The sequence below is a fragment of the Podarcis pityusensis genome (genome assembly GCF_964106645.2).
Source record: "Podarcis pityusensis genome assembly, chromosome: 17".
Classification (NCBI taxonomy): Eukaryota; Metazoa; Chordata; class Lepidosauria; order Squamata; family Lacertidae; genus Podarcis; species Podarcis pityusensis.
The window spans coordinates 30,283,539-30,355,627 of NC_138042.1; the positions used below are offsets into that span (position 1 = coordinate 30,283,539).

The 72,089-nt window shown below is 45.2% G+C and overlaps 1 protein-coding gene and 1 long non-coding RNA gene across 2 annotated transcripts in view; both read left to right on the plus strand.

Annotated features, from left to right (window-relative positions):
- The first annotated feature begins 10,942 nt into the window (after positions 1-10,942).
- Positions 10,943-32,021, plus strand: LPL (lipoprotein lipase). Its single transcript, XM_080986894.1, has 10 exons — positions 10,943-11,217; positions 17,881-18,056; positions 20,068-20,247; positions 21,194-21,305; positions 22,273-22,506; positions 23,645-23,887; positions 25,274-25,394; positions 26,599-26,781; positions 28,257-28,361; positions 29,811-32,021. Coding segments are annotated over exons 1-10 (1,470 nt in total). The 5' UTR covers positions 10,943-11,102; the 3' UTR covers positions 29,812-32,021.
- A 24,115-nt stretch (positions 32,022-56,136) lies between these two features.
- LOC308466327 overlaps positions 56,137-72,089 on the plus strand; it is a 22,916-nt gene continuing 6,963 nt past the window's right edge. The window contains exon 1 of the long non-coding RNA XR_013980754.1: positions 56,137-56,271. This is a non-coding gene — a long non-coding RNA (uncharacterized lncRNA). The remainder of the gene's footprint in view (positions 56,272-72,089) is intronic.

A 72,089-nucleotide genomic window follows, 5' to 3' on the forward strand; every position in this document is an offset into this window, starting at 1 on the left:
ACTTAGTTCACATTGAAATCAATGGAACTGATGTTGACTGACTTGACCCACTTATTTCAATGGGACCTACATTCAACTAATTTAACCAGGATCCACCATGGAGTAATTTGGACAGCCTATAATGCAAACAAAGAAATAGGTCACCAAGGGTCATACCACAACAAGAACCCTATTCCCTTTTCCACTGCCAAAACTTTATCTCTCTTGTCTCAATTATTACAACCCCAAATATTCTCTTCCTGCCCTTGTTGGTTTCTCTATTGCTGGGTGTGTGAAACTGTTAATAAATAATAATAATAATAATAATAATAATAATAATAATAATATATACCCCACCCACCTGCCTGGGTTTCCCCAGCCACTCTGGGTGGCTCCCAAGAGAATATTAATATTATTAATAATAATAATAAAGTGACAAAACATCAAACATTAAAAACTTCCCTAAACAGGGCTGCTTTCAGATGTCTTCTAAAAGTCAGACAGTTGTTTATTTCCTTGACATCTGATGGGAGGGCATTCCACAGGGCGGGTGCCACTGCCGAGAATGCCCTCTGCCTGGTTCCCTGTAACTTGGCTTCTCACAGTGAGGGAACCGCCAGAAGGGCCTTGGCGCTGGACCTCAGTGTCTGGGCAGAACAATGGGGGCGGAGATGCTCCTTCAGGTATACTGGGCCAAGGCTGTTTAGGTCTGTGAAGGTCAGTACCAACACTTTGAACTGTGCTCGGACTGTGCTGGTCCCATATGGGCCAATAGAAAGAGCCAAGGAGGCCACTTACATACAGGGTCCCATAGAAAGAAGGGGGTCAGACTGGGCACAGACCAAAGGCCTGGCAGAACAGCTCCATCTTGCAGGCCCTGCGGAAAGATGTCAAATCCCTCAGGGCCCTGGTCTCTTGTGACAGAGCGTTCCACCAGACTGGGGCCAGGGCTAAAAAGGCTCTGGCCCTGGTCGATGCAAATACATATGTGTCAGGGGTTCAGGAGCAGAGGCAAGGGCAAGGGAGGAAACAGAGAGCGAGGGGGAGGAGGCAGAAGAAAAGATGAGTGATGACGACGACCCGAGATCTCCGAGTCTTTCCAGTGAATCAGAAGATTCACAGAAAGGAGCACCAGTGGCCAGGGCAAGGGGGGAGCCTAGGGGGACACCCCAGGAAGATAGAGCCAGAGGGGACTCAGAGGGGAGCAGTTGGAAATCGGGACCAGCGTCACCGCCAGAGAGCAGGGAAGAGGAAGGGCGCCAGGGGTCAAGCGCTGGCAGCTCACAACAGGGGGGAGGGCACGAGTCAGGAGTGGCCACACCTCCATCGGGGAGCGAAGAAACGGTCAGACGGAAGGTGGAAGGTTGGGCGCGCGCACCAAGTTCAAATGCACAGGAAGGTGGCGCAGTAGGCAGCCCGGAAAGGGAGCCAGGTCCTAAAGCCCGCCGAAAGGAGGGAGAAGAGTCAGGGGGGTCAGCGTCAGCGTCAGAGGAATCCCGGAAGGAAGAGACCCCGGGGGGCAGAGGGACCCAGAGAAGAACAGTCAGGCGGAAAAGGTGGAGCAAGGCTAGGATATTAAGTTGGTGTACAAAGGGCGGAGACTCAGATGGAGCTTCGCCGATCTAACCATGAGACGTAGAGTTGCACGCAGCAGCTTGAGAATGGAAACTGTAACTCAATAAAGACTTTTATTTAATGATCACTGGCTAGCGTGATCCTCTGTGAGCTAGGATCTGGAAGCAGCTCTGACAGTAAGCTCCATCCCTAGATTGTGGGCATCTACGTCCTCGCGGAGAGGAGAGAAAGCGGGTGCCTACTAGCGAGCTCACGAACGGCAGACAACATGACGGCCGAACAGCAGATAGTGGAACTCAGAGAAGCAGTGACACGACTGAATGCCGAGGCTCTTGCATCCAGGAAGAGAGAGGAGGACGCAGCTGCCGCCTACAGGGATCTCCAGGTCAGGTTGGAAGTGCTTACGAAGCAAGGGCAACTGACACCCAAACCGGAGGGGATTGGGTTGGGGAGACGAACAGGCGGTCTGGTCTCTCACTTCGATGGGAATTTGCAACAGTACCCCAACTTTAGAGCAGATGTAATGTGTGCACTGCAACTGCTGAACAAAGACTTTAGAGATGAGCAAGAGAAAGTGGGATTCATCATGTCCCATTTGCATGGAGATGCTAAAGCATGGCTGCGCAATTTGTGGAGAGATAAGGATCCGGCGCTCCAAAATGCGGATGCCTTTATTAAAGCGATGGATGGGTGCTTTTTATCAAGCATTGACGTGGATCTTGCTCGGCAGCAGATACATGGACTGAAGCAAGGGAGGGCCAGCGTAAGGCAGTACCATGCCCGCTTTTTCGCTTTGGTCAGTGCCCTGGAATGGGACAGAGATTCGGCTCCTGTAAGAGACCTGTTTTGGGAGGGATTGCACGGCTCGGTTAAAGATGAAATTGCGAGGGGGGAGAGACCCCGGACCACGCAGGAGATCGTTCAGAGGGCGCTGGCGGTGGGGGTGCGGCTGGAAGGACGTCCGTGGAGCAGGGACGAAGGGCGTGGAGGGCGCGAACCAGCCAGGGGCTCCTCCTTCCTTCCCAGAGAAGCAGCGCGTGCGCAATCCACGCCTCCGCCAGGAGGAGGAGCGGAACCTATGGAGGTTGGAGGTGCAAGGGCTCAGTCAGCAGCCAGAGCCCTAGCACCGGCAGCAGTGAAAGCGAAGCCTCCTAGAGGGAACAGGAAGTGTTACATCTGCGATGATCCACAGCATATGGCGAAAGAGTGTCCCCAGAGGCTCCACAAGCACACTGCAGCCTCAGCAATGGTAACTGCAGCAACGCAGCAAGGACAACCACAGCAGGGAAACGAAGGAGTCTGGTTGGAAGAAGAGGCACTGGGGCCCAGCCAGACGTGTCAGTGAAGCAGTCCCCAGAGATTTTACAGCCCATGGACCCCCTCCCGCCCAAACCGGTAGTGAAGCTCACCGCGTCGCTCCAGCTGCCCAATGGAATCACCATGGACGTGCCAATCACCATTGACTCCGGAAGCAATGCGGACTTTATAGGGCAGGACTTTGTCGACCGGCACGCTATACAGTTGCTGCCTGCCACGCTGCCCCTGCAGGTTGTCACGGTGGATGGCAGGGAGCTGCTAGGGGGGCAAGTGGTGAAGCAGACGCCACCAATGGTGATGCGACTTGGGAATCACAGGGAAATCATCAGCTTCAATGTCACTCAACTATCGGACACGCCCATTGTATTGGGCATGAGTTGGCTGGACAAGCACAGCCCGACGCTGGCTTGGTACCAGAGGCAGCTGACCTTCGGCTCTTCCTTTTGCGCTGAACACTGCATCGTGCCCCGGCAGGAAGGAGAGGAAGAGGAGTCACAGCTGCAGCTAGGCACGCTGCAAGCGGTTCCCCACAAGTACGCGGAATTTTTGGAGGTTTTCTGCGAGAAGGAGGCAGACAGGCTACCCCCCCACAGACCATATGACTGCAAAATTGACCTGCTGCCGGGGGCGGCGCTGCCCAAAGGGAAGCTGTATTCCATGTCTGAGGACGAACTGCAGGAACTCAAAGAGTTCATAGATCATAATTTGGAGCGCGGTTTCATCCGAGAGTCCAAGGCAGCGGGGGGCAGTCCGGTATTCTTTGTTAAGAAGCGGGACACGCCCCAAAAAAGACTTGTAGTGGACTTTCGCATCTTGAACAGTGTGACCAAGCCATCGGACTTCCCCATGCCCCGAATCGACGACCTCCTCGCAAAGGTACGGAAGGGCAGAGTGTTCACCAAGTTGGACCTGCGAGGGGCATACAACCTCATTCGCATGCGGGAAGGAGATGAGTGGAAGACAGCCATGTTCACGCCCCTGGGCACCTACGAATATAGAGTTATGCCTTTTGGATTGCAAAATGGCTCCCACGTTTTTCAAGCTTTCATGCATCACGTGTTGGCGGGGCTCCTCTACAAGACGTGCGTCTGTTTCTTGGATGACATCCTGATCTTTTCGGAATCGCAGCAGGAGCATGACAGACACGTCAAGGAAGTGCTGAGCAGGCTACAGCAACATAGGCTTTACGCCAAGCTGAAGAAGTGCCAATTCGACGTGACGGAGGTGGATTTCCTGGGCTACAAGTTGTCTGATAAAGGGCTCGCCATGGACAGCGCCAAGGTCCGAGCAGTGTTGGATTGGAAAAGCCCACGCAACCGGAAGGAGGTCCAACGGTTTGTCGGCTTCGCGAACTTCTATCGCAAGTTTATCAAAGGCTTTGCGATGCAGACAGCGGCCATCACGGATACGCTCAGCTCCAAGAAAAAGAAGTTCATCTGGACAGAGCAGGCGGAGCAGTCCTTTCAGGCACTCAAGCGTCTCTTCGCGTCGGAAGAGCAGCTGCTTCATGTCAACCCCAGCAGGCCGATGAGGGTGGAGACAGACGCTTCAGACAGAGCCGTGGGAGCAGTCCTGCTGCAGAAAGACCCGCAGGGGGTTTGGAGGCCGGGAGCGTTTTATTCAAGGAAGCTCAGCAAGTCCGAACAGAACTACACCATCTGGGACAGGGAGTTGCTGGCCATTCATGCAGCGTTCAAAGCGTGGAGGCACTTCCTGATCGGCGCCAAGCACACGGTGCAGGTCTGCACGGACCACAAGAATCTAGAGCACTGGCGCACGGCACAGTTCCTGAACCAGAGGCAGATACGTTGGGCTGAGTTCTTTGCGAATTTCGACTTCCGAATAGAATATGTCCCGGGGGACACCAACATCATGGCGGATGCTCTCTCCCGTAAGCCACAGTATCTGGAGGAGGCAACGCCAGCGGCCGCCATGCACATCTTCGCACCGACAGTGTGGGCGTGCGCGGCGGCAACAGTTGACCTGGATGCGGTGCGACGAGCGTTGCAGGATGACTCCTTCGCGCAAGCAAAGATGGCAGAGGTGCACAGGGGCACGGCAGCGACCGACGAGTTCCAGCTGCGAGATGGTTTGCTCATCCGTAAAGGGGCCATCTACGTGCCGGGAGACGAACTTCGCGCCAAGGTACTGCAGCAGCTGCACGACGCGCCCACTGCCGGGCACTTTGGCAAGGAGAAGACGGTGGAATTAGTAGCCAGAGACTTCTGGTGGCCCGGAATGAGAGGGGAAGTCGCGGACTACGTGGCGAGGTGTGACACCTGCCAGAGGGCCAAACCAGTGCACAGACCGCCGGCCGGACTGCTGGAACCGCTGCAAACTCCGTTCGAACCATGGGAGAGAGTGGCCCTGGACTTTGTCACGGATCTGCCCAGCTCGAGGGGCAAGACGGCTGTGCTGGTGGTGGTGGACTTGTTCTCCAAGATGGCACATTTCATTCCGTGTGCGAAGGTGGCCACGGCGGAACAAACCGCCAAACTGTTCATAGACCACGTGTTCAAGGTTCACGGTCTGCCGCGGTCTATTCTGTCCGACCGAGGGCGACAGTTCATCTCGAACTTCTGGCAGAGGCTGATGGGCTTCCTGAACGTCAAGATCAACCTGGCGTCGGCTAGACACCCGCAGACCAACGGGCAAGCGGAGCGGGTCAATGCCATCATGCAGCAGTACCTGAGATGTTATGCGAATCAACAGCCTGCGACGTGGGTGGATTACCTGCCTCTCGCCGAGTTCGCCTACAACAACACGAAGCACGTGTCCACGGGGGTCACGCCGTTCTTCGCCAACAACGGGAGGCACCCCAGAACCTTCCCGGGACTGGAAAGAATGGGGGAGGGGGAGCCGCAGACAGCAGATGCGTTCGCGTCGGAGTTGCAGGAGGTCCACGATCAGCTGCGGCGGCACCTGGAGCTGGCTAAACACGCATACAAGGTACAAGCGGACAAACACAGAAGGGTTGGCGAAGAGATCCATGTGGGAGACTGGGTCTGGTTAGCAGCCCACGCAGTGCCGGCCAGGTCGTTGGCGAAGAAGAAACTAGGGCATAAACAACTGGGGCCCTACCAAGTCGAAGAACAGGTCAACCCGGTGGCTTTCAGGCTGGCTCTTCCGGAGGGTTCCAGAATGCATCCGGTGTTCCACAGATCGGTGCTCACTCCCTACAAGGCACCTCACAGGTTTCAGGAACCAGGAACGGCACCGGGTCCGCTCCGAGAGAGAACCGGGCAAGGGGGAGTGGCACAGGAGGAGCGCATCAACGAAGTCACGGAGATTTTGGACTCCAGATGGGGGGAAGAGGGGGTAGAATACCTTCTCGCCAAGGAGGGCACCCCGGCCAGTGCCAACAGCTGGGTGCCGGGCTACGCTTTAGACGAACCTCTGCTCAAAGAAGAGTTTCATGCCCTCTTCCCACATAGGCCAATGCCAGCAGACTTTTTCGACGACTGGCTTTTCACGCCCACGCTTTCAGCCAGCACGTTCCGGGGGTTCGACTCGGACGAGGAACCGACACGAGACGCCCGTTCCCCGGAGGGGTCACCCTCGGGATCTGCTTCAGAACCCTCGTATTGGTGGGATGATCGACCAGAGGAGCAGTTCCGCAGAAGGTGGCTGGAGGGTCCAGGACGAGCAACGTCTCCAGAAGGCAACGAGGGAGAGACGGACATGGACGTTTTCGGGGACGACCCGGGTTTCGAGCACGGCGGCACAGAGATGGAAGCGGAGGTGACCGTCGTCAGCGAGAGCAGGGAGGAAGAACCGGAAGACTTCGGATGGCGGCCCGACACGGGAAGCGAACTGTATCCGACATTCGTCCCCCTGACACAGCAGCACCCAGATCCCGCACCGGAAGGAGGGGAGGGGGGAAGAGGGGGCTTCGAGGGGGGGATGGATGTCAGGGGTTCAGGAGCAGAGGCAAGGGCAAGGGAGGAAACAGAGAGCGAGGGGGAGGAGGCAGAAGAAAAGATGAGTGATGACGACGACCCGAGATCTCCGAGTCTTTCCAGTGAATCAGAAGATTCACAGAAAGGAGCACCAGTGGCCAGGGCAAGGGGGGAGCCTAGGGGGACACCCCAGGAAGATAGAGCCAGAGGGGACTCAGAGGGGAGCAGTTGGAAATCGGGACCAGCGTCACCGCCAGAGAGCAGGGAAGAGGAAGGGCGCCAGGGGTCAAGCGCTGGCAGCTCACAACAGGGGGGAGGGCACGAGTCAGGAGTGGCCACACCTCCATCGGGGAGCGAAGAAACGGTCAGACGGAAGGTGGAAGGTTGGGCGCGCGCACCAAGTTCAAATGCACAGGAAGGTGGCGCAGTAGGCAGCCCGGAAAGGGAGCCAGGTCCTAAAGCCCGCCGAAAGGAGGGAGAAGAGTCAGGGGGGTCAGCGTCAGCGTCAGAGGAATCCCGGAAGGAAGAGACCCCGGGGGGCAGAGGGACCCAGAGAAGAACAGTCAGGCGGAAAAGGTGGAGCAAGGCTAGGATATTAAGTTGGTGTACAAAGGGCGGAGACTCAGATGGAGCTTCGCCGATCTAACCATGAGACGTAGAGTTGCACGCAGCAGCTTGAGAATGGAAACTGTAACTCAATAAAGACTTTTATTTAATGATCGCTGGCTAGCGTGATCCTCTGTGAGCTAGGATCTGGAAGCAGCTCTGACAATATGTAATACATTGGATTAATTAAAACAGGTCAATATGCCTGTCTGCCTAGCTATCTGCTATGTGTTCCGCTCTCCTTTTAAGGCATTTAAGACAGGACGGTTTCCATTTTATCTTCACAACAACCTTGCGAAGTAGATTAGGGCGAGCACTGATGTCTTGACAAGGCCACCCAGGACATGTATCTCTTATTGTGGCTGGGTCTGTAAACATATGCATTCCTTGAGCAAGTGAGCTAAGCAGAATCAATCATTTCCCAACTAGTTTATATGAAAATCTAGCTAACGCAATGTGTATCGTATTACTCTAGGATGCTTGCTCAGTCCTGGCTCTGCGACTCTTTGGATATTTCTGGGAGTTTTCTTCCAGCTGCAGATAATTGTAATCAGGTTGAGAAGTGTTTTGTGCCATGGCCTAAATATGCTCAGTCCAATGTTAGCTGGCTTTGAGCCTCAAATCCTCGGCGAAGTACGTAGCCTTAATATGCTAAACATTATTAGATCTTCAACTTAACACTCCCACTGACACCAGTGATATTTCAAAGTGCTTAACTAAGGTTGGATCACAGAATCCTAGAGCTCAAAGGGGTCCCTCAAGGGCCATCTAGTCCAACCCCTTGAAAAAGCAGGTCCCCATAGAGAAGTCAGCAAAGGCAGTATGGCAAAGGCAACCAGTTTATTATGGTCATAGACCAGCAATTTAAAAATGGCCAAAAATATAATATAAGTTATAAGAACAAGATACAATAGTTATCAGAACAAGCCAGAATAAAAGCAGGGAGACAAAAGAGTCGCTAACCAACTAGAATTTTAGCTGTTACTAAAACAATTCAATTGCATGCCCAAGAAAAATATGAATGCAGCAACTGTGCATTCTGTGTGTTCTCTCTCACTTGTCTTCTCAGGAGTGTAGAGCTTGGTGACTGGACAAATAGAAGCAAAAGAGCATGTGCTTCTCCAGTGCCTATACTATAGAGACCAGGCATCCCCAAAATTGGCCCTCCAGCTGTTTTGGGACTACAACTCCCATCATCCCTAGCTAACAGGTCAGGGATGATGGGAACTGTAGTCCCAAAACAGCTGGAGGGCCAAGTTTGGGGATGCCTGGTAGCTAATACATTCGTATTCGCTTCCCCTCCCCACTACTCCATAAGTACCCAGGGTGCATAGGACAATTTTATACCTCCCTGCTGCTGTCAGATACCAATTCTGCTACAGCATACAGTGTTGCCAGATTCTGCACAACAGCATTCAAAATTTGTCATATGATGACGACCTGTGCCACAAACTAGATTTAATGAACACTCACATCAGGGTGCTCTCTAAACTGATAGTTGTAGTCTTTTATATACTAACCTTTTATGCTCTTCCATATCCATTTAATGTTCCTAACCCTTCTTTTAGATTCTTATAGTCTTTTAGATACACCGTCTGTTTTAATACTTTTTAGCCTTCCAAAACATTTTACAGATTCTAAATTATTGTACCGCAGCCTACTTATGCTGGTCTATGACCGCAATAAAGCTCTGATCGATTGGTGAAGAAACTCTCCATGCAGTTAGGAAAGTTGCAAAGTCCTGGGACTAAGGTTACCAGTGCATTTTGGCTGTAGTGATAGTGAAAATTCTGGAGCAAGTTTGGAGGCCTCTGTTCAGGGGAAAAAAACTTACAAGGAAGAACGCAAGAGAAGTTCAGGAAGGTTTGTGATATTCCATGGGCGGGGCAGGGGAGGCAGGGAGGACTCTGCATGTTCCAAACTGTGAAACAGGAGAACATGAGAAAATCAGATGAGCCTGCTGGATCAGACCAATGGGCCATCTAGCCTAGCATCCTGCTTTCACGGGGGCTGACTAGATGCAACAGCACTCTGTCCACTTATGATTCCCAGAAACCAAGAGACTGAGGCAACCTCTGCAAACTCTGGAACACCTTACCAATGAATTTTGGGCACAATACCTCAAGAAACTCTCTTGCGAAAGCCAATTGAAATAAATCTACTTTCATGTGGGACATGTGCAGGAGAAATTCTGGATGGATATTGCCCTTTATCTTTAAGGTGCATTTTTCCAGACCATATGGAACACACATTTGACGCTTTTTCATTTAAATGTCCAACACCTGTATATTCTCCCACTGTATACTACCATGTGTGTGTAACTGCAGGCTTTTTTAGAAGCTTAAATGCAATGCACTATATCCAAAGTTAGTAAAGGGACCCCTGACCATTAGGTCCAGTCATGACCAACTCTGGGGTTGCGGCGCTCATCTTGCTTTATTGGCCGAGGGAGCCGGCGTACAGCTTCTGGGTCATGTGGCCAGCATGACTAAGTGGCTTCTGGCGAACCAGAGCAGCGCACGGAAACGCCGTTTACCTTCCCGCTGGAGCGGTACCTATTTATCTACTTGCACTTTGAGGTGCTTTCGAACTGCTAGGTTGGCAGGAGCAGGGACTGAGCAATGAGAGCTCACCCCGTTGCGGGAATTTGAATATCCAAAGTTAGTTCTACCTAAATGCAAGTTTTCTGTCCAAGGTTGTAGTCTGGCTGACTGCTGATAACAAAGCAAGCAAGCATTTTTAAAAGTCATTTAAGTCGGAGATGAGTGGGCAGATTTCAAGATGCACATTTACAGAATTCTGAGCTCCATAATTTGACTGAAGTACCAGAATAGAAAAGAGATCTCCTGTCCCTTTATTAACAAAAACATTGCTCTAGAAAATTCATCTCCATTTTTCTTCATTTCAGCAGAGGGTGCTGGGGTGGGGGCTCATTTTCGTATTGGTTAGCAATTGGGACTACATTAGAAATCCTTGCTCCTAACTTCTGTCATGTGCAGTGTGAGTCCGATCGATGCAGGTATGGCATCTGCCCCGCCCCACCTTTGCGGGACTAAGGCTGCAACCCTGCGCAAAACTCCCCCAGACAGAAGTTCCCCTGGCCTGAACACAGTGGGATTCCACTTTGGCATGCGCAGGTGTTGATGAAAGTATGGTAGCTTTGGGGAGGAGATACCAGGTGGGAAACCAAACCAGTCCGTCTGGTCCCGCTCATGAATCTCCCCCATCAGGTCTGGTTTAGCAAGGATTTTCCTATATCCACGTCGCGACTTCGGGGACGGGGAGACACCTGAGCATCTTAATTCAATTCCCCAGTGGTTTCCTTCCGCGCAATTGCAGCCCCTCGTCCTTTAAGTTTGGGGCTTGCAAGGCATTCCTCCGCCCACTGCCTTCTCGGCTCCGAGCAACTCCAGCTGCGCCAAAAGGAAGCGAGCCTTGCAGAAGTGTTTGAGCGGAGCCTTCCTCGCGCGCATTGCTCAGCCCAGGGGTCGGGCCCCTCCTCCCCTCCTCGAACCAATAGGTGCCGAGCTTCATTTGCATATTTCTATAAAGCGCCGGCTTGGGCGGGGTGGGGGGCAAGCGCGAGTATCTTGCCTTCGTGCCATTCCGAGGGCGCCCTCCGAATCCTCCCCGCCTTCCCACGGCACAACTTGAGGGGAAACTTTCCCGCACGGACGCCGCCCGCCACCTTGCGCTCGCGGAGCCTCTACCCCGGTCTCCGGAGCGATGGACAGGCGCGCGCTGCTGGCAGCCCTGTGCCTCGTCGCTCTTGCCTCCCAGCCCGCCGCCCCGAGCAGCAGCAGCAGCAACGCCGCCGCCACCAGCACCACCTCGGTCCCCAGTAAGTGCAGACCCGCTCGCAGCCCAGAGAGCGAGGCGGCCACGCGACCAGCGAGCGCTCTGCGAAGCGAACCTGGCTGGGGTTGGCGGGAGAGAAGGAGCGTTGCGCGGCGCCCGCGCTGGCTTTGGGGTGGCGGGAGGGCGAGCAGTAGTAGCAGGTAGACGCGTCGAGCGGGCGGAGTGGAAGGGAACCCGCGGAGGCGGCTGAGGAGCAGAGAGGGCGGGAGGAGGACAAGCGGACGTCTGGAGCGCGAGGATAAGGCGCTGGTCAGTCAGAAGCGGGCGCCAATTTTCGCGGTGGGTCTGGAAGGGCGGCTGACAGGGCGAGCTCACTGGGAAGTAATGCGCGCCGACGTCAGGGGACTTGGCTCCCAAGTTTGAGTGCAGGGGCGCCTCCGGCATCCCGGGGCGGTGCCAAGTGTCAAGCGGGGAGGGGGGGGGTGTTCGGAGAAGTTCATACCCGAGGATGGTAGGGAAAGGTATGCGCGGAAGCGCGGAGGACCCTGTAAGGGCTTGTAGCACAGTCCGCGTTTCCGCAAGCAGTCCAGCGCGCGCGGGATGAGGCGACTTAAGTTTTTCCCGCGACTGCGGAAGAAGCAGGTGTGCTGTTTAGTGGTGAACCTGCCCCGCCCGCTAGGGCTTCTCTGTGACTAGGCGCCCTTAAGAGAAGGGCCTGCCGGTTGGACCATTGCGCGGCAGTTTTGTGCGTATTGGCGGGGAAATGTGAGGCGCCGCGGAAGGGAGAGAGAGGGGAGAAGACGACCCCAGATTGGAAGGGCGAAAGGAAGGAGTGGTGGCGGCGGGTTAAGATACATAAAGAAGTTTGGGGACGCTTGACGGGGTTACGATGCCGCAGCTCGACGCCCTGCGGAACTTGAGCCGAAAAGGAAAGGCGCGCTGAGGCGAAGGGTTTGTGGGGCTCGGCGTGCGCGTCGGGGAGGCGCAGGTTCCGTGGCTCGGGGCGCGCACGCTGCGAGGCGCGAGCTTCCTTCCCGCCCCGCGGCTGCTTTTGCGCGCTTCCTTGTTGCCGCCCGCCGCCCTTCCTCGTGCCAGCGCCGCCGCCGCGTCAGGAGTGGGCAGGGCGGCTCTCCTCCGGCACCCGCGCGCTCTGGAGGAGTGTGCTGGGCGGGGAAGGGGCCCGCCGGCTGACGGCTGCTGCTGGTGACCGCTAGTAACTCCTCCGCTCGCGAGCCCAGGAATCCCTGGAACGTGGGCCAAGGTCACCCTGGTTCAAGGGCTGCTGGGAGCCGGTGCAGGCAGGGAAGGAGGGAGGGATCGTGCGGAGGGAGAGCGGCTGCCGCCTCGGCTCCAGCTTCCGTGCCGGGGAAAGCCTGGCTGGGATGCTCCCTGGAGGATGAAAGCGCCACTCAAGGGAGGGAGGGAGGGAGCGGGGAGGAAGTGCCTGTGGAAAGTTGTGTAGTAACCAGAGAGGGAAGGGAAGGGAAAAGCGCTGTTTCGCGGGTGTTTTGGTCTCCACAGGGTGCGTTGGAAGTCAGTCGTCTAATCCTCATGCAGGCGCATGTTCTTGTGCCCATTGGATGCCAATATAGCCACACACACCCAATCTCCAGATGCAACCCTTAGAGAGCCGGGAAGAAAGCTGAAAGGATGGAAGAGAGACTGGCCATACACTAGGTTTGCAGTTCAAGGGAGATAGATGGAGAGTGCCTAAAATTCTCCTTTCCGCCCCTCACACAAAACTTGGCAAAGTGTTAGCAAAGGGCTTCTCTAATCGCACTGTGCACACTGCATGTTTTCTGTCTGCAAGATGTAGCCCTTGTTTTCTGGTATATATGCTCCTAGTAAAGTACTTTCGCTGACTACCACCACCCCATTGGGCTCATTGAAGACGTTGTTGTTGTTGTTGTTGTTGTTGTTGTTATTTAAAAGCCTTAGTCAGAGTTGCTAGAGTTGTTGAAAGTCCAAAGTTGCTTGTGCAGAAAAAGCACCTATTCATTGCTTTTTAAAAGCACCTTTCACGACTGTTACCATCTGGTAAGGTAGTGTTCAGTATTCAGGCCTACATATTACAGATTAGTCACTCTGTGACCACATTCCAATTTTCATATGTTGCATTATTCCAGTCTTATGGCTGCATGAGCAAAATGGCAGGACTAATGTGCTTTTAACAGATTTGTGATGGGTAGAAACAGCAAGTTCTGCCTTCCCTAGCTTCACATATTCTGAAGTCAAGGTTCATTTTACAGTTCGCTTGCTTGCTTAACAGGTTGTAGTGAAGAAGGAGATCCTTTAACCATGATCCTGGGTTCACACAACACACAAAACCAAACCTTGGCTTAGTTGCTGTGCCTTACTGACATAATAAGCCTGAGAAGGAACAAAAGAGGGAAATTTTCCTCTGGGAGGTAGCATGTTTGCATGGTAATGGCAAACCAAATTCTGACTTACCATGGCATGTGAAGAAGGCAATAATTTGAGCACATGTGGATTCTTTCAGAGTTTCTGTCTCATGCTGCTCTGTGAATAACACTAGCATGCATGTCCTGCTCAGGCTTCTTCATTTATATTGGGGGTGGGGAGACCATTCACATTTATTTTGCATGTGTAAGGTGGCAGTTCCATTCCAGAAGTTACTACAATGGATTCAAACACAGTAACAGAAGTTACTACAATGGATTCAAACACAGTGCAAGCATACTTGTGCTGTATCACTGCCACCTGGGAGGCCAGCATAATAGACCAGATCTAGAGGACATTGCGGGCAGCAGACATTTGGCCATACCTCTGTTTATGAACTTAATCAGTTCCGGAAGTCCGTTCTTAAACCAAAACTGTTCTTAAACCAAGGCTCACTTTCCCTAATGAGGCCTCCCATTGCCGGTGCCCTTCCACCACTCGGATTCCATTCTTAGACCGAGGTAAAGTTCTCAAACCAGGACACGTTTTCCGGTTTTGTGGAGATTGTAAACCAAATCGTTCTTAAACTGGACTATTCTTAAACCGAGGTACCACTGTACTGTTAAGTCCTGCATACTTCACCAGCAAAAGTTTAGGCCACCAGTCTAAACTGGGCAGAACAGGACCACACATCATCAGCTTGAAACGTTCTGTGCTGTGCTCTGAAAGCATACATAGCTAAAATGCAGAAAATGAAAAGAATGACAAGGAGAACTCTTTAGTCAAGTAGGAAAACCCCCAAATATTTTCTTAATCCCCCTTGCAAAATACCTCACTTGCAACCAAGTTAAACACCCATTTCTCAAAGATTAGGCTTGGCCTCTGGTTCACCATCGGGTGTCAGTCGGTGGGCTTTTGTTCCTGATCAGTGAAGCTGTTTACAACATACCACCTGCCAGCCATTGATCACAGCATCTTTTTTGTGTCCTTCCTAGCGTGTTAGATCATAAAGTCGGTGAGTTACACTGCAGGAAGTTAAGTTAATGTAGCTTATTTAATACATATTTTCCCTATTTCCATAATAGGGAAAATAATAACTACTTGAAAGGAACTTGGCAAAGCTTCATTTTATTGTGAATTGTAGAAAGTTTGTGACCAATAACTTAACATAACATTGGTCAGTTAACAGCTGAATTGCCAGCTTCTTATCTGTAGCAGTTGTTTCCGGAATACACTGTGTAAATGCTGATACAGTAGTTGCAAATTTTGAGTATTGTTGTTCATGTAAATTGCAACAGTTTTGTGCACAAAGTTCAATAAATGCTCTCCTGTGCTCAGCTGATATGAATGGTGGTTGCAGTGTTTTATAGAGAATACTCTTTCCCTGATTTTAAACTAGAAGCCGCCTTTTCATTTTTAGTGGCTAATGAAGCTTCTCTCCTGGGATTAATAACAGCGTCAGGTGGAGAGGGTGGGGCTTCACTGGAAAACATTAACTCTATCCCTGATTGGAGGTTTTGATTGGGCCTCCAGATGGTTGGCATTACAAATTGCAGCAATAAAATAATTCTAATGCAAGTGTTAGTGTTGCATCCTGCTTTTTGGTGCTTGACCCTGCTTTTGATGGTTACTAGCATTCCTACTATAAGTAATTGTACTTCAGAGGTAGGAAAAACATTCCCACTAACCTTTACTTGCTTGGTGAATTCTATGATTCTAGGGCAGAGCTTTCCAAAGTTTTCATGTGGGTGACACACTTTTTAGACATACATCATTTCGCAACACAGTACTGTAATTCAGTTTTACTAGAAAACCAGAGGTTAAACTAACCCCTTTCCACCAGCCCCGGGAGGAGCGCGGGGAGCGTTCACGCAACACACCTGCACACTGCAGCTGACACACTAATGTGTCATGACTCAGTTTCTAAAGCTCTGTTCTAGGGTGTATAGACTGTTAGTTGGTCTAGACAGTTCATATTTATTTGAGCTCTTCAAAGGTGCTGTAGAAATCTTAATAACAGTCATATACTGCATAAAGGCAGTATATGTGTATGCTATGTATACTTAGCTGGCAGGCAGCAATTCAAATGAAATAAGCTTGGCTTTTCATGCCAAGATGTCTTGCTAGGTATAAACTGGTAAAAGTTTTGTGTTTATGAAATTATATGAACTTACTGGAGTTGTAGAGTAGCTAAGTATAGAAATGCAAAGGTGTAAATAAAATACAGACAGGGTGTTCTTCTTTGTGTTTCTGTTTGGAACAAGAACCTTTCATGACCAGAAGTCTATTACAGAGTTTCCTGTATGCATTCTGTATAGTTGAAGGCTCTCTTTATTCCATCCAGAAGTCTATCGATTCATCACTTAATGGAGCAGCAAAGAGTTTGTTTTAACTTAGCTTAAGACCTACTCAACTATGAATTTCCTTTTCTTAGTGGGTAAAATGAATATTTATTTAGCAATCTGTGATAAACCTAAAGATGTACTTAGGAACTGGCAATAGGTTGAGGAGACAATGCATTTGTTTTGCAAGGCTACTGTGAGTGGTACTTGAGACTGACAACAATGAGGTGCGAAAGCTGCCATAAAATATCATAAGTGGTAATATGAACTAGCACCAGTCAGCATAAAAAAAAGAAACCCTATACCATTAAACAGCATAAACCTGGGAATGCCTGCCTGAACCAAAATTCTTCAGCTAGGACTGAAGGAATAAAAGGGAGCTCCCTGAAGATGGCAGTGAGTCCTAGCAGGTTGAAAGGCATTATGTAAAATAAACAAATGGGGGGGGGGGAATAATTCTAAATTTATTTAGTTCTAATAAATGCACAATATGGTATGTGTGATCCCAGCCATACTAAAATATTTTCCTTCAGAGGCAGGGGAGCCAAAGAGTCACAGATTCCAAAGTCTGAGAATAATTTCCACAAAAATAAATGAGTTTAATTGCTTCCTTTACTTCCCTTCCACTACACACACCTTTTAGCCTTCCTGGCACCAATGCACAGAAGCCAGAGAGACAAAAGTCCTACTGATTTCAACCCAAGGAATATGGTGCTGGACTCATTTTGCAAATATACGCATGCTTAACTTTGAAATGGGAATACACCCTTTGAAAATGCTGGCATTTCTTCACCTAGAGCTTAGGTTAGGGTATTAAACATATAACTGTTAGAGGAACCATTGGCCTACTTGGATATGATGGGCTGAATCACCCTGAGACCTCCAGATGTAGGGTGGTATAATAATAATAATAATAATAATAATAATAATAATAATAATAATAATATAAATAAATTCCAGCGCAACATTCGTGATTTCAGTGGGAAAACCTGTCAGTTCAATATTTTTTGTGTATATACATCCTAGGATACATGTAATAGCATGATAGTTTTTGTAAAGGTCGCAGAAAGTAAAATCTCAGCCTAATTAAGAGTCATCCAAGTCTCTGTTGTATTTGTACACATATATTAGACGCTGTGGTTTCGTCATTTCCTTTGCTAGTTCTGAACAGCACTCCACAAATAGGTTCCCAGAACATTGTGAAACTCTTATGTGAAACAACGAATTGAATACACAGTTAGATAAACAAGGCAGCTGTAATACCAACATTTGCTATGTTATGAAAAGGTGAATAAATATTTGATAGGTGGAAGCAGACCAAGAGCTGCCTATTTGGCAAAGGACTGAGATTAGACCATGCTTAATGTTAAAATTAAGCAATCTTCACTGCAAAATATATTGTCTGCCCCTTTTGTTAAAGAGCAAGATGAAAGCTGCTAGTGAAGTCTAAATGTCTTGATTCAAGTAAAATATTTGATGATGGTGGGGTTTATAGATAGCCAGGCACACAAGACAGGAATCCTTTTATAAACTGTGTTTTGTGAACTGTGTTGTGTACACACACATGCAGACAGGTTACTAATGTTTGTGAATCAACTTGCAAGGCTGAGCTAAGAAAAAAAACCATTGGTAATGTGATAAATTTTTAAATTATAATAATATGCGTTTTCTTTGTGCGGCAAATGATTTACATGCTGATGAATTCCATCGTAGCAAGGGCTCGGAAACAGGGTGGCCCATCTGCCTCTTTAGCTGCTAATACAGCTGCTAAAGCAATGATAGCTGTGGGCTTGCCAGCAGCCTAGGATGGGCAGGGGACAGTGGTCCACCATCCTCAAGGAAGACCCTTCAAGAGAACTATGGCCACACAGGCTGTGTGTGCAATGCAGAACGATCACATTATTTGCTGGCATTCCTTTTCTTTTAAGTCATTTTAATGTTTTCATGTTTTGTTCTCACATTAGGGAGCACTACGGACAAAAAGTGGGACTTCAGCAGCATTGAGAGCAAATTTTCTTTAAGGACACCTGGGAAACCTGATGAAGACACCTGCCTCATAGTTCCTGGCCAGGAAACCAGTGTAGCGCAGTGCAGCTTCAATCACACCAGTAAAACCTTTGTGGTTATACATGGATGGACGGTAAGAGGGGTTGCACTTCTCCTGGTGCTTCACAGTTGCTTTCTGATTCAGAGCGGTTTGAATAGAGTCTATTAGCGAATTTTCTGTATCATTCTCATATGCTATACCACTTCAAATAGTTGTCACATTTGTGGGTGGCAGATAGCCTTCTGAGCTCCATTTAGTGTTAAAAAGTCTTTAGACTTGTTCTTAGAAATACATATTATGTGTTTATAAGTAATTTGCAGCAAATATAATATTAAGCTTAAAAAATATCATAACCTTTAGCAAAATAAGAGCAGCAGAGTTCAGTGAGAAAGCAAGGGCCAGTCTAGTGCGGGGTTTCCCAAACTTGGTTCTCCAGCTGTTTTTGGGACTACAACTCCCATCATCCCTAGCTAGCAAGACCAGTGGTGAGGGATGATGGGAATTGTAGTCCCAAAACAGCTGGAGACCCAAGGTTGGGAAACACTGGTCTAGTCCATCATTCTGTTTCCACCGTTGGCCAGCCAGATACTTCTGGAAGCCAAGAAGCTGTCAAGGGTGAGTTGTAGGCAGCTGTCAGAGGTGGTTCAAGAGCCAGAGAGTCAGGGCTAAGGGGCGAAGTCAGGCACAGTAGAAACACACCACTGTTGAAAGACCTTACTATTCAGGTAGTGTACCAGCCCAAACAGGGAAGGCTTTCTGATTCAGGAGGGCCCAATAAGACAGGGCCACCCAGAGCTTGAGAATACTTCATTGCTGGGAAGATGTTCTTAGCTGAATCACTTGCCAGGGCCCCATATGGAACTGAAGGTTCCCAGTACTCGCCCTGGTCCTTAAACAAGCAGGGCATTAAGACCAGGGCATTGTTCTTGTCTGACTCCAGCATCTGGTATTCAAGGGATATATTGCCTCTGTGCATGCAGTTTCCATTTAGCTTTCATGGTGAATAGTAGACTTATCCTTCGCAAATGTGTCCAGTTCTGTTTAGGTAGATTTTCATGTTCTGCCTCCATTCCATTGCCTCCACATGCCTCCGAATGACAGTTGCTGGGAATTGCAAGTGGGCAGACCTTGTGCTCAGGTCTCGCAGGCTTTGCACAGGCAGTGAGAGAACAGGTTGGCAATTGTCAGAACAGGATGCTAGACTAGACGAGTAGAGTTTCATATTCTTATTTAAAGCCATCTAGGCTACAATTGATCACCACATCTTGTGAGAGGGAATTTTGTATGTGTTCACTATACTAATAGGTCTAAATTGGAAATTTGTGTATTCTGTGTGGAGTCCCCAGTCTGTGCATATGCATTCTATGATTTTGATGGTTCAGGCAGTGGCTGTTTATATATATACACAGCTATATATGGGACGTAGGTGGCGCTGTGGGTTAAACCACAGAGCCTAGGGCTTGCCTATCAGAAGGTTGGCGGTTCGAATCCCCGCGACAGGGTGAGCTCCTGTTGCTCAGTCCGTGCTCCTGCCAACCTAGCAATTCGAAAGCACGTCAAAGTGCAAGTAAATCAATAGGTACCGCTCCAGCGGGAAGGTAAACGGCATTTCCGTGCGCTGCTCTGGTTCGCCAGAAGTGGCTTAGTCATGCTGGCCACATGACCCGGAAACTGTACTCCGGCTCCCTTGGCCAATAAAGCGAAATGAGCACCGCAACCCCAGAGTCGGTCACGACTGGATCTAATGGTGAGGGGTCCCTTTACCTTTACAGCTATATATATATATATATATATATATATATATATATATATATATATATATTCTATGGTTTTGTCATGGCATTTGGCTCGTACAGTAAAGCTTACTTACTTACTATACTAATACTGCTGATATCCGTCCTCAGTGATTCCCATCCCCCTAAAATATACCTTAGATGCTGCTGTGATATAATTACCTAATCAAACATGCTTTCCTCTTAGGTTCCCACACTGGAAACCTTTGAAAATTGTGTTAATCTTGTGTGTTCATACACTGCTTCCTTGGTTGGGGGGTCCCTGTGACAGCTTGAGACAGAATAATGTGGTTTCTATTCCTGTCTTGCAGGTGATTGGCATGTACGAGAGCTGGGTCCCCAAGCTGGTAAAGGCTCTGTATCAAAGGGAACCCCATTCAAATGTTATTGTCGTTGATTGGCTGTCTCGATCCAGCTTACATTATCCAGATTCTGCTGCCTACACAAAGGAGGTGGGAGAAGATGTTGCCAAGTTTGTTGACTGGCTGGAGGTAAGCAGTTGCATTCATTTTTAGTGCATAATACATTCAAGGAAGGGTAAAGGTGTAGAATATGTACTATAAACGCTATTTATTAAAGCATAGCTATGCAGTCAGCGAAATCTAGCGATGCATCTCTTGTTGAAGTGTGCCACATGGGTCTGCAGGTGGGGTAATTACATGTTTAAATATTCTCCCAATGGAGGGAACGTTCTGCATATAGACTGGGCAGAAGGCCAGACTAGAGAACCTTCTTTCCATCCTAATGGATTTCTGTCTGGGGATTTTTTAATATGGAAGAACATCTGAGAATCCGAGCTGCAGCTTTGGCAAGGATCACACCTCTTTGTCCTTTTTTTTCTTTTCTTTGTCCTTAGTCTCCTGGATATATGAATAGTAGCCATGCTCCCCCAACCTTGGGTCTCCAGCTGTTTTTGGACTACAACTCGCATCATCCCTGACCACTGGTCTTGCTAGCTAGGGATGATGGGAGTTGTACCCTGCTCTAGCGCAAGTTGAGTGGGTTTGTGGTAGGCTTCCTGCTGTAGTATTTTTGGACTAAATCAGGGGTGAGGGCCACATTCTTGTATAGATAACCTTCTGGGAGCCTCATTCCTGTGCTGGGAAGCACTGGAAGCAAAAGTGGGCATAGCAGTCAATGTGAACTTTACCTTTGTACTGTAGGTTGCTAGCCACACACACACACTGTTCTGCAGCCTCCATCCAAGCAGGAAAGAGGCATGGTCAGAGTTCAAGGAGCCAATCCAGGCAGGCAAAACCACTCAATGAAGGTGCAAAGCAGCGCTGGGCAAGACTTGGGTGTGTGTGTGTAGTCTGGGAGCAGCCCAAGTGCTAGGCTGGCCCCTGTCGCAAATCAGTTCATCGGCTGTTCAGTGTCAAGCAAGATAAAAACTCTAGATTTAGAGCTTAATCTTTTTAATATGATTTTTTTTCATAGGAGCAATTCAGTTACTCACTGAACAAAGTCCATTTGCTGGGATACAGCCTTGGTGCCCATGTTGCTGGCATTGCTGGGAGTCTGACCACTAATAAGATTAACAGAATTACTGGTAAGCTAATATTGATGCCATTGAGTTAAAAAAGGAAAGGTTGAATGCCGTGGTTCCTTCCACGTTACAAAATGAATTATCCTCAGAACAAAACCAGGAAAGGGTCATTAAAATGTTACATAAAGGCTTTACAACCTTTCTGAAATGGGATGTAGTGCTAATAGTTATAGGATTCTGTTTCTAGCATCATCATCACCATCACCATCATCATTTATTATTTATACCCTGCCCATCTGGCTAGGTTTCCCCAGTCATTCTGGGCGGCTCCCGAAGGATTAAAAACAGAATAAAACATCAAATATTAAAAACTTTCCTAACAGGGCTGCCTTCAGATGTCTTCTAAAAGTCAGATAGTTATTTCCTTGACATCTGATGGGAGGGCGTTCCACAGGGCAGGCGCAGGTGCTGTTGAGAGCTATTTATATCTGTGGGAATTTTGCCATTGAACTGAATGAGAAATGGGGAGGAATTCAATGTTACACCAATCCATTGGTACAAGTATTTCTACTTTCCTGACAAAACAAATCTCCCCTGTCCTCCCACTAGGGTTCTTCCAATCCTCATTTGCGGAAAGAGAGGGGGCAAAGGCCCATTGTGCTAGTGGGAGACCTTGCACTGGCTTCTGCTAGAATGCAAGGTTAGGTGAATCCGGCCTATGGAACTCTACCACTCATTCTTTCAGACCAGAGTTTTCCAAATTGTGTGTTGTGACACGTTAGTGTGCCGGCTGCAGTGTGTAGGTATGTCATGTGAATGCTCCCTGCACTTCTCCTGCAGCTGCAAAGGGGTTAGTTTAACTTCTGGTTTGCTAGTAAAACTGAATTACTGTGTCGCGAAATGATGCACCATATGTCTTTAAAAAGGGGTATCACCAACATGAAAAGTTTGGGAAGCTCTGTTTTAGACAATGTGCCGTACAAAAGCATCATACTTACAGGGATTTCTAACAGTTTTCTTCCCTCCTAAGGTTTAGATCCTGCTGGCCCTAACTTTGAATATGCTGAGGCATCCGTACGCCTTTCCCCAGATGACGCTGTCTTTGTAGATGTCTTGCACACTTTCACAAGGGGGTCCCCAGATCGCAGCATTGGAATACAGAAACCTGTTGGGCATGTTGATATCTACCCTAATGGAGGTATCTTCCAACCTGGTTGCAACGTCGCGCAAGCCCTGCTCCTGATTGCAGAAGGAGGACTTCAAGGTGAGTTTTCAAGTCTGATTCTTAATAAAGGCATAAATATGACCGAAAGCTAGTGGTTAATTGTGTTCATATGTGCTACTGAACATTAAATTCTTCTGAAAACTTGCTTCCCTTTTTTCAGATCCTTCGCAGAAACATCCATTTTATACTTTTTCTTGTTTGAATTCACACTTATTCCAAGTTTAGCTAGATTTTTTTTTTTTAGTTTCCCAATCACATTATCAATTCTCAACTGGGGAATTCAAGAGATGCAGTGGATGAATGGTTAAGAAAACACTCAATATTCTCCAGAGGTGTTATGCATTAGAGAGCTGCTTATTTTAATGTTGGATGGCTAGGTCCAGCATATCCACTGCAAATGGGGACTTGACCCACAATATTTTACAAGTAAAATACAATCAACAGTGTCATAGAATACATCATTCTTAAATGTGTCAGAAACACTTATTTTTAATTTATGATCGCTTAATCAACTATGGGACATGGGTGGCACTGTGGGTAAACCACAGGACTTGCTGATCAGAAGGTCAGCGGTTCGAATCCCTGCAATGGGGTGAGATCCCGTTGCTTGGTCCCTGCTCCTGCCAACCTAGCAGTTCGAAAGCACCTCAAAGTGCAAGTAGATAACTAGGTACCGCTCCAGCAGGAAGGTAAACGGCATTTCCGTGCGCTGCTCTGGTTCACCAGAAGCAGCTTAGTCATGCTGGCCGCATGACCCGGAAGTTGTACGCCGGCTCCCTCAGCCAATAAAGCGAGATGAGCGCCGCAACCCCAGAGTCGGTCACGACTGGACCTAATGGTCAGGGGTCCCTTTACCTTTAATCAACTATAGCCTTCAAGGTAATAGTATTTAACCTATATCATATATATGTGAGAATTGATCTTCATGCTGGTCCCTATTACATTGGTTATTTCTTCTTATCTATAGTGAAAATCCTTACATTGGAACGAGCAGAAAAATCACATTTCTTCTTTTTCTAGGGGGGAAATCTGCATCATTGAAACTTACTGATTTTGGCCTCCAAAAAGTCAAAACTGGAGGCCATTTACTGCGCCTGCATATATTGAATATGTTTAACAAAGGGCACGCATCTGTAAGCTGTGCATCCGTAACATAATGGCTTCCTTTTTCTTAAAGACGCAGATCAGCTGCTGAAATGCTCCCATGAACGCTCCATTCACCTCTTCATCGATTCCCTCTTGTACGAGGAGAAACCAATCATGGCCTATCGCTGCAACTCAAAAGAAGCGTTTGACAAAGGGCTCTGCTTGAGCTGCAGAAAGAACCGCTGCAACAACTTGGGCTACAAAGCCAACAGAGTAAGAAGCAAGAGGGGCACCAAGATGTACCTGAAGACTCGAAGTCAAATGCCTTACAAAGGTAAAAGTGATGACTTTCTCTATTCTAATCTCTGGGGTTTTTTTGTGCATGAATATAAATAATTTAAAGAGAATGATGGAAAAGCCTGGTAGTTCTCTTGCATAGGCACTATTTATTCAAAGGAGCTTGTGCAGGAACCTTCCACCTGAATCATGCCTCTCTTTCCCCGAGTAAGGAGAGAAGCAGACTGCGGCCGTACCAGCTGTTTTGTCTGGATCTGACATTGTTAATTTCGCTGGTCATCCACCTCTGAACTGAGTTGGGTCTCCCCTCGATAACAGCTGGAATCAATCTAGCCTACCTCAGATACTGGCACAGACTAAATGCCTCTGAGGGCCATATTCCTACTAAGCTCTTCTGGTTAGAGCAACTAAAAACAAGTGGCTGGGTGCAAAAGTGTCACAATAAGTTTAGGGCTTAAAATCTCCAAATGGAGAAATATTTGGCCCTGAGTTCACATGACCTTAGAAATTGGATCTTTGACCAGAATGCCAATCAAGATAGAGCATCCATTATAGCTGCTCGTTAGTCTTCCTGGTACCCCCAAATTAAGATCAACCATTCAAGACCTTGAGACACTGACTTTCCCATGACTGAGTGGGGCATTTGTTGAACTAAGGTTCCAACAGATGCCCTCAGCATACTTAGAGGGGAGATACCTGGGAATTCCCAATATGGAACGCAAATGCATTGATGGATGCAATCAGGTTGAGGATATCATGTGCTACCTGCTAATTTGCCCCCACTGTGTATACAGTATAGGGCCAATCCCCCTAGGAAGTGGCAGTCGGACTCTGATAAAGATCTACAGATGACACACCTGGTACCCAAATTTGCTCTGGCAGCTAAGAAGCTCCATTCCAGACATGTTAATGCTCTCTAATTTTAAAATTTCATGCTGTAAACTTTTTATGCTGCAGACTTTTATAGGGTATGTCATGCAATTTCAGAGGAAAGCTTTGCCTTGCCCTCAGCTGTACATTGTAAAGGCCTTTGGCTATGCACAATAAATTGATTGATTGATTGATTGATTGACATTGTTAATTCATTCCATTATTGTCCAGAATCCAGTCACAATGCAAAAAAACAGCATTGTTTGCAGATATGAGATAATTGGATAAAGTTCTATGATTGGGTATAAATTGATTTATTTGTTAAATTTATACCCCACCTTTCCATCACATGATACAGAAGGTGATTATCAATGGATTTTATGATCTTTTGTTAACTGATGGTGAATAAATCTTACAAAACTGACTTTGTGACTTGGATGCAGAAGTATTGATATGCTTGAATAAAAGTAGTGGCTTCTAACTCAAGATAATTAAAAAGAATTGAATTTAGGTTTTTCATCTGTTGTTTTTGGTCTCTCTTTTTGTTGCTTAGTCTATCATTATCAAGTCAAGATCCATTTTTTCGCAAAGGTGAATACAACCAAGAAAGACCAGCAATTCCGTCTCTCTTTCTATGGCACGAAGGATGAAAGTGAGAATATTGCAATTTCACTGTGAGTATTGACAAACAACTGCATTTATTTTGGGTAGTAGAAAAATGTTAAATGTATGGACATACAGACACACACACAGAGTTATACAAAGACTCTATAATCAATCAGTCATGCAGAGGCTTGCTTCTCAGTCTGCATCTTGTAGTCTGACTGAGTCCAAAACACACACTTCAAAACACTTCAGCATACAAAGGCAGCCATCCAGTTTGAGAAATAGTTAAGGAGCTAAGCAGCTATGCAGGGCAGAGAGTAAAATCACTTTGCCTCTTTCTGTATTATGGGACTCAATTGACCAGGTATGGCAAAAGCTTCAAATTGCTTAGGAGTTGTGTTGTGTAAATGATAAAGCTATGAGTAGAAGTCATATGTGTTGTTCTTTGTGTATGCAGATCTCCACCCATTCACTTTAAAATAAAATAAAATGAAGAGTTCAGTAGGCGCTGTATTTTTATGCCCTTATGTCTCGTGACTTAATCACATAGATAACTGAATTTTTATTGCTGAGTTCCTCTAATCATATCTTTGTGTACAAAGATTACAGTCACAAGGCAGTTAGGGCACCTAAGTCCACCAGAGATTTAAAATTAAATCTGAACTTCCTTCTCCCATGTGTGATTCTGTGGGCAGATGTAGTCTAATACAGTGGTACCTTGGGTTACAGACAGTTCAGGTTACAGACGCTTCAGGTTACAGACTCCACTAACCCAGAAATAGTACCTCGGGTTAAGAACTTTGCTTCAGGATGAGAACAGAAATCGTGCTCCGGCAGCAGTGGGAGGCCCCATTAGCTAAAGTGCTGTTTCAGGTTAAGAACAGTTTCAGGTTAAGAACAGACCTCTGGAACGAATTAAGTTCTTAACCCGAGGTACCACTGTAATGGTATTGAACAATGGGTTCTGTCTCTACTTCATGCTCTTGTTTTGAGTTGTCTCAGCTTGGTCTGTTGCAAGCCACTGTCCCACTTTCTCTCTCGTGTGCCTGTGTGGATGCTACAATAAGGATTGACATAGTGGTAGAATTGATTATTTAGTGGAACATCTTTGCTCCTATACATGTTTGATACGATGTGTGCTATGTCCTATGAGCCAGCACCTTAGTCTTTTCCATGTTTCCTCATTCAAGAAACAACTGCATTCTCAGATAACTGAATTCTTACAAGGTTTCAGGGAAGTATTGCCTAAGCATAGATTTTCTTTTTTAACAGGCCCGAGATCTCCACAAACAAAACTCATTCGTTCCTGATCTACACAGAGGTTGACATTGGGGACTTGCTCATTGTCAAAATCCAGTGGGAGAAAGGCTCATTTCTCGACTGGGCCGATTGGTGGGGTACCCCTGAGTTTGGCATCCAAAAAGTCAGAGTCAAGGCTGGAGAAACCCAGAAAAAGTAAGAGAATGGATTGTGCCATGTGTGTGTCATTTACCTTGCAGCACATTTTGCTTTCATCTAGGACTAGTTGCCATCTATCCATTCTCTGTGAAAGTGGTATGCTGAAATTTTGTGTGGATGGGAAACCCAGATGAGTTCAGGCAGGGCTGGTGAACCTGTGGCCCTCCAGCATGGCCCATGGTCAGGGAACATGGGATTTATAATCCAGCAATATCGGAGTTCCACGGGTCCACCACACTTGAGTTAAAACATCTCTACTAGCAGAGTTGAGAGAGACCTTGGCACCATGAGGTGCACCATGTGAGCGAAAGGCAGTTCTTCTCATGCAAGGGAGACTCCCCTCACCACCAGCAGCCTTCCACACCATATCCCACATTGTTTGAGGGTCCTCTGACTCTTGTGATAAGCTGCTTTGGGGATGCTGGAGGATGGAGAGGAACAGCCCATTCAGTGAGCCGAATACTTGGCGCTCTCTGGACACTTTAGACCATGGGTTGGCAAACTAAGGCCCAGGGGCTGGATCTGGCCCAATTGCCTTCTAAATCCGGCCCACGGATGATCCAGGAATCAGCATGTTTTTACACGAGTAGAATGTGTGCTTTTATTTAAAATGCACCTCTGGGTTATTTGCGGGGCCTGCCGGGTGCTTTTACATGAGTAGAATGTGTGCTTTTATTTAAAATGCATCTCTGGGTTATTTGTGGGGCATAGGAATTTGTTCATTTCTTTCCTCAAAATATAGCCCGACCCCCCCCCCAAGGTCTGAGGGACAGTGGACCGGCCCCCCGCTGAAAAAGTTTGCTGACCCCTGTTTTAGAGTGTCTCCCAATCAGAGTAGACAATATTGAGCTCTATTAGCCAATGGACTGTCTTAATATAAGGTAGTTCCATACAGTCAAACTCCCAGAGAGAGCATAGAGGTGGGCTGCCTGTCCTCTAGAGTGCAAGGAATCATCAATACATTGTGCAGCAAGCAAGGAGGAAATGCTGTGATATGGTCCAGTAAAAGTTTTACCATATAGGTTTGCTGACAGTGTCAATAGGATAATCAGCAAGCAACATTCCCCCCCCCCAGTGTTTTTCTAATTTAGTCTTCTGCTAAAGATCAGACTTCAGTGGGAGTATATAATTGTAATACTTCTCTGCACTATACAGTGGAAGCTTGCAGTATTAAATGTTTTACAAAATATGGTCCAGGATGGTATTTTTAATGTCACAAAATCTTTGTGGTTTGTAAGCATAACTTGCTTCTCTGGAATAATTGAAAGTGCCATATGTATAATTTCATCATAGAAGAAATAAAGTAACATGTTAACCTGTCTCCTCCCTGCAATTATAAAATGCCACTATTCAGAAGACTTTTCCAGTGTAAGAAACAGATTAAATAACAAGAGATAAGACGTTGCATTTAGGATGGTGTATTAATAGCTGTTTCGGGAAAGAGCTATGGTAATATTCTGTGTACTCTGCAGGTTGGTGTTCTGCTCTCGCGATGGATTCTCTTACCTCAAAAAAGGAGGTGGAGCTGTGGAATTCGTGAGATGCCTTGGAAAAAACTCCATTGATCACGATTCATGGTAAGAACTTTGCAGCTGTATCACTGAGAACTCGGTCATGAGTGATGAGTTGCCACCACCTTTCTCACAGTGGGTGGGGCAGGGCAGTGGCGGGTTTGGAACTGCACAGGAACAGTGGCAGACATGATCCAGCACTTCTGCCCGTGTGCCCTCACAGCCCTTACGTCATCACTGCCCTGCCCCATCTCAGTCTGATTCAGGCAAGCAGCAGCAGAGGCATTGTTAGTTAGCAAGGTTAGTATCTTGAGTACAGCAGCTCCACCCCACCACACAGGTCACTGTAGAATCCAACCCATGCCTGCTCTTCCTAAGTGGTGATTAAGAGCCAAGTTCCATTATAAGCGAAATCAGGTGATGCACTCTTGCTAGACTGTACCTCAGTGACATGGGGCCAGTTAGGGCCAGAGGTGCCACCTTGAGAGCGATTGGGTCGGTGTGTGTGTGAGCATCGCGCCTCCCTCCCTAAGCTGGGCAGAATCTTTCTGGGCTTTGGGAAGGAGGTGCCAGAAGAACATTTAAGGGGCTAGACTAGACCCCCCCAGTCCACTGACCGCACATACTGCAGGGTTCTCCTCGTTCTGTACGTAACCTGCTAGGGCATTGTAGAGAAAGTCAAACATAACGCTTCTCTCTGTGTGCAGGCATCCTCCCATGGGATATAATTAAAACATATGCTCTGCATTCTGAGGGAGAGGGGGGGAAAAGCACAAACCACCAAATACTTGCGGGAATGTTCAGGGATGCAGGAGAGGATATATTGTTTGATTATACCCTTTCCAACTTGTGTTAACAAGTTCTACAATTTAGCTGAGTAACATCCCCCTTTTTAAACTTGCACAGTGGATGCGTTTGCTCAGGCTCGCTAAAGCCTCTAAAATACGTTTCCTTGGTAATTCCCCATTTAGTCCCTCACAAAAAGATAGACATGACACAGTCTTCTATAAAAGTATAAAAAGAGTTTACTCACACATTCTGTTCACAAATGGATCCCAGAAGGCAGACCTAAGTTACAAAAGTAATATACACCTGGAAACAATCCCATAAGGAGACAGCTCCTTTGTCCTCTTGGCTGGAAGCCAAGACGAATGTGGTCACAGAGAGAGAGATGGCTGACCAGTCCTACTCTTTGGTTACCTTTGCAGGTGAGGTCACACCTAACTCTAGTCACATGCAGATGAAGTCTGTCCCAGCCTAGGAGAAACAGGAAGTTCCGACTGTCTGGTCCAGACATCCACTTTTATGTCCACTCTAGGGATGTTGTACTTGACTGCTCTTGTGTTTCACATCCCACAATACTGAACCCTGGTGGGCTCATGCCGACAAGCTATTGTAACTGCCCCCTCTTCTGCCTTCTGTCAGCAGTTCCCTCCCCCCTCCCCAAGTTCAATCCTGCTGTGCCCACGGATCTCATGTTCCTCTTTCTTTGCCACCCCATTGTTTTCTTTTTAGAGACCAGGTCAAGTCACGAAATAAATATCGGCGCTTGAGTTCCTCGGAGACTAGCAAGTGGGTGAAGAAGTTCCATTCAGGGAAAGAGCCAATATGTTGGCTGCTCGGGGGCTGAACCCATTGAAATATTTATTGGTCTTCTGCAATGCTGTCTACTTTCTTCGTTGCTCTAAGAGACTCTCGCCCAACCCAGGCTCTAGACTGGTTGCACCAGAATGCGGTTGGGGTTGCCCAGTTGAACGCACACCCAACTGAAATGAATGCAGTGCAATAGACAACATTTCCAACGAGGATTCAAATCTTCACTGTATTCTCGGTCCAGTGAATGATATGCGTGCAGAAGCCTACTTTAAAATATGGGGATGCCCTTCTCTGGGTCAGAGTATTTTTGTTTTATCTCAGTATGCAAAAGAGCGCACATTAGCCAACTGTTCTTTTTTAAAGAAGCCTCTCACATTGCATTGAGAGCAAACTACCATAATTGTCACTCCACCTTGTTACAGTTTCTCACTTTTTTATAATGTACTGTGTGTAAAAAAAAACCAAAACTATTTATTGAAAGGCTAGATATTTCAACTGATGAGTTTGTATTTTTATAGGTTTTTTTAATGATCACTTGGACATTTTGCTGGACAATTTCCATTCAGGTCATTCATTCAGTGTTGCATCCTTTGACTGAAATGCAATAATTTCACTTGAAGGGGGAGGGCAATAGAGTTCTCACTTAACATATTCCTGTTATATACATTTCTCCTCCAACCCTGAGCATGACTGAAAGACTGCAGGGTGAAGTCTCTGCAGTTGGTCAGCACTTATGTACACTTAGGTATTACTTATTGAACACTTACTTTTTAAATAGGATAATAAATTTTCCAGAGAAGAAGCTAGCATTTTTTTTTATGTCCTGTCTTCATTTTTTTAAACAAGAATGCAGTGCATCTGTATAAAAACATATGCACTCTCTGGCACTGTACCAAGCAATTAGTAAAAAGGAGTAACAGTTTGTTAGAAGATTGCAGGAACACTATTTCCGTTATCAATTTCAATTTGACAACTCCTAGTCTTGAGCAATTGTTACAGCTGCAATCATTGTTCCTAGGACTAGGATAAAGGACAAACACCTCTTTGTTGCTGGTATTTTTAAATTTGGGGATGGAACCTCTTTTGTTGCTCATCAATATGAAGAACAGCAGAAGCTTGAATAACAGTGTTTGTCTGAAATCATGCAGGTTTTAACAAAAAGCAGTATTGCACACTTTTAGAATATGCACACTTTCAGATTATGCACAAACATTACACCCTTTGAATCAGAAAGTCATGGACACATGGACAAGCTATAAATCAAAGGGGTCTTAAGAAGTATTTACTAGAATGCTCAAAATACTTTAGTAGTCATTTCAGTTTTGTAGCCGATAACTCAGTTAAAACAAAAAGCTGTTTTATGAGGATACCTGAAAAAGCATACCTGGAAATATATATGTACTGACCTATCTCTTGTTCCGAGGGGCTATCTGACATTTAATATTCATTGTTTGAGCAAAAACATGTCACAAATAAATTGTTACCAAAATCCTGTGTGTGGTGACAAAACTGTGGTCCAGGACGCACATACCCCAATCTAACACAACAGAAACTGCATCCTTCAAGAACATTCTTTTTTAAAAAGAATTTATAATAGTTTAGCTGACTCAAAAATGATTTCTATGCCCTGATGAACTATGGTGTAGGCAGGATAATTGAGTTTGATAACTAAGTATTGAAGGAGATCTATAAAGATAAGGCAGTGTTTCTTCTTGACGAAATTTCATACTTCCATTTTCAAATTCCTGAAAAGTGAGGGTTCAGTATCTATAAATGTATTATGAATTGCACATTTCAAGGCAAAATCAAATATAAATATCAACAGCATTTGATCACCAAATGGTGAAGTATTTTATATGTGAGAAAATAAAACTAGGCTTTAAATGTTCTTATTTATTATCTGTAAAATACCTGTATGTATATGTGCCAAAAGGTTAGTTTGTATATATTGCTGAAGTTATCACGGCTATATGCATAATAAAAAAAGTGCCAATTTTTCTAAATGAGAACTTATCAATCAGTTATATGAAAAATGCCGCAATGAAAAACCTTTCCTCCTCCCCAAGATGCATCTCCATTTTGTACTACACTGAAAAATGAAAGCTTATTAAAAGTTAATTTAGAATGAAATCACTGGCATGACTTTCTTTGGAACAGGTGGAGAACTAGAACAGATCATACTTACAGAAAGAAATTTAGCAATGCACTGGAATATATGTGTGAAATTAACACTTTCATCCCTTCTGCAAGCAACACCCTGTCTCCATAAACATGCCCTCTAAATAGGATGGGTAGTCCATTCATATAACTAAAATCCCAGCAAAATATTGAGAAAATGAAAATTTGGTGTGATACATTAGGACAGTCCATGGGGGGAAATCAGTCCTTTGTTGCTTTGAGGTATTTCAAATCAATTGTTCATAAGGTGCAAATTGTCCTAGGATCCCTACCAGAAGCTAACTCAATTATGTAGAATGTTCGTGTGTTTCCTTAAACCACATGGCACTAAGGACATATCTGACATGCTGTTAACAGTTTCACATTAATTAACTGTTGTGGCTTCCCTCAAAGAATATCATCATCATCTTCACAATTTATTATTTATACCCTGTCCTTCGGGCTGGGTTTCCCCAGCTACTCTGGGCGGCTTCCAACAAAATATTAAATATACAATAAAACATTAAAAATTTCCCTAAACAGGAGTGCCTTCAAGTGTCTTCTAAAAGTCAGATAGTTGTTTATTTCCTTGACGTTTGATGGAAGGGTGTTTCACAGGGCGGGCGCCACTACCAAGAAGGCCCTCTGCCTGGTTCCTGTAACCTCACATCTCGCAGTGAGGGAACTGCCAGAAGGCCCCCAGAGCTGGACCTCAGTGTCTGAGCTAAACAATGGGGTGGAGATGCTCCTTCAGGTCTACTCGACCGAGGTCGTTTAGGACTTTAAAGGTCAGCATCAACACTTTGAATTGTGCTCAGAAATGTACTGGGAGCCAATGTAGGTCTTTCAGGACCAGTGTTATGTGTTAGGTCATTTTAATTTGGCGAGGGTGCAGAAAAAGAGGTCCCTGTCTCACTCCTCTCCACAGAACTACAGTTACTTTTTAGGTCATGAGGCAAATTGAGGTTGACAGCCTTGGGCGGCAGAATCCACAGGGTTTAGCAGATCTGGCCTCTGAGGAATGCATCACTCAGTGCCACAGTGTCAGTGACAGCTGCGGCTCACTTCTTGGAAGTCAGATCTGCCATCTGTTCAGCAGCCCCTTCCTCCCCGACATCTCACAGCCCTAGCGAAGGAATGCCATTTAGTGGTTCGCCTCGGGTGCCAGAATGTGTTGGGGCTGGCCTTGTGTTAGTTGCTTCCAGTGTGGAAGTGTGTGCTAAATATTGCAAATGGGTATTGCAAACGGGTCGTTGGCAGCTGGCTGGTGTCTTGTTTTAAACAAACTTGCTGCAGTTTCCATGGAAGGGATCAATCGATTAAACTGGGAAGAACGAGGGCTGACATTCTGATGCCAGTGATTACCATATTTTTTGCTCTAGTAAGGGGAAATGTGTGTGCGTCTTATGGAGCGAATGCAGGCTGCGCAACTATCCCAGAAGCCAGAACAGCAAGAGGGATTACTGCTTTTGCTGTGCAGCGATCCCTCTTGTTGTTCTGGCTTCTGAGATTCAGAATATTTTTTTTCTTGTTTTCCTCCTCCAAAAACTAGGTTTGTCTTATGGTCTGGTGCGTCTTATAGAGCGAAAAATACGGTATGTGAAAAACGTAAGTGCGTGAGGAGCACCCATCACACAACAAACAACCATCTGGAACCCCCACCCACAGGGAGTGGAAACTGTTGTGAAACCAGTTTATTCTGTATGGTAGATAATACCCCCTTTTAAACCCTCAATGGTTTTCACGTGGCTGGAAATAAATTCGAAACAGTAGGGAGGAGCAAAGGAGTCTGTAAATCTGGCCGAAGGTGTTTTGTTTTGTTTTCATTTATATTCAAAAGCTTTATGTATTGCCCTTCTCCGTCATTGATTCTATGATGGCTCTGACTGTGAGCACCCAAATGCAGAGGCCATAAAAGTCTTACCAGTTTCATAAATTTAAGAGAAATGAGCCGAATGGCAGCTCTTTTAATGCTGATGCTCTATTTTTAGTTGTCTAGCTCCCTGATTTTCAGGACCTTTTTTCGTGAGCTGTTGTTATCAGCTTCTCCCACTTACCCAAATAGCTTGGCTAAATAGTTATGCAATTTTATTTAGAAATAAAATTGTGAGATCCCCTGTTGTGAATGGGAGATATAAGAAGCATGCATATGGTCTGGGACTACCCAATTCGAAACTTTCACTATAAGCCCACGTAGCTTCAGTGGCAGGGAATGTTTATTCCCAGCTTCAGCTGATGCACTAGCTACAAAAATTTCTGAACTGGGATAGCTTCGTGTAAGTAACCTATGTTCTAATATGTCCAGACATCGGGCTGTCCGTGAAGTTTGTCTGGAAGCTTAAGCTAATGTTTGAAAACACTGCAGTCGGTCCCTGTGTGCCATCCACAAGGCTCAATTCAAGGCTCTATACACAAGTATATCTCTTTAAAAAAAGACAGGGTCTTTTTTCAAAATGAAAGTTGGTATATACTGCAAATAAGAGAAGACAATGATTTATTTAAAGCCAAAAAAGCTCTCAAAGCTACTGACAAAGATCAGTAGTAAGACAGCCCCTGAACTCAGGCTTGCAATCTAAAAATCCTTCTCCAGAATCCCCTGAAATTAAATTTCCTAAGGGGTCAGTAGAGGCCGCCCAACAACCTTCAAGGAATAACCAGGAATAACCACCACTAAGGGTGAAAGTATGGTACTTTCGTCTAAATGGACTTGCATAGGACTGTTAGAAAGCACAACTCAGCTTGCCAAGTAATTTAGCCAAGTAATCTTGGCTAAACAACTGAAGTAAAAATAACCTGGGCAAGCTCAGAAGCACTGATCTCATTACTCTGTGGTGAGTGAATGTTTAGTTAATAATAGTGCTCCACAGTCTGAATTGGTGCTACCTCCTCAAATAAACTAATATTTTACCAATAGCTTCCCTTCTACATTCTTCGCTCGTTCTCACCATTCATAAAAAAATGCCCTGCATATGCTCAGAGGGATTTTTCCATGGCCAAGGAATATGTTTTTGAGACTGAAAAACCCTCTTGAGAAATTTAATTAGTCGTACTGAAATTCTTCTAGCTCCACTTTAAATTACTCTCTCGCCACCACCACCCCCGAAGTAGGAACCTCTTTGGGAACTTAGAAGTGTGAAGATGGTGAGGGAAAACAGCTGAGGAATTTTGCTGGTCTTATCAAAACTTGTTTGGCTTGCTTTGAAATTCCCCAGATGTTTTCAACAATCAAGAGGTCCCAAGTGTGCCTCAAATCTGGCTTTAGGCAATGCTTGAGGCCAAGCTAGAGGTATTCTAGAAGCCAAGGGGATTATACGGTGGTGAACACTGCCGAGATAATATATGTGGTATGACATATATTGCTATTTCTAGTAGTAATAGTACTAGCACCATGGTGGTAGTGGTTACAGGAGGAACCTGTTGACAAAATATCCATCCTGTGTGAGTGAAAGCTGACTTGCAGAGTCAAGACAGTAGATGCAGATTTTTGTCCTCCTCATATGATCCTCACAACAGCCCTGTGAGGTGATTGGACCTGAGAGATGGTGGCTGATACAAGGTCATTCCAACAAGTTTCAGGGCTGAGTGGGGATTTGAACAGGCCTCTCCACACCTGGTCTGTCACATAACACAAGGGGGGACCTTTTCCAGAAGAAGGGACTCATACCATCCTTGGCAGCCTTCCAGGAGCCACATGCAAGTGGTGGGTGGTTCCAAAGGCAAAGGTGGACAGATGTGTTGAACCAAATGTGAGCTGCTCCTGAAGCTCTGATAGCGCTATCTTGGCACTCAAGATGACCCCACAATCAATTGGTAGCAGTTGTAGCCAAGAGCTCACATAGGTCTATGTTCAGCTTGCTTTGAGGGTACCCTTTTCTGTGGGCTTGGGATACTGGGCTCCGAGGCCAGAGAGAGGGATATCTGTGATGTTTTGGGTACTGGCTACCTGCCAGTCAGGTGATTTACGTATTTTGCTTTGCTGTATGAAGAGGCTAGTAGTATCCGTGCTGCTGTCGCCGCATACATAAATAATAGTCTCTGCTCCTTTGTTGTTTTTTTTTTTAAATGATATTTATTAAAGTTTCACAAAAATACAGAAAGAAAAAAGTGTAAATTACAGCAAAAAAGCAAAAAGTAAGAAAAAACATACAAAATAAAACAGTTAAAAACCCAATAATGTTCCATAACCTATCTTCCTTACTCTTATTTCCCCAGACCTCCTCATACCTCCCTTCTTTGTATTCCAATTCAGTTTGTTGGTTCAGCAAATCCTTACCATTAATCTTTTACCCAATTGTTAACCTTTTTTTTCCCATGTCTCTTAAAGCATTACAGCTAAAAACCTCTTAATTTCTATCCAGCATCCTTCTAAAGTTCCTTAATTTTACAATATTTCTGTAAATAGTCCTTAAATTTTTTCCAGTCTTCTTTCACCGACTCTTCTCCCTGGTCTCGGATTCTGCCAGTCATTTCCGCCAATTCCATGTAGTCAATCACCTTCATCTGCCATTCTTCCAAAGTGGGTAGATCTTGTGTCTTCCAATACTTTGCGATAAGTATTCTTGCTGCTGTTGTAGCATACATGAAAAAGGTTCTGTCCTTCTTTGGCACCAGTTGGCCGACAATGCCCAAGAGAAAGGCCTCTGGTTTCTTCAGAAAGGTATATTTAAATACCTTTTTCAGTTCATTATATATCATTTCCCAGAAAGCCTTAATCTTTGGGCACGTCCACCAAAGGTGAAAGAATGTACCTTCAGTTTCTTTACATTTCCAACATTTATTATCGGGCAAATGATAAATTTTTGCAAGCTTGACTGGGGTCATGTACCACCTGTATATCATTTTCATAATATTCTCTCTTAAGGCATTACATGCCGTAAACTTCATACCTGTGGTCCATAACTGTTCCCAGTCAGCGAACATAATATTATGTCCAACATCTTGTGCCCAATAGTCTCTGCTCCTTTGGTATCTCTGCACCTAAAATTCCTAACAAAGAGGCCTCTGGATACTATTGGCCCAGAAATTGAAAGAAGATAAAGTCCCAGCCAGAGATGAATGGCTGATGAAGATGATGGACTATGTCAAAATGGTGAAATTGACTGGGAAAATCAGAAAGCAGGAAGAGAAGAACTTTAAGAAGGAATGGGGAAAATTGACAATGTACTTAAGAGAACACTGTAAACAGCTAAAAACTTTGGTGGGATTTGAATAACGTTTGTAATGTACTGAAAACTAAGGTAAAATTGGATTATGTAAGAAAAATAGAGAAAATAAGTGAAGCAGTGGAAAAAGATTGAAAATGGCAACCATGGAAGGGTGGAGGGGAGTGAAAGGATGCAGGGAATCCTAAATGATGGTGATGATTGTTTGAATTTAAATTTGCAATGTAAAATTCAATTAGAAGGATTTATAAAAGAAAAAAAAAAAGAAAAGAAGAAGAAGCTATGCCCTTTTGCTTGCATGTGGACAAGCCATCTCCTTGCTGCAATGCCTGCGTGCTGCAGAGTCTGTCCTGTATCTGTAAGGGCAAGGGGAACTAGCAGGCTGCTTCACTGTAAGTCTATGCCTTTCTTTAATAAAACATTAGAACTGATCGCTCTGATGTTTCAGAATTCTTCCTTGGAGCTCTTGCGTATCACAAACTCCCAAGAGTCCTGCTCTGGCTCTGTGCCGAGCAGCGACAGAGCAACAGACATAGCATTTCCTCTGTGCAATGCTTGCACACAGATATTTGCACTCCAGTAGTTTCTACTCATCCACATCTCTCTCCATCCTGGGAAGAAAGAGGCTTTCTCTTTCAGTTCAAAGACACATCCCAGCCACGCAATTGCCAGAGAGCAAAGCATTTCTGCAAGAAAAAAACCCACTGGAGGGAACAAAATCGCTCAAGATCTACTATTTCCAATAGCCAGCGTCCCCCAGATCATCAGTCCAAACTGGCCTGAGTTCTGGGAGGACTGAGGCGAATGTTGTGGTGAAAATGTTTAGAAACGAGGTTAGAGCAGATTGTTGTTGTTTAGTCGTTTAGTTGTGTCTGACTCTTTGTGACCCCATGGACCAGAGCAAGCCAGGCACTCCTGTCTTCCACTGCCTCCCGCAGTTTGGTCAAACTCATGCTGGCAGCTTCAAGAACACTGTCCAACCATCTCATCCTCTGTCGTCCCCTTCTCCTTGTGCCCTCCATCTTTCCCAACATCAGGGTCTTTTCCAGGGAGTCTTCTCTTCTCATGAGGTGGCCAAAGTATTGGAGCCTCAGCTTCACGATCTGTCCTTCCAGTAAGCACTCAGGGCTGATTTCCTTCAGAATGGATAGGTTTGATCTCCTTGCAGTCCATGGGACTCTCAAGAGTCTCCTCCAGCACCATAATTCAAAAGCATCAATTCTTCGGCGATCAGCCTTCTTTATAGTCCAGCTCTGCAGGGCCACCCAAGATGGACAGGTCATAGTGGAGAGTTTTGACCAAACGTGATCCACCGGGAGCAGGAACTGGTAAGCCACTCCAGTATCCCTGCCAAGAAAACTCCATGGACAAAGTTAGAGCAGATATTTTCCCCCAAAAAACCCTCTGACAGTGACAAGAGGAGTTCACAATGGGAAAAACACCACCACATGTGGAAATATGTGCCTGGCAAATTACAGCGCTTCCAAAAACCAAGAAGGAAGAGATCGTTCTTTTGTTAATGCACCAATGTTGGGCTGTTGCTGTACAATTCCACCACTTTACCAGTCAAGCATCTTCTCTAATCCGTGCCAAGACTTATTTCAACAGTAGTATTCAATAATCTGGCATTCTAGCTTGCTTCCTACATTGACTTTCCCCACCTCCTTCAGCCCAGCTGCACAGTTCTTTATCTTTAAAATGGGCAGCTCATCAATGGAGGACTGTCCTTCAAAGAGAGGACTGTGGGACACATGTCAAGCAGCCCACATGACCACTCTAGTCCACTTTCTCACAAGCTTTCTTTCCACATTAAGTGCCTGGTGTGTGATACAATGATGTAGCCTGGGATGACATGGTAATTCATAGGCGATGGCTGCTCATATCAAGTATTAGAGATATATTAGTGAATGGGGGAGTGTATCTGAGTGTGGAGAGCACAGTTGCACTCAGATTCTGCTTGCCAGCTTCTCTTGGGCATCTGGTTTGCCACTGTGACAACAGAATGCTTGGCAGAACGGGCCTTGGGTCTGATCCAGCAGGGCTTTGCTTAGGGTTTTAAGCATCCAACAAAAGGGGGGCAGATTGAGGCCATGGGCATAAGCATAATGGGGCAATATCTGGTTATATGCCTACTGGGAATGAGGAAATGTTAAAAAGATGACAAAATATGGTCAGGGGACCGTGCACTTATCTGGAAGCAAGACAACAATGCAAAAGAAGCAAGATATTGATAGCAGGCTGTCTGATCTGAAAGCAGAAGATTAGGAAAGTGTTTGCTGTCTGCGTCCTGAAAAGTTCAGCACATCAGCTCAAGACATTTGGCTGCCCCCAGGAAGCTGCGCTGCACAATCCAAAAGTACATTTCCTTATTCAATAGGGTTATATTCCACCATGTTGTGGTGTTTTGTTTTTTTAATGAAGCCTTTCTCACCAGGCATGTAGGTCAGATATAACAATAATGTATAAAACCCATAACTTTGAATTAAAACATTAAAAATAGTCGACATAGTTAAAATGATTGGAAATTCCACAACCGAGTTTAAAAAGTCAGTAATTTTTGAGTAGTTGTTTGCCAAGAAAAAATAAATTATATTAAATTCAAGTAGGTAGACGTGTTGGTCTGCTGTAGTCAAAATAAATTTTAAAAATTATTTTAAAAGACTTTTCTTAAAAACCTAAAAACTCCCTTGAAAGAATCAAGTCTTCAGAAAAGTTATATGATCTAAGAAAGTCTTTAAAAGAATCCTTCTAAAAGAATTTTAAAATTATAAAGTAGCATCCTAGAGACCAACTGAGTTGTTTTAGGTATAAGCCTCTGTGTGCACACACACTTCTTCAGATACATATAAATTATATTAATTTAGCCAGCTTTTTAGCACCCATCATTTTTGGAATTTGAAAGCTGAAAAATTCAACATTCCCTATTTATATAGTTATATACAGAGAATGCATTAAAACAGCAATCAGCCCCAGCAGAACTATGTAATTACAATATAATATGCATGGTTGGAAAAGAAGATTTGCATCACCAAGAGCGGAGGACTAAAGAGGACACCAATGTACATTAAAAATGCATATGGTAATTTTATATGTGTAGGCACAAATTTAGAAATGATCACTATAATTAGAAAAGCAGTAAATCTCAATATAATCAAAAAGACACCAGGAAACTTGCATGCTTGCTCATTCTGCTGACCAGGTGGTGCTGTTGATGGCAACTTCAAAGCTCTCACCCTTCATTTTTCTAGCTCTTTATCTTTAAACCAGTCTCAGACTTGGACAGCTGTCAAACAGAGTACGCTTTCAAACAGGATTTTGGCAGCCTGATTAAAACCACCACCAAAACCCTAGTTTTCAAAGCCTGCTTGAAGGCTTGGCAAGGGGGAGCCTGTCTAATCACACTTTGAACACAGTCCCACAAAGGTGGGGCCACCGCTAAAAAAGCCCTCTCCCTCGTCCCTGCCAGAATGTTTGCTCTCCCAGATAGGTACACAAACAGGGCCTCAGAAGCAGAACTCAAAGTGTGGGCAGGCTGCTCCAAGTCCAGTATAAAATTTAAGAACCTCAGTAATTATTTCTGAATTTCCATCTATGTCTATAAATTAGCAAATACAAATCTGTATCCTCCATGGTTCTACCCCTTGCGTGGTCACACATGTCTTCATTTTTGGCTGTGCATACATTGTTAGCATTTGTATTGTATTTGCATTGTAAACGTATTCCACAAAGAATATATGGTATTGGGGAAAGGAGGTGGCAGTTGGAAATTGGCAGCTGGCAAGTGACAGTTGGGAATTGGTTGGTTATTCTGTTAGTTGAATTGGCGGGTGTGGTGACTTCAAGCAGAAGTCTGTAGGAATTTGTGCGGGAAGGCAAGCTATATAACTTATGCACTGCTACAAATGAGTTTTTTTGAAAACAAAAAGAACTGAACCCTCTCTTGGACTCAAGGGAGAGGAATGCATTGGGGTGTGTGTGTGTAATACTTGTTCTTCAACTACTGCCAAACTACAAGTAAAGATTTATCTTCCAGTCTTGTGTAAGGCATCTATTTTTATATATATATCAAAAATAGCTAACATAAATGGCCACCCTAACACCTATTCTCAAAGATTTGCACTGCTTCTCCAGCTAGTTTCCCTATTCAAATAAATTTGCTAGTTTTGTCCCCGGCGGTCTGGATCTTGGCACTTGAAGGAACACCTTCGCCTTGCATGTTCTTCTATGTGCCTCAAGATCATTAGATGAAGTCCTGTTTTGTGTCAGCCACCCACCCCACCCCCATTGAATGAGGTAGTTTTAGGCCATTTCTTTAATAGCTCTTTGGAACTCCTTGCCTTAGGCCACTTATTTGGCCATTTCTCTGCAGGTTTTCAGAAGACTTGGGTGAGACCTCTCTACTCAGCAAGGCACTTGGATTGTTAGAAGGCAACTGGTAGTGAGTTGATTCAGTTCTCATCCTGTTTCTGCTTTTCATTTGTGACTGTTTTATATCAGGGATGTAGAGCCTAGGTTCCTTCCGATGTTGTTGGACTCCACCTCCCATCAGCCCCAACTAGCCTAGCCCACAGTCAGGGATGATGGGAAGGACAGTCCAGCAATCTTTGGAGGGCCTTTCTTATATTGTGGCTTTAAAAAACTGTATTTTCAATACCTTGCATGGCTTTGCAATTCAGCAAAACACAGAGCAACACAGCATTTACATTTGCCCTACGCTTTTTTCTTTCCGCCTTTTTTATTAAAGATTTTCTTGTTTTACAGAAGTATGTGTAATGTCTCTCGTATTTTTTCCATGTAACATTTTTACAAATCAGTTTCATTTGTTGAGGCATTGGGAAGAAAAGGGGTGGAGAGCAGAAAGATGGGTTGGGTTGGATGGCGATGTTTCTATTTTGCTTAATGTATGTAGGGTTTGGTGTCAGTGTTACTCGTGCCGGTTCTCTGCTGTTCACTTGTGTTCCTTTGGTGGTGAGAGAGGTTGGCGTTGGCCTAGGGTGTGGTTGTTTGTTTGTGATTGGCTGTGGTGATCTTTGTTTTTGTGTGTGAGTGGGGTGGACAACAGCCATATGAGAAATATGTAAAATAACTAAGCAAGTATTAGACATCACCTCAGAATTGGCCCTACTAAACATCTTCCAAGACAACAATGCCCATTTACACCACAAAGCACTCATAACCCACCTACTTTCAGCAGCCAGAAACACCATAACCAGACACTGGAGAGACCTGTCACGAGTAAGCATGGACCAATGGTACCAAATAGTATGAGAAACAGCCCTACTAGAAAAATTAACCAATAAACATTTGCCCTACACTTGATCTTAGCCCATGTTAGGCCAAGAAGCTCCCTAGCTTTGCAAAATATGCTACTAGAACATGCCAAGCGTTTCTTTTGTGGGTTGCATCTGTATTTGGGATGTTCCTTGCACTCAGCAAGGCCTCCACCGGAAACAAGTCCCAGTTTATGCATGTTACAACTTCAGCTGGGATTCTCTACGCACAATAATGGAACAAGCAGAAATACTCACTAAAGCAGAATGGATAAGCAAGGTGATGGATTAAGCAGAACTGGCGAAGTTAACAGCTAAAATAAGAGAACCTAATGATGAAGGTTTTGTGGAAGAATGGAAACCCTTTTTTTGGATCATTTAAAGAAATATTATCATATGATGAACACACGAGCAGGAATGGAACTATGAGCAACAGATGGGATTAAAGATCATAGTAGTTTTGTTAAGGGTTAAGAAATAGAAGACAAGGTGCACCAGAGAGAGAAACAGAAACACCTTGGGTCAGCAAGTTGGGGGGAAACGTTTTTTATTATGGTATGTGTGAAATTCTGGAAAACATAATTTTAAAAAATGGAAACAAGTCCTGAGAGGTTTTGCATGAAGCAAAATTCTCTGGTGTGCAGATGCACACACACATACACACAGAGAGCCAGAAAACAGCATGGAGAGTCAAAAATCAGTTTGTTTGCCAGAATCAAATGGGAGGATGAAGAAAACATATTTCCTTGTCAAGCTTCATAACATGGCAAATATTCAATTAATTTCAGACCATTTTTATTATTCTTGCTTTAGAGCCATCTTCAGCCAGCTGAGGAAGAGACATCTGAAAGTGGATCAAGATAAAAAGAAAATCCAATATAAAGTTATCTTTACTCCTCTTAAAAACAGTCATGCACTGGAATGTTATCATATGTTGGCACAATGCCTAGTGACATAGGAAGTTTGATCTTGGCTGAGGTCCCAATGCAGTATCAAAGAAATGATGGAGAAGAAACTGGTTTGCTTTCTTTATCCTGCTCAGTTAGACGTCGTAGAGATGTCTCTAGAGGCCCATTTGAATATCAGTCTTAAAATGCGGCCTTCTTCATTAATTCATTTTATGGAGCTTCATGCAGAGATTTAGTAATCTGCATGATATGTCTGTCTGAACCCTACAGAAATTCTTTTCACTTCCCTCAAGGCTCGAGGCCCACAGCTGAAGATTCGCACCTGGTTTTCCAAAAATTTTGCTTTGCCACAAAATGCAATATTTTGAAAAAAAGCAAAAATACTGTTCAAAGGAGAGTAACTCCTTTAAACCCTGTAAGATACTGTTACATTTATCCCACTTGAGAGTCAGCATGGTACAGTGGTTCGAGCGTCAGACCAGAACGTGGGAGGCCACGATTCAAATCCCCATTCAGCCCCGAAGCTCACCTTGGGACAGTCACCACCATAGCAGTCAACTTTTCCCTTTTCTTGTGAGGAATCCTATTCGGAATAAGGGAATTTCCCTTAAAGAAAGGGAAACATTGACAGCTATGGTCACCACCTCTCTGCCTAACCTACCTCTCAGGGTTGTTTGTGGGGATTAATTGAGGAGCAGGGAGAAGCATGTATGTTACTTTGAGCATCTTAGGGGGAAAGGTAGGTTATAAATGCAGTAAGTGATAAATACCGTATTTTTTGCTCTATAAGACTCATTTTTTCCCTCCTAAAAAGTAAGGGGAAATGTGTGTGTGTCTTATGGAGCGAATGCAGGCTGCGCAGCTATCCCAGAAGCCAGAACAGCAAGAGGGATTGCTGCTTTCACTGCACAGCGATCCCTCTTGCTGTTCTGGCTTCTGAGATTCAGAATATTTTTTTTCTTGTTTTCCTCCTCCAAAAACTAGGTGCGTCTTGTGGTCTGGTGCGTCTTATAGAGCGAAAAATACGGTAAATTTCTCGTGGTGACAGGTTCCAGGGGCTTAACCAAGATTGGTTACCTTTAGAAGGAGGTCATGGGAGGCTTATTATCTCATCACATTTGAACATGACTGCAATTTATGGTTTTTGCAAACACAAAACTTTTAGTAAATACACCACAATAAAACACTTTTGTGAGGAAGGTCAAATGGATGCTTTAGAAATGAATGGCAGAGGTGTCGAAAACAAAGGAAGAAGACATTTCTTTAGAACGACATCGTGACAACAACGCCACAAGGCATGACGGGGATCAAGAATAACCAAGATAGACATAATATTTGGCAAGGACAAAAAGGAACAATATGGTTAAAATAAATACCACACACAGGAAGAATAAAGGAAAGCTTCACTTGCAGATTCATAAATTATTAAATGTGTCAACACGAACTGAAGTTAAAAACATTGTAGCTGTTGTATAAGAGATTATTATTAAGATTGGATTGTAATTGGATTGAGTAATGGATTCGAAGCAGAATTAAAGGGAATTATTAAACCTTGAAATCTAGCACACAGGGGGCCACCTAAATTATTAATTGGCTATTTGATTGATTGGTATTTGAACTGGTATTGTAATTTGGTATTGTTATAATAAGGCTTACGTTGGATTTTTGTAATTGAAAACTAATAAAAATTATTGCAAAAGAGAGAGAATGCTTTAGAGAGAATTCTACAAGTACTTTGTTAGACTGAGCATTGAAATCAGTTCCTTTAGCCATCAGCATCCCCTCCATTCTCAGAGACACAGCAGCAGTTTCCAGTCTTTCAATAGTTTGGGTTCTCAACAGGAGTCTTGTCTCCCTCTTTAGCCTGTTTAATCTAACAGCCTGCCTTCCTTGCTAAGTTTTTGGAAGGCAAACCTCAGAGCCACCCAAACAGCCCTGCTTTTCCGTAGTGTCAGGACTTCTGTTGGGTTTTATTTATTTTACTTATTATCACATTCATTTTCCACCTTCCCTCCGATTCTACCCCTCCTCATTTCATCCTCACAACCCTATGCGAGATGAGGCAACTGGCCCAAGATCACCAGTGAACTCCATGGCTGTGATTGGGGTTTTGAACCCCTGTCTCCCAGGTCCTAGTCCAACACTCTACCCACTAGACCTCACAGGTCCCATGCCAGACCAGCATCAAGCATGACCGAAGCAAGAGCCACCAAAGCTGAAGGGATCTTTCCCCCTCAGTAACCTTTCTTACCTGGTGCAGGCAGGACAAGGTTCAACACTTGCTGGCATCAGAGGGAACAAGGAGCAATAGAAGCCTCACAATAATTCGTTTCCAGTAAAATCCTGCTGGGGAGTCGGGGCGTCAAAGACTTTGCATCACCCAAAGCCAGAAGCTGCCTCGCAGAGTGGGTGACGCCACTAGGCTAGCTTGCCAACAGGTGGGTTTGCAATTGCTTAGCAGAAAGAAAAGTCAGTGGAACGAGGTGACAAGGAGGTCAGTACAGGGCAAACATGCTGGCAGGAACTCCAGATGGGCTCTGCTGGTGTATTTCACAGCATCAACCTCCCCGCTGCTTCACCCCACTTCTTTACCTCCCAGTAAGCAACTGGCAAGCTAGTTTAGAAGAAGAAGAAGAAGAAGAGTTTGGATTTGATATCCCACCTTTCACTCCCTTTAAGGAGTCTCAAAGCGGCTAACATTCTCCTTTCCCTTCCTCCCCCACAACAAACACTCTGTGAGGTGAGTGGGGCTGAGAGACTTCAAAGAAGTGTGACTGGCCCAAGGTCACCCAGCAGCTGCCTGTGGAGGAGCGGAGACGCAAACCCGGTTCCCCAGATTACGAGACTACTGCTCTTAACCACTACACCACACTGGCTCTCTTTAGTGGTGCTGCTCCACTTCTGCCAAAGCCTTTCCAGTTTTCCCCCTTGATGATTTTGTGGGAATGTTCAGGGAGGCAGGAGAGGATATATTGTTTATTAATATCCTTCCTAACTTGCGCTAGCAAGTTCTATAACTTAGCAGAGTTTTACATTCCCCTTTTAAACACACAGCGGATAGCTGGTTGCAAGCTTGCTTAAGCCTCTCAATACAGTGGTACCTTGGGTTACAGATGCTTCAGGTTACAGATGCTTCTGGTTACAGACTCCTCTAACCCAGAAATAGTACCTCGGGTTAAGAACTTTGCTTCAGGATGAGAACAGAAATCATGCGGCGGCGGCACAGTGGGAGCGGGAGGCCCGATTAGCTAAAGTGGTACCTCAGGTTAAGAACAGTTTCAGGTTAAGAACGGACCTCCAGAACAAATTAAGTTCTTAACCCGAGGTACCACTGTATTAGATTCCTGGTAAGTTCCTTTCTATCCCTCTTAAAAGAATAAACACGCTACAATCTTATGTAAAGTATATAAAAGAAGTTTATTCACATCATCAGTTCACAGTTGGATCCCTGAAGGCAGACTTAGTCACAAAGTATATGCATGTGGAGCTATCCCATATGGAGATAGTCCCAACGTCCTCTGTTGGCTGGAAGCCAACTAAGCACCTCTACCTAAAAGCTGCTGCTCCACCTGCGGAGGATGTCAAAGAGAGAGAGGGTGTTGCACGCCTTGTCCTTTTGTTACCTGGACAGGTAAGGTCATGCCCACCTCTAGTCACTTGCAAAGGAAGTACGTCCCACCAGGAGGAAACAGGAAGTTTTCAATTGGCTGGACCAAATATTCCCCCCGCATGCCCACTCTAGGAAAACAAGGAATGTTGTACTTGACTGCTACTTACGTATCACATCCCACAGATTTCCTTCTCTCTCTCCCTGCCCCCCATAGGCTGGCATAGTTGTGTCTCTGGACTGGGAAAATGTTGAGGTACTGGGAAGGCACCAGATCCTGCAGATATGTACCTCGCCCTGGTACATCCCCAGCAGGCTCTCAATCTGCCCTTGGCATGCCCCCTTCCGTCAGAGCTAGAGAATTTGTGGCCCACTGTTGTTGGGCACTGTGGCGATCACACAGGGTCCCCGGACATTTCACCATCTATTGATCCCTGTGCCACCACTTTATTTCTCGCTGCCACCACCCAGGCCCTACCTGGTAAAATACTGAGTCCAGTCAGGGTTAAATTGGAACGTAAACTTCTGTTTATTTATTACCGTTTAACAAGCGTTTGGTTTCATAAACGGTATCAGTCAATTACAATCGTGGGGTGCCTATCCAGACCTAATACTTCCGCTACCTGCTCTCACTCACTAAACCACCTCTCAGATATTTACTTGTCTTCCTAGCTCCTAACTGTTCCTGAATCAGCTTATTTCACTACACTAACTCAACCTAGGGATGCAGGTGGCTCTGTGGGTTAAACCACAGAGCCTAGGACTTGCTGATCAGAAGGTTGGCGGTTCGAATCCCCGCAACAGGGTGAGCGCCCGTTGCTCGGTCCCTGATCCTGCCAACCTAGCAGTTCGAAAGCACGTCAAAGTGCAAGTAGATAAATAGGTACCACTCCAGCGGGAAGGTAAACAGCGTTTCCATGAACTGCTCTGGTTCGCCAGAAGCAGCTTAGTCATGCTGGCCACATGACCCGGAAGCTGTACGCAGGCTCCCTCGGCCAATAAAGTGAGATGAGTGCCGCAACCCCAGAGTCGGTCACGACTGGACCTAATGGTCAGAGGTCCCTTTACCTTTTTAACTCAACCTACCCACAGACTCTATCCCAATTCACTCCCACTCCAACCAACCACCCAACTCCCAATGAACTCCTCCCTTCGCCCCTCCCAGAGCTGGTTTTATAGTCCCTCTGACTCCACCCCCCTGGGTTCTGATTGGGTAACTTGTTTAACTATTTCACTTCCAGCACTCTCATACGTTAACGTCACAGGCACCAACCCCCATCAGCCCCTGCCAGCATGGCCAATGGCTAGCGATGCTGTGAGCTGGAGACTGAAATGTATCACCTTTTAAAAAGGCCTTCTCCACTTCCCCCCTGAATGTAGAATGGAGAACAAAACATGGCAAGACATTTTATGAGGAACAGCCATGGTGCCAGTGCAGAGTAGTGATTAGACTGGTGAACTAGACCTAGGAGACCAGGGTTCAAATCCCCACTCAGGCATAAAGCTCTTGATGTCACCTGGGACCAGTCACAGTCTCTCAAGCCTATCAAACCTCAGAGGGTTGTTGTGGGGCTGAAAATGGGGAAGAGGAGAACCACGTACGCCACCTTGTGTATCTTGGAGAAAAGGTGAAATATAAAGGTAATAACAGATGGAAAAATACAAGAAAATGGGGACTATTCCTGGTGTAGAGGGAGACTTGCAGTGCAGTCTGTGTTGGCCAGCTGTGACTTTCCCTTCTTAAAGAAAATACATCCCATGAAACAAAGCAGTTCTTCAGTGCACATATAACCCCCTCTTTTTCCTTGGTGACATTTACTCTACTCATCTCTCAATGACAGTGTCTGCCAACAGGGAACTATATTCCATATGTCTCAACTCCTTAGAGATGTGGAGGGTTAGATCGTGATTCAACAATCTGCTACGCCTTGGGAACAGTGGGTAGCAGGGCACAGATCGAAAGTTGATGTGGAGTCAAGTTTCATTTCCTAATAAGCTATGCTACCCTGAGGAATAAGTAAGCAATTCCCTGACTGGTGGAAGAGCCTTGTGCCAAGAACTGAAGGTATGAGCCGCCTCACTGTGGCATTTAAACACGGGAATATAGGGAACTGAGCCAGCTTCTCTTTTTTTGGTATATTTTTTATTAAATTTTAGAATATTCATTTAAACAACCTTAAAATACCAGTGACATCCCTTCTTCTCTCTCCATGGTTCATTTTGCATCACATAAATCCCTGCATATTTTATATAAACTAAACCATTCAGTATTCCATTGTTACATCCACCAAAACCTATTTACACTGTTGAATTTATCTTAATGCTGCCCATGTTTTCAAATACAGTGGTACCTTGGGTTACAGACGCTTCAGGTTACAGATGCTTCAGGTTACAAGACTCCGCTAACCCAGAAATAGTATCTCGGATTAAGAACTTTGCTTCAGGATGAGAACAGAAATCGCGCAGCGGCGGCGCAGGAGCAGCAGGAGGCCCCATTAGCTAAAGTGGTACCTCAGGTTAAGAACAGTTTCACATTAAGAATGGACCTCCAGAACAAATTAAGTTCTTAACCCGAGGTACCACTGTTTATACAATCTTCCTCCATATATTCAATAAGCATTTTTCAATCTTCTTTAAACGTATGTTCTTCTTGTTCTCTTATTCTATATGTTAGGTCTGCAAGCTGCGCATATTCCATCAGTTTAAGTTGACATTCTTCTTTAGTTGAGACTTCGCTCGTTTCCATTTTTGGGCTAACAAAACATGAGCCACCAGAGTGGCATACATATATAACCTTTTTTTGACACCTGGGGATTTCCGTCTGAATTGTCCCCAACAAAAAGGATTCGTCCATCTAAATCAGTATTATCTACAATAATTGGTACAGGCTCTCTCCAGGGTTTCAGACAAGGGACACTCACAGGCCTAACCGGAGATACCAGGGATCAAACCTGTGACCTTCCTGGGGTTCTGGGCTATTAAGCAGTTCTTTCAAAGGCTTATTACTCTTCCACCTGGTCGCTTTCTGATGAAGGATGTCAAATCTGTTTCATTGTTCAGACTTAACATTTGGCTGTTGCTGCGTAGCTTTTAATTTATTGTCATTCATGAGATGCAGAACTCCCTTTTATGTTATTCATAACTAATTTTATTGAAAGTTTTCTGGCAGGCCAAGAAGCCGAGAATAAAATATAAATGATAAACAGATACTAAGGAAAGGGGAGGCTTCTCACTGCCAGGCCTGAAATTATACTATGAAGCTTCATGTATTTGTTGGATCCGTGAATGGATCAAGTTTAAAATACAGATCTATTGGATTTGGAAGGGCATGATAATAGATTTGGTTGGCATGCCTGCCTATGGTATGAAAAAGCTTAGAATACATCAAAATTTCTGAAATCATATAATTAGGAAAGTGATATTTAAAGTTTGGGAAGGGAGAAGGGGAAAATAATAATAAAGCAATAAAACAAAACAAAAAACCTGATATGCGTATAGCCCTCTAGCTCAATTATATCTTAATCCTTAATCCACACACTGGAAGATGAGTTAAAGGTAGAACTATATTTTATACCAGCCAACATGTGTTTTCCAGACATGTGTCTGCCAGTTAATTTAAATGTAAGGGTAGGGTTGGGGCACCTGCAGGATGATAAACTGCCTAACACCAAAACAGTGCATCAATCCATTAGGCACCATCATGTCTGCACGGATTGGCAGCAGTTCTCCAGGGTTTTAGAGAGAAGGGTCTTGCATAACCTTATCTGGAGACGCCAGGGACTGAGCTATATCCCTGCCCCCAAATGACTTCTGGGCTCCCTTCCCCCAGAGGTGGACTTCTTCCAGCAAAATGGGGCTAAAGTGAGAGGCCACAGGTTTTACTTGCCCAGTAGCTCAGGAAAGGCTGGAGCTGGCACTGCTACTAAATATTCAGTTCCATTTTTCTAGGACTTTACAATATCATACCCTCCAACATTTTTCCGGTGAAGATAGGGACATCCCATTTCATAATGATAATTGTACTATTTATACTTCACACATCTTACTGGGTTGCCCCAGCCACTCTGGGCATCTTCCAACATATATAAAAACATAATAAAACATTTTTTAAAAAAACCTTCCATATACAGGATTCCCTTGAGATGACTCGGGGGTTGGATAACTCCATGCCCTCCAACATTTCTCCAATGAAAATAGGGACATCCTGTGGAAAAGCGGGACATTCCGGGATCAAATGAGAAACTGGGATGGCTTCTCTAAATCAGGGACGTCCCTGGAAAATAGGGACACTTGGAGGGTCTGCAGTCTATTCCATACACAAAATAAGGCAAGGTAGGGTCCATTTGAATCCAGGATGCTCTGTCAAGCAAAACTGTCAGAGTTAGTTGCCAGTCTTGCCAGCCTCCTTGCCAGCCACTGTTTTTTGTGACTACGTGGATTTAACAAAATGGGAGAAGTCCAAACAATGTCAAGCACACTCTATCTAGAATTTGCATATTACTGGGGGTACATGGTTTTCTTATACTTCCTAAATTATAGCCCAGTCTGCAGACTTGCCATGTCAGTGAACACATGCTTAAGATAGGTGTGCAGACTGTTAGAAGATTACCATGGAATGTGGGGGATTAGCTTTCATACGTCAAGATTTCATGCTGATAGAGAAAAACAATTGATTATCTTTATGCTGCAAGTGTTATTGGGACTCACTCAAGAAACCTCTTTCAAAAAGATAACCATGCTCCTGTCCCCCCCCCCCCCTTTGGTGAAAGTGTTTTGTGAATTGAAGTTTTTTTAAAAAAAATAATAATAATGTAAATATTAAATTTGCATTTAACTTACAGCTGAGCCACACAATCAGCAGACTTAGGTAAGGTCATATATCTGTTGCTGGATTGTACCACTTCATAGTGCAGGGGAGGACTAAATATGAATACTGTAGAATGCTTCCTCCTTGGAACATACAATAGCACCAGGGAGAAAGTTAACCCCCGATTGCCTGGTTAACTGCACTAATATTTGAAGGACATTTCACTTGCTCTGGATTGTGCCCCATGATTCCCCTCATTGTATGATTCTGTCGCCTATCACAAGACAGGCTGTGAATCCCAGCTAACTCCCCTTTACTGAACTTCTGTTGCAGAAATGGCATTTGTTTGCACTGGATTCAGGAGAGCTAATCCAATGGTCTTTGCCTGGAGAAAGCAGTTTCAAGTTCTCCAGCAATTCCTGGCTATCTCTGTTTCAGGTCCTTCTGCTAGGTTGATCTGTATCTCTGGTGCTCTTTGCAATCGGCACCTTTTAAGTTAAGCCACCCATCCAACAAAGTATCTGAAGAATGTCATCTTCCTCTGAGAAACGGTGGTGGAATTTCCCCTAACTGATGCACCAGTGCAAAAGATAATGATAAATTGTGGGATTGCTTTGTGTAAATATTGTTTCACGGTTATCTGTTTCCCTATGGTGTGGAGAGTTCCAAGTGAGAACGTGGTCCAGCACTGGGCAAAGGAAGTTTGAACCCATTGATTTTAATGGACTTGAGTGTGACTAACACCATGTAACCATAGTGTTTTTATGACATCCATTTATATATAAACCACAAGGTGAGAAGGGGGCAGCAACGTGGAAAATGCCTGCCTTTAAAGTATCATCTGTTTCCCCAAAGGAAACACGATGCAATCTCAGATTCCTCCATCCCAAAAGCCAGCCAACAGCACTTCTTTCTCCATTGCTGGCTGCATTTGAGGACATAGGGTATGGTCAGTGATAACCTTCTCCTCCATGAAATTGTTTTATTCCTATATCAACTTTGCTGAGAACCTTTCATTGCAACTTTGCCTTATCTTCCATAATTCCATTACTACCTGGGAAGTTCTTTCTTTAGCCTTTGACACGTGTTTGGTGGGGCTTACTCCCAGGTACATGAGTATAGGTTTGAAGCCTTCATGACATTATCCAACTGAAAGGTAATTTGGGCAAAGCACATGGGTTCTTCAGTAAGATAGAACAGAACTGAAGTAGAGGCATGACACAAGATTTGGAATCATGGCACTTGGTGACTCCATTGGCTTTGGCTAAATTTGAAAAATATACAGCTTGAGGATTCAATCAGGCCGCCCGGTTATTGGGTACTGAGAATTGCAAAAGTTTATGGGTTCTTGGCCCATATCTCTTTTCTTCCACTGCTGCTATAATCACACTGGACTTTACCCGCTACTATCCTAAGGGCTCTTTTTGAAACCTTATTCCCCCTTCCCACTACCCCACATGGTCTAAATACTTGGATGAAGCATGGTGAGAAAAGACCTCTTATGCAGAGACACAGCTGATTTAAACCACCACCACCAGTTCAATGGAGTCAGCACATAAACATTGTGTTCTGAACCAAATTTAAAGGGGAAGTGGGGGCGGGGGTGATTTTTAGGAGCATGTTTCAGCAGGCTGACCAGGAAAAAAACAACCGATGGAAGAGGAGAGGTCATGCCCAATGGGGTTTCACAATTCTGCCCCTCTGTTTGTTTTTTAAGAGTAACTGTGGCTTCCACACAGGAAGTGAGGGGAGCACAAGATGGGAGCATGTCATGAGGTCTTTATTAACAGTTCTGGCCAATTATGGTATCAGGAGGGAGATTGCATTAATTACACGAGTTGCGCCCCATGTGCATGCATGCCAGGAAGAGGTTAAGCAGGTCACCCGACCCTAAATTTCATATCTGAAGTCAGTTTGGTGTGGCAGTTAGAAGGTCTGACTAGGACTGGGGAAAACCGAACTCAGCTAGTAAGTTCACTGTGTGACTTTGGGCCACTTCCTATCGCTCAAGCCCGACTTAACTCTCAAGGTCTTTGTGAGAAAAATGGAGGGGACCATGTGTGCTACTCCAAGCTCCTTTGAGGAAATGTGGGAGAAAGACGTTAGAATGTCACAGTCCTGGGAGAATCTCTTATCCACATTTTCCTCATGTTACCTATTAAGACTGGACTGTAGCATCTTGAGATGACCACTGGGGAAGGACCATATACCGTATATACTTGAGTATAAGCCGACCCGAATATAAGCCGAGGCACCTAATTTTAGCACAAAAAACTGGGAAAACTTATTGACTCGAGTATAAGCCGGTTCACCACACCACAAACCTGGTGGTGGCGGCAGCGGCAGAGGAAGAACAAGCAGCCCAAAAGGCTGCCAGTTTCTCCGCTGCCTACAGTGGCAAAGGCAGAGGAGGAGGAAGGAGCAGGGTTATATTTTGACAGTTCATAGTTTACCAGTATAGAAAAAAAAGAATCCATTCCCCTTCAAATCACTGGTCCATTTTACTCACTGTCATCTACACTGACTGGCAGCAACAGGCCCCATTTCCAACTGGGTTGAACCTAGGATCTTTTCCATGCAAAATATTTGCTCTAACACTGAGCTGTGGTCCTTCCCATTTAGCCATCATTCTTCCCCATGAGCTGCCGATGTTTCCTGATATACCATGTATAAGCCGACTTTTTCAGCACATTTTTTTATGCTGGAAAAGCCCCCCTCGGCTTATACTCGAGTGAGGCGGGCGGCAGCGGCAGAGAGACGAGCGGCCCGAAAGGAGCCCTTTCTCACCGCTGGTCCTGCTGCCCCCGCCCGCCTCTCGCAAGGGCAAGCATAGGATCTGTGGTTGGGAGAGGCACCATGAATTTTGTTTGTTTGTTTATTGAAGGCCCAGCCACAGTGGCTAAATGTAAGATGTGATTAATAAACTCAAGCAGACAATGATCTGGACTAGAAATGGCCACAACTTTATTGAGCTGGATTTTTGGCTCAGGCCAAATATTGATTAAATATATTGATTAAATTGATTGATTAATATTGATTAAATATATAAGTCGTACAGGGCGGTATATAAATTAAATAAATAGAAAAAAAGAGAAATAATTATTTAATTTTTAAAATGTAAGGGAACTAAGTTCCCCTGTGTTCCTACTCAAAAACAACAACAAAACCCTGAGCCTATGACTTATGTATTTATATATATTATTGATTTTTAATTTCAGATAATGAAACAAACCCACAGCAGTGGCAGCAGTGGGCACTGCCGGGCCTGCATGGTGGAAAGGCGTCCCCTCAGCACCAGACACTGAGCTCCCAGGCAGGCCTTGCACACAGCAAGCACAAGAAAGGCCAGCACAGCGCCTGCCTGCCCGGCCTCCCACTTGTTTGCCCATTCCCAACTGCAAGGGCTGGCGGACTGGATAACTGGGCTCCCTCACCCACTTGCTTGCTTACTCCAAGGCTTTCCTTTGGACCACATCAGTGAGACCAAGAGCGGGGTCTTGTCATCTGGGCAGCCCAGGACCTCCATACACCCTTCCCAGGCTTGCACCCGAGGGAGGTCATTTTGGTGCTACTAATGCAGCAGTTTGACTTCACCCCCGGAGATACACTCCATTGTCTCTTGAGACAAACGGAGGGCAACAATGTCATTGTGGCTTGTATATGGTCATCCTGCTTGGCCCCTGTGGGAAGCAGGATTAGGTAGGCCTTTGGACTGACCCATAGGAGCCAACTCCTAGGGCCCGAGGTCCCTTCTACCCCCACCCCTATAACATATTTGAAGGGACCGCTCCGTCCCCAAAGTTGGTGGTGTTATGTACTGAAGTTCTCACCCTGGGTCTGCAGGGGGATACTGTAGATAGTTTTCACTCAGGTCCACATATGCAAATAAGGAATTGAAAGTGACGTTCAGTGATTGGATAGTTACAGAAAGTTGTTACTGTTGCTTTGTAGTTGAGCTCTATATAAGCAGGTTGGCTGAACCCTTCAGCTCAGTTCTGTTCTGGCCTTTGAATAAACAAGAGCTGTCTGAAGAATCGCTGTGTTGTCTGATATGTTCACCCACAACTTAACAGGTGGGCATTGCCATTCAAATGGTGTGTGTGCATTGCATCTTGTGGTAAATTATGCAGGGTGGGGCTTACCTGCCCCCCCCATATTTTATTCAAGTTGGCACCCCTGGTCTGAACCAGCAGCACTTTTCTTAGGGCTGAGCCAAACTATGCATTGTAGTGCTCAGTTTTGCTTTCAAAGGCGTCTTGCAATATAGCCAGGGGTTATCTGTTTAAAGAAAAAGAAATAAAACATTCCACAGGAATCTTTCTGCTTCTGCCTGAGCAGATCTTCATTTGGTTTTTTTGTTCGGCTTTGCTTTTTTCCAGACATCCGGAATATGCAAGCAGCATGAAAACCACAAGCCCCATAGACTGATGGGAAAGCATGATAACCAGTTACCCCAAGCGACTCCCAAGGTAGACATAACTCTTCTTCATGCTAAAACAGCAAGGTTTTCCCTCATATCAGTAATTTTCCAAGGCAGGTTGTTCAGCAGCTCATGTCAGATAAGAAGATTATAACTCATTACCTCTGCTCTGAGCTACTTCCAGCCTTAGTTTTTGGATTGTCTCCAATCCACCGCACAGCAAGCAAAGCTGCAAATGTCAACATGTGCTAATTAAGACTGGGATTGTTAGAAACTTTACCATTACATATATGCATACAATCATTTTGTTTATATGCCACCTGTGCTTGGTTCAAAGCATGTTCAAGATGGCTTGTGTGGAAAAAACACATAATTACAACATAACAAAAACAGCCGGGAAAAACAAATAAAACCGCAAAAAAGTACATAACCTAAACTTCCTAAGCTGGCTTCCTAAACTCAGCATTCTTCCACTTTTGCTATGTTTGTTCTTTGCCCTTTGCAAGGTATATCTTTTCTAAATCTGACTATAGAAGACTGTCTTGTACTAGCTAAGATTAGTATTGTCTTTTCTGATGGGCAGCAGCTGTCCAGGGTCTCAAGCAGAGACCCCTGCTCCCTGACCCTTTTAACTGGAGTTGCCAGGGATCAGAAATCCTGCCTGCTCAGCCTTTGCTTTGCAGTCCCTTCTCCAAGCAAAACATATGGGGATATACTTGTAAACATGGCCAACTTAATTTACACATTTTGTTCTTGAATGCACAATGCCGACGTTTGGGGTGGCCAAGGAGGTACGTCCTTCCATGGGCCTCATCCAGTACTTAATCTGTACAGCCTGTCAGCTGGTCAGTTCCTGCTCCTGTATATTATTGGGGGGTAGGGGGAGGCATAGAGGCCACTGAGTTCCTTGATCTGTGTCTCCAAATGCCTATATCTGATCTGACCTCGTCCTTTGGCACTAGAACACTCTTATTTAATCTTCTGCAGAAAATATTACTTGCTGCCATGTGGCCTTGAGCTAACAGCTGATTTCTCAATGTGTGCATGGCCTAAGAGAGTTGAACAGTGACTTACACAACATGGGTAGTTCTGCTTCTGCATTTTTTTCTCCCATTTTTTAAAACCAGCTGTTCATCTCCAAGTGGGAAAATGAAGCAAGAATATTTGCTCTGGGTTATGGGTGACCAGCAGCAAAAAGGCAGGAGCTGGTGGCAGGAGGATGTGTGTCAACGTTCTCCTACCCTGGATGGAAAATGGGAAGATGGAAACAGCTGCTAGGACCGGCTTGAAATGCTGGTGACCAAATTTCACAACCCTGCTCCCGGAGTTTGCAGCTGGGAGCAATTTCACTTTTTTAGTTGGAGAAAGAAACGATTTGTGTTATTCTTGAGTAGTATTTGGGCTTCCCATGAGCATCTGATTGGCCAATGTGAGAATGGATAGGCCCTTGGGCTGTTGCAGTCTTCCAATGCTCTGAGGCATGTACAGTGGTACCTCGGGTTACAGATGCTTCAGGTTACAGACGCTTCAGGTTACAGACTCCGCTAACCCAGAAATAGTACCTTGGGTTAAGAACTTTGCTTCAGGATGAGAACAGAAATCGTGCTGCGGTGGTGTGGCGGCAGCGGGAGGCCCCATTAGCTAAAGTGGTGCTTCAGGTTAAGAACAGTTTCAGGTTAAGAACGGACCTCCAGAACGAATTAAGTTCTTAACCCGTGGTTCTACTGTATAGGATTGTACTGCCTTAGGCACCCTACAATCTCTTGGTCTCAACCCCTCACCTACAACATGAATACTCATTTATCGTTTAAGGGTCATAAGAACCAATGCAATGAAGCACTCCTAACAACCATTGCCATCTTGTTCTTAGAGCCTCTGTGCAGTGGATCCCAGCACCAAACCTTTAAGAGATAAATCAGAAACAAAACAGGGACATTGCACTGCTCTGCATTTAGAACTAATAGAGAATTAGTTGAGTTGCAAAGATATATGTTTTATATGCTCAGTTGGACATAACATCTTCTCATTCAGGTGGCAATTCTAGAAGCATATATAAAAAGTGACCCAACAGCACTAAACTTTCCATTTGTAGATTAACATAACTTGGTTAACAAGACTAGACGGCAAACCATCAGCAGGGACTTGTAGTTTTATTTTTATTTTTCACAGTGCCTTGTGCAATCAGTAAGAGGAATCTCAATGTTTTATTTCTGCCTTCACAATTCATAATAGTGAGGGCCAGTATGCTCAGGACAGACAAGAGCAAGTATTTTTTCACATTATTGGTAAGCAACTTAGGGGAGTAACTACCACAACATGTGGTGATAAGTCCAGATGAATTCTTAAACTGACAAAGTTGTGGAGGACATATTTATCCATTCGAAAATCCATAGAAGGGTGATACTTTTGTGAGGACAACCAAAATGTCACAAAATGGTGTGCAAGCTTATCAGTGTACATGGTAACCAGCCCAGCACCAATACATTGTGTTGCCTGTGGCAAAGGACAAGATGGTGGCCTCCTCGCATTCCATGTACCATGTCAATCAGACCAAGAGCTGAAACTCCTTCCAACGGTGGCAAAGAGACAGCAGTGCATCTGAGGGCAGCAGGCTAAGTTAGGGGATGCAGGGCAGGCAGACTGGATGGTGCACACATACTCTAAAATGAGGGGCATCAACATAAGAAAATCCTGATGGATCAGACCAAAAGTACATTTGGTCCACCATCCTGTTCTCATTTGTGGCCAACCAGATACCTGTGGTTTTGGACCTTTTTGAGTCCACGGCTCCCTTGACCAACTACTTTCTTTCTGCGGCGCCCCTGTGGGGCTGAGGAGCCCAGTTATGTCACCCCTTGCCTGCAGAGCTGGCAGCCTCTCACCCTTTTTCAAACACCCTCCCTTGTGGAGGGTTCCCTCAGCCTCCTCTCTTCTCCCCTCTCCTTGGGAGTCCTCTGGGAAGCCAGTGCTGCTGCCCCTGGTCTCTAAGCCAAACACCTCCTGCCCCAAAGAGAGGTGCCTCCTCACACTGCCCCACAGGGGTCTGGGAAGAAGAGGCCCCCAGCCTCAGTGCCCCAACAGAGACTGGCCAAAAGTGAACATGAGGCCAGCACCTTACCTTGGGAGATAGCAGTGGCAGCAGTAGGCACGGTTGGGCCTGCATGCACAGGGCCCTTAGCTCCCAGGCAGGCCTTGCACACAGCAAGCACAAGAAAGGCCAGCACAGTGCCTGCCTGCCTGGCTTCCCACTTGTCTGTCCATTCCCAACTGCAAGGGTTGGCGGACTGGGTGGCTAGGCTCCCTCACCCACTTGCTTGCTTACTCTAAGGCTGCCTCAGCTCCTGGCAATCAGCACTCCCTGGCCAGCCCCAGAGGCACCATTGGGTTGTCTCTGCCTGCCTTTGGGAGGCAGAGATGTGAGAGGACATCAGAGGATGGAGGGAAGGAAAGGAGGCCAGAGGCCAGTGTTGCCCATGGCACCCCTGACTATCATTCAAGGCACCCCAGGGTGTCATGGCACACGGGTTGAAAACCACTGACCCATGGGATTGGGAAGCCTGCAGATTTAAGACCTTACGTGTTCTTTCGGATTCTTGAATACTCAGTAGGTAGTTAAGTCCCTAGGTGGCACCAGATGTTTCTGGTGTTTGTTCTTGTTAGAGAGAGACAATAAAGTACTCGTGTAGCTCCTTGTCCAAATGATAAGCTTCACCATGGAAGCAGTAGCGGGACATGCTTTAACCCTTGCTCTGCTGCTTTCTCAGTGCATATTGGGGCCCCCTCCAGTTGGTATTTGCATTGGGAGAGAAGCTCCCATTGCTGTCCATGGGAGCTTCTCCCCCAAGGCAAGTAGCAACTGGGTGGGGTCTCCACTAAGGACTGTCATCAGGGCAATGGATTAACTTCCCTCTCACTTATGCTACAGCCTCAATTCAGATCAGAATGATTAAATTTAGGTGTGTATATACATGTATACATATATACATAAAGACGCTGATGAATGATATAAATCTGCTTTGGCTTTAAAATTGTGCAAAGCGGAAAACAGGATACTCCCTGGCTGACACTGCAATGAGTTCTTTCACTTTTATGATATCTCTTCAAGGGAATGAACTTACTGGCCAGATAACTCAGGCTAGAGATTCCGGTAACCTGAGATGGTGTGTGTATTTTCCAAATATGGATGGACATCTGGAAACACTCAGCCTCATGTGTTTGCAGAAACAATGCCCTGAGAATATCTGCATTGAGATGTGTGTTGATTTGGGCAAGGAGGTGTAATCTGATCAACAGTCTTGATAATGTTCCAAATGCAGGGTTCTCAAGACCAGGGTTCTCGATTGCACAGGGAGTCTCCATTGGATACGCAAGACTCCCTGCTACAGAAATTTACTCCATCACATGAGGGGCTGGAAGGAATCATGTGGCCCTGTGGGTGAGGCTAAACCTGTTCTCCCAGCCATCCTGCCTCGTTAGGGTAATAATTCCTGAAGAAGACTAAAGGTATTGTGAGATGGTTCATGAGACCATAACAATGGTGCCTGGCCTGTTGTGGAGCAGTTTGCAATACTCCTTGAAAACCAGGTTTGCAGCTTGAGGGTGCTTTTAGAGCCAGTTTGACAGCTGTCAATGATGTGACTTATCCCAGTTTGAGTTGGTTGATTGACAAGGAGCATGCTCTTCTGCAAAAGAAATCATCTGGCCACAGTTTCCTATCACACTTTGCTAACATCATTAGATTAGCACTGCAATACATTGTATGTGGGGCTGCCTTTGAAAATGCATCAAGTGCTTGCACCAGGTTCAGGATACTAGGCTGTTGAATGGGACCCATGCTGTGTTGGCTGCCAGGTTCTTCCCAAGCTCAAGTCAAAGAGCCCCTTTTGACCCTTGTAAGTCCTAAAGGGTTTGAAGCTGGAGCGTCTGAAAGACCGCCACGTCCCATGTGAATCTGCCCATTGGCTGAGATCCTCAGATCTGAGGATCTCCTCCTTGTAAGATTCAACAAAAGACTGCATGCCCACTGGCAGCACGGCAGGGTGGAAGCAGTTCTCTGATCTCCTGCCAGGTGAGGCACTGCTGTTTACCAGGAGAGGCAGTGGCAAGGGTGGTGCGGTGCAAACATACCAACGGAGCCAACCCAGTGGTCCTGCCAGCACATTTGCACTGCACTCCCCTGCCCACCACCTTACCCTTCCTTGTAAGCGGCAGTGACTCACCTGTTTGGACATCTCAAAAGTGTCTCCAACCCACCATGCTGTTTCCTATTGACTGATTGGCAGAAGCTCTCCAGGGATTCCGGCAGGAGTCTGCCCCAGCCTTCCCTGGAGATTTCAAGGATTGAACCTGGGACATTTTGTATGCAAACCATAACTCCTCTACTTACGTCATTCCCATATTACTATTTCTTACGTACTGTCCATCTTGTTCTTTTAATGCACATTTTATTTTATCTGTCTGTAGATAGATAAGCAGGCAATGTCACTTAATCAGGCCTCCTGATCAGTAAGTGCTGCCTTGATGGAAATATATATATGACAATTTTTTATTCCCTTAAAGGGTCTAAAAAGCTTGATGCACCCAGTTGGCACATAGAATATAGCAGCCCATTTGACGTCAGCGAAGCAGAGGCTGTTTGGAAAACTGGGAGGATAATCTGGTCCCCAGAGTGTGCTCGGCTGCAGTTTTAAGCAAAATAAAGATAAAATTCAAGGTTTGTTTGAATTCTACCACAAATTAGAAAGAGCACGATAGCAGTCGGTAGCTGCTTCCAGACGGGAGCAAGAAACCCTTGCTCTTCTGCTGTAACGTACAAGTGGAATTGCAACTCGCCTTTTTCACTATTCGAGATGTGGGACTTTTCCCTGTGGGTATCTCTATAACATGCATTGTACATTTAAAGCAGTACCATATCACTTTAAACAGTCACGGCTCCTCCCAAAGAATCCTGGGCCCTGTAGTTTGTTTATTATCCCCTTTACAGAGCTACAGTTTCCTCGCAAAGAGGGGTTAATTGTTAAACCACTCTAGGAATTATAGGGGGAACAGAGGTCTCCAAACAAATAAACTATAGTTCCCAGGATTCTTTGAGGTAAGCCACGAATGACTGTTTAAAGCGGCCTAACACTGCTTTTTAAAAAAACCAGAGCCAGGGGTTTCTCGGCTGTGGCTCCGATCTGGTGGAACGCTCTGTCACAAGAGACTAGGGCCCTGCGGGTCTTGACATCTTTCCGCAGGGCCTGCAAGACAGAGCTGTTCCACCAGGCTTTTGGTCAGGGCACAGCCTGACTCCCTCCTTTGGCAATCTTCACAGAACTCTAGCCCAATGGTTGCCATCAATTTGATTTGAATTAATTTTATAATGAAATGATTTTAGAATGTTGTATTATTTTATTGTTGTTAGCCGCCCTGAGCCTGGCTTCGGCTGGTGAGGGCGGGATATAAATAAAAATTTATTATTATTATTATTATTATTATTATTATTATTATTATTATTTCTATAATGCTTTTCTATATTATTATACACAAGCTGAAGAAACAACAAAGATCACACACCTTATAACAGATCTGATACAATTCAAAAATGTAATAATAAAAACATAACTTTAAAATAAACAACCTGTATCAAATAAAGTAATATTCAGTAACTCATTACAATATAATAGCACACAGTAAAACTGAATATCAGCAAATAATAATTAAACAGAAATTCACTCTTAACAATGACAATAAATAATTTCTAAACTATAAAAATAACAGCAAGTCACAGTGCATAAAATAACAATACAAATCGAGAAGCAAAGACGCAGGACAAAAATTATCCCTGAACTCCTGCTTTAAAGGTACAGATGGAGCCTCTGTTCCATCCACACCAATGGGTTTGACGTACCTGCTGCAGCTGGAGAAGATGGAGACACAGTTTACTTGAGGGGATGTTGAATGAAAAGTTCCAAGAGGAACACACACACACACACACCCATTATTTATTTAGTGCCAAAGAGCTTATGCGTTTAAGCATGATGACCTGATTACTATCCATGAAGCTTGTCTCCTTTGTATTAAAGGAAATATAGACTTCACCGCTGTAAATTGCTAGTGAGGGTCAGAAGCTCTTCCCTCAGCAAGGACCCTTGGGGTAACAGTGCCCTTTCTGGGGTGAGGCAGCGGACCAGACATTTTCGGGAACTCGCCTTCCCATGCAATAAAGATCAATGCAGACAGTGGGGCATTTTTAAAAGAAACATTACATTACATAAGCTTTACACCACTTTCTCACTTAAGTGCTATTGCAAAAATGCTTTTTTAAAGATGTAGTTGGAGAAGCATTGGCTAATAATAATAGTAATAATAATAGGGAAACTTGGAGGGTCTGCTGAAGTGGCAAGTAAGGTGACACATTTGGTACGCCAGAATTTCCCAATTGCACTGCAATTCACATTCAGAGGTTAAGTGTGCCTTTGAGGCTGCTATGCCAGTCTTCAAGTATTACACAACATGCAATAGTATGGAGAAAAAAGCAGACCTTTTAACACTGCTGTCTGTACACTCTGCCCTACGCTCTAAGGATAATGGAGCCAGACAGTGCCAATGTTTTATGAAAAGGCTGGGAAAGAGATTGTATCTCTTCTGCCATCTGCCGGCCATTAAAATAGCTACAATGGGTTGTGGAGCTTTCCATTTCAATGCACAGCTTCAGATACATTTGAATGACACGATCTAAATAGTTTTAGTGGAAGCAACAGGTCTCTATCTACCCTCTGAATTCTCCTCATCAAGAGGAGCTCTGAAATTGCCTTGAATGTCTCTGTATTTACTTAGTTATCTAAAACATTTTCATCTTGGCTCATCATATGGCTTTACAATCTAAAAGCCACAGGGTCAAAAACATTGCAATGTGATAATGGAATCAAAATTTGACAGTAGTGAATTTCTGTTTTAAATTACATTTTGGTGGCAGCTTTCCCAATTGCCTCTGTTTGAATGGTCAGGGACTCTTCCATGGGTTATCAGCAGGCAGATCCTTCCCAAGAGTAAGAGATGCAGTGATCAATATAGCCACAGCTATTGATTTCCAGCTGTTGATTGCTGAGTTGCAGCAAGTCAACAGGTAAATATTTTCTGCAGCACAGAAACAGAGTGATAGGAAAAGTTGTAGAGGTTGGATTTGTGTCTTTTGTGGAGCTGTTAGAAGCACCTGTCCACTAAGATTCCTTTTTAAAAAAACCAAAACCCACAAGTTTGCAATGGGAAATGTTCCTGTTCTTGATTCCAGGCAGCTGGCTATGACCACCTGCAGGATATTCCATTCCCCTCCTCCCGTTTTCCCATTCTGTCCCCGCCAAGATGTTTGGTCCTCATCAGTGGCTTGTGGTCAATGGACTAGGGGGACTAGGCGAGTTCCTTAAATGTTCCGGGTAGATTAGAGTATTCTAGTATTAAAAGCTTGCAACTCCTTTCCAAAGCCTGGGAAGCTTCTGTTTGGCTGAGGGAGGGAGGTGCAATGCTCAAATGCGTGACATCAGCCAGCCACACCCCTCCAATAGCTCTTGCAAGCTGGCACCTCTGGTCCTATCTGTTCCCCTACGAAAAAATTCACCGCATGTCACCCGTCCTCATCAAGGTTTTCCATCCCCTTTTAAAAAACCTTTTCCTATTTTTTTGTACTTCTACTAACTTTGGGGTTCCCCTAAGACTGCTGATTCCTTCCTCTTTCACATGAATGGTACCAAAAGAGGTTTGATGGAGATAGCAAGCTGTTGGCTTGCTGTTGTTTACCAGAAGGTTGCAAATCTGGCACGCCTGGTGGTGCTTTGCACCGCACTGACCTTGCAGCCACCTGGGCCGCCCCTCCTGGTAAGCAACAGTGACCTACCTGAGAGGAAGCTAGTGTTGTGGCTCTGTCTCTTCTCTGGCAAGCCGCTTTTGCTATAAGGGACACGGGTGGCGCTGTGGGTTAAACCACAGATCCTAGGACTTGCCGATCAGAAGGTTGGCGGTTTGAATCCCCGCGATGGGGTGAGCTCCCGTTCCTCTGTCCCAGCTTCTGCTAACCTAGCAGTTCAAAAGCATGTCAAAGTGCAAGTAGATAAATAGGTACCGCTCCGGCAGGAAGGTAAACGGCGTTTCCATGCGCTGCTCTGGTTTGCCAGAAGCGGCTTAGTCATGCTGGCCACATGACCCGGAAGCTGTACGCCGGCTCCCTCGGCCAATAAAGTGAGATGAGTGCCACAACCCCAGAGTCGGCCACAACTGGACCTAGTGGTCAGAGGTCACTTTACCTTTATTTTGGCTATAAGAGCAAACTCATACTCCAAGAATGAGTTTGCTATTAGTGCATAGGATGCTTTTCAAGAAAACAACACCAGTGAACAACTTTGATTTTGTAAATCAGAGACACGATCAAATGCATCGTCTTTTCCTCCTTGAGTGCCTCCTGCTGTAATAATAATAATAATAATAATAATAATAATAATAATATTTATACCCCACCCTCCCCAGCCAGAGCCTGGCTCAGGGCAGCTAACACCAGTAAAATTACAGTAAAAACATAGTAGGGGGGGGAAACCAATTTAAAATACAGGTTAAATGCAATTAAAAATGCAGCCTCATTTTAAAAGAAGCCCATAGATCAAAACCATAAGGGGAGGGAAACATAAGGGTCAGACTGAGTCCAAACCAAAGGCCATTTCTGCTTGTCATCAGTGGATTTCAGATTGTGCCCCGAGGATCTTTCCTGTGTGCGTGTGTGTGTGTGTGGTTTCCAGGGTGCCCTCTTAGAATCATAGAAGAGTAGAATTCGAAGAGACCATGAGGGTCATTTAGTCCAGTGCCTTGCAATGCAGGGATCTTTTGCCCAATGTGGGGCTTGAACCTGAGACTGTGAGATTAAGAGTCTCATGCTCTACTGACTGAGCTATCCAGGGAAGTATTTTGCAAGCCTTCCTGCACTCCCCTTTAACCTGCAGCATCAGAGGTTGAAGCAGGGAGCACGTTTTGCAATCCTCCCCGTGCTTATTCCGTCTTCCCACAATATTGGAGGCGCAAAGGAGAAGTGCATATCCTTTGCCAACATCCTACTTTGAACCCGAGGACGCCTTACAAAGTGCAGGAAATCCAGGGCAAATGTCCACAGAGGTGTTCTGCAGTAGATCATGTATCAACAAGGAAATATCCCCCAAATACAAGAGGTTTCAAAAATCCAGACTGGGGTGACTGCAAAACTGTATCATATCAAGGAGACTGGTTTCGCTAGGCTTCTACCGTCCTGGAAAAGAAAAACATTCAGGGACGGCAAGACTACATATTTCAACCCCCCTAACTACTCAAGTCGTCTCCCAATGGAGGCCTTGTCAGGCTAGGATGTTTGTGATGACAAGGATCTGGCTTCTGCAGCCAGAGGTTGTTGAACAATGTACAGTTGCTTCTGAAATGCCTTTTTGCCGCTGCCTAGTACACAATTCTGCTTATTTAGGAAAAGCTTGCTCCAAGGTTCTCAGTTTGTGCATGTGTTATGGTTTCGCTGGGGTCAAGTAGGAGTACTTATTTGCCCAGCACATTCTGTTGCACAACATTAGAGAGCTAAGAAGGCAAAAGGTTTTTTGGAGGGTGAGGGAAGGAAACCATGTTACTAGGGAGCAGTGCCATAGCTACAGGGGTGCTAGCTGGGTTTTCTGACCTGGGTGAAGCCTTCCGAGGCGCACCGTTGAGGCTCCCAGCCTGTGTGTGTGTGTGCGTACGCAAATGTGAGTGGCAGGGTGTCAAACTGGGTCTTTGACCTGGGTGACATAAAGCCTAGTTTCGCCCCTGCTGGGGAGGAAAAGAAAACCCACGACACACTTAGAACTGTGTGTCCTGTGCTATGTGTGAGGGTTTAAGGCTGCAATGTTATACATCTTTACCTGGGGGAAAGTCCCACTGAACTCTGTGAGGCTTACTTCTGGGTAGACAGGATTGCGTCCTAAATGGATGTTAAATGTAAAATTCAGCATCCTGGCTTTGTTTCTGCTGCGATTTTCTGCAAAGGTAAGGCTGGAAGTGTGGGAAATGGGCAGAATCACCTGATATGAAAGAAGAGAGATTCGGCAGAGAATGGAGCATGCATGTCGTGCTTCACACCCGATGCTCTCTTTGACTGGCAGATGCGGAATCAATCATGCAAATAGTCAAACATATCATTTGCATAATAGTTACAAAATATTACATTTGTGAGAATGGAGTTTACCATGATACACAAGCCCATTTTTATTTTGGATAACTTAATGCAGCATTTATTTTAAAGGGATAGGCAAAATCTCTAGCACTCGCTTAACTCTCCCACTGCAATAAATAGAGCATGGATGAGGAACCTGCGGCTGTTGGACCAGCTCCCTGGTGGTCAGGGATGATGGGAACTGTAGTTCATCAACTTCTTAGAGGACCACAGGTTCTCCACCCTTGCAACAGTGCTTCAAAGAGTTATTGTCGGTCAGAATGATCCACTAAAGTATCACAAGACAGTGATCAGAGTGCCAAGTTTGGCAGAACTCTTCATCAGATGATTTTGAAACAGTGTTACGTATATTCTTGTCAAGATATTTTTATACTGCTGTGTGCCACTTTGTGTGAACTTTGTCCCAAAGGTGCTTTATAAGTGTGTATAGTTTTATAAACATTTCAATACATAAATAAATAAAATGCTAACATTCTATGCATGTCTCCTTAGACATATATAAAGGTCAATGGGACTGCAATCCTATACTGACTTACTTTGGAGTAAGCCCCACTGAGTGCAATGAGACACTTTTGAGTTAGTTGTGCGTAGGACTGTCCTCTAAGAAGCTACATCCACATTGCTCTGCCACTTCCCCCTGAGGAAACCTGTCATTTAGTGCTGAATCGGAACAAACTACAATTGGATTTTCCGCAGGTTGTCATTTGTTCCAATTTAGCACTAAAGAGTGAGTTTTCCAAGGGAAAGCAGTGGGACAAAAGCAAAACAGCTCAGAGCCATGCCTAGAAAGCATGAGGCAAGCAGCAAACTGCTCGGACACATGGAAGTGTGGGTAATAATAATAATAATAATAATAATAATAATTTGTTATTTCTACTAAGAGACATCACCTTACTGACAAAGGTCCGTATGGTTAAAGCTATGGTTTTCCCAGTAGTGATGTATGGAAGTGAGAGCTGGACCATAAAGAAGGCTGATCGCCAAAGAATTGATGCTTTTGAATTATTGTGCTGGAGGAGACTCTTGAGAGTCCCATGGACTGCAAGAAGATCAAACCTATCCATTCTTAAGGAAATCAGTCCTGAGTGCTCACTGGAAGGACAGATCCTGAAGCTGAGGCTCCAATACTTTGGCCACCTCATGAGAAGAGAAGACTCCCTGGAAAAGACCCTGATGTTGGGAAAGATTGAGGGCACAAGAAGAAGGGGATGACAGAGGACAAGATGGTGGGACAGTGTTCTCGAAGCTACCAGCATGAGTTTGACCAAACTGCGGGAGGCAGTGGAAGACAGGAGTGCCTGGTGTGTCCATGGGGTCACGAAGAGCTGGACACGACTAAATGACTAAACAACCAAAAAAAGTGTTATGCAGATCCCAAGTTGCACTGGAGGCTGATAGGACAATGAATGGAATCATGACTGATCCCCCATTTTTGAAAATATGAAATCCAGCAGTTTTTATAAGGCTGCTGAGGCAAACTAGCACTCACCCATGGGCTGCTTTTGACCCATGATCTTCCAGCTGTTTCCTACTGCTTATAGATTATACTGAGAAATAGGTTTATATAACCCATCCTTAAAGCTTTATATATTTTCCCATTTTACTGATCAAAACATTTGCCTGAAACTGCATGTGGTCTTGCTAATGCAGTCTACCGCAAACCTGGCTCATCTTTTGTCTGTTTGGTAAGCCTTTGCCTGAGAGTGTAGGAGCATAGTCAGGTCGCTATTAACTCACGCATGCCATCAACTTGTCAACATGACGTTGCTTAATCTTGAGGCTAATTGTTTCCTTCCCTGCCCTTCTCTCTAATGCTCCTCAGACATAGATGGCAAGGGGAAATATGCAAAATTTAGAATGGTCCCTGAGTCATTTACCAATCACGGGGGAAATGTTGCTAAAGTAGTGCAATCTCACATGTTATATCCGGATAGATAAGGAAGTCAGTGGTATATTAGGCTTTAGCTCGTGGAAGTCGCTGGCCACAGGGTTACACAACCCTGCCTTTGCCAAAACAATACCAGTCATTCTTAACATGACAGGAGCAATCTGAGTACATTCACGAGGTTAGTATTCAGGAAACTGTCAACCTCTTTGAGAACTTTAAAGTGGTCTATAAATAAATCTTTCAAGTGGGTAGCTTAGTTGGTCAGAGCCTGGTGGTCAAAACACCAATATTTCAGGTGGTTCTTCTTCTTCTTCTTCTTCTTCTTCTTCTTCTTCTTCTTCTTCTTCTTCTTCTTCTTCTTCTTCTTCTTCTCCTTCTTCTTCGATCCCTCGCAGCCGAGTAAGATTGTCTTCCATAAACATGGTTTTAACAATGAGTCCGTAAATGACTGCAGAGGCCAATTCTGGATCCACACGTCCTTCCACAGTGGGGACATTGGTTTCTGGGCGGGAGCTGATCACTGTGTGGATTTGCCAAGCGTGCCTTCCTCTTAGCACGTTTCTCCCTTGTGTCCTGAGTTTTAGTGTCTTCAAAGCCCACGACACCATTGGTAAAGGCTGGAGCGTTCGCAGGCAAAGTGTTTCCCAGTTGTCCATGTTTATAATACATTTTTTAAGATTTGCCTTGAGACAGTCTTTAAACCTCTTTTGTTGACCACCAGCATTACGCTTTCCATTTTTAAGTTCGGAATAGAGTAGTTGCTTTGGAAGACGATCATCAGGCATCCACACAACATGACCAGTCCAATGAAGTTGATGTTGAAAAATCATTGCTTCGACACTGACTAGGTTGTATTGATGCTTTTGCAAGACTCTTGCTGGTTATGCACACTGTCAGCAGGGTTTCCTACCTGCCCTTATGTAATAATAATAATAATAATAATAATAATAATAATAATAAATTTTATTTATATCCCGCCCTCCCCAGCCGAAGACGGGCTCAGGGCGGCTAACAACAATAAAACAGTACAACAGTACAACACAACACTCTAAAATCATTCATCATCATCATCATCATCATCATCATCATTTTTATTTATATCCCGCCCTCCCCAGCTGAAGCCGGGCTCAGGGCGGCTAACAACAATCAAATAATCAAACATTCTAAACACATTTCATTATAAAAATTAATTAATGGCAACCATTGGGCCAGAGCTCCGCAAAGATTGCGGAAGGAGGGAGTCAGGCTGTGCCCTGGCCAAAGGCCTGGTGGAACAACTCTGTTTTGCAGGCCCTGCGGAAAGATGTCAAGTCCTGCAGGGCCCTAGTCTCTTGTGACAGAGTGTTCCACCAGATCGGAGCCACAGCCGAAAAAGCCCTGGCTCTAGTTGAGGCCAGCCTAACCTCTCTGTGGCCTGAGACCTTCAAGATGTTTTTATTTGAAGACCATAAGTTTCTCTGTGGGACATACCAGGAGAGGCGGTCCCGTAGGTACAAGGGTCCTAGGCCGTATAGGGCTTTAAAAGTTAAAACCAGCACCTTAAACCTGATCCTGTACTCCACTGGGAGCCAGTGCAGCTGGTATAGCACCGGGTGAATGTGATATCGCAGCGAAGACCCCATAAGGAGTCTCGCTGCAGCATTCTGCACCCGCTGGAGTTTCTGGGTCAGTCTCAAGGGCAGCCCCACGTAGAGCGAGTTACAATAATCCAGTCTGGAGGTGACCGTCGTGTGGATCGGCTCGCCACCTAAGCAGGGTGGGGGTGGAAAGTCAATCCTGGCTTTCAGAGCGTAGTGATCAGACCATGGCACCTTCATTGAAGGAGACATAATCACATCTATACCTATGCCAAAGATCAAATCCAGCGTGTGGCCTGCTTGATGTGTGGGGCCCGAAACAAACTGGGAGAGCCCTAGTGTCGCCATGGAAGACACCAGGTCCAGAGCCTGTGAGGAGGGAGTGGCATCAGCATGGATGTTGAAGTCCCCCAATATCAAGGGCCAGCTGGCCACCGCCTCCAGTAGGCCTGACAGGGTGGCTGCTGGTGCGCTACCAGGGCTTGTCTCTATTTTCTGGGACTTGCCTCTGTTAAGTGCTATTTTTTGTCTTTATTTTGCCATTCATGGAAATGCTAGGGAATCTTTTTCAAAACATTGATAGTGCAGAGAGCTAGCAATTAAGTCATCACAGGGGAGGACAGGTTCTCTCCCATGAGCCCTTGCCTGCTGGTAGGACATCTGCAAATGGGCATAAAATGCTTCCCGCCTCCATCCTCCCATAACCTCCCATTAAACCATTAATTCATTAATTGTCATCAAATATCTTCAAGATCTAGCTGTTTCATTTTAAAAAAGGTACAATCAGATCCATTATGAGAACAAACACACAACAACAACAACAAATAATTATACAATTCGGGTCCCTTTCCTAATAGACTGTGTCTGCTTAAAGAAAGCACTGCAAAAAAGGTGATTGCGGAAGGAAGGAAGGAAGCAAGGAAGGAAGGAAGGAAGGAAAACTTCCAATACTGTAGTGATGAGGCTGATGAGATTGACTTGGGATCCTAGGAAGGAACATAGGAAGGCACCTTACACAGAAACAGACCCTTGTCCCATCTAGATTGGTATTGTCAGCACTGACTGGCAGCAGCTCTCCATAGTCTTTAACCAGCCATATCTGGAGATGCCAGTGACTGAACATGGGACTTTCTACCTGCCAAGCCTAGGGAGTATTCTACACTGTGCTGGATACATCACAACACAAACAAGCT

Bases quoted from the DNA above. Each gene is read 5' to 3' on its own strand.
- LPL (XM_080986894.1), top strand. From the start codon at position 11,103: ATGGACAGGCGCGCGCTGCTGGCAGCCCTGTGCCTCGTCGCTCTTGCC. The intron at 11,218-17,880 runs GTAAGTGCAGAC...TTCTCACATTAG, and splicing joins CAGCACCACCTCGGTCCCCA to GGAGCACTACGGACAAAAAG. The intron at 25,395-26,598 runs GTGAGTATTGAC...CTTTTTTAACAG, and splicing joins GAGAATATTGCAATTTCACT to GCCCGAGATCTCCACAAACA.